The sequence below is a fragment of the Silene latifolia genome, chromosome 4 (genome assembly GCF_048544455.1).
Source record: "Silene latifolia isolate original U9 population chromosome 4, ASM4854445v1, whole genome shotgun sequence".
NCBI lineage: Eukaryota > Viridiplantae > Streptophyta > Magnoliopsida > Caryophyllales > Caryophyllaceae > Silene > Silene latifolia.
In genome coordinates, this window is record NC_133529.1 from 28,220,851 (window position 1) to 28,285,539 (window position 64,689).

Genomic DNA, 64,689 nt, shown 5'->3' on the forward strand with positions numbered 1-64,689 from the left:
AAGCCTTGATTTTTTAATAATTAAAAAACATAGTAATACATAGTTAGTCATTCGATTCGATTTTAGGTCCGTTTAAACTTGGTTGATTTAATTTGGGTAGAGATGAAAGCGGTCGTTGGGCTGGCACACCCTAACATAGCCCATAGCCCATTATGACACGACACGAAATTACCACAACTCAGCATGGTATGATAGTACGTCACGCTACGGGCCGTGACCGTGCCGAAGTTTTGGGAAATAACACCATAGCACAAGCACGACATGACCCACCTAGGAACGACGTGACACTCTCAGGCACACCCAAAATGCAAAGAAATAAGATTGAAGTAGAGGAATTGCTTGGGCACGACATGACACAACACAAAGTCCACATTCGCGTGCCTGTGCCGTGCCATTTTCTCACTCAAGCACGGTGGGTTGGCACGAGGCACGAGCCACTTCTATCTCTAATGATTATACTTTTGGTTTGATAACTTGATTCAGTTAACCTTCATTGCAATAACCCGTCTTAATTTATTTGAGCTGCTTAAAGTCGATAGGGTTTATGCCGAGTCAATGTTGATCTCAGTTTAGATTCGAGTTGGACTATCACGAATTGGATTCAAACGTACAAATGTATGTTGAATTATTCGAGGTCGAATTATTTCAGGTTAAAATTAATCCAAATTCGGATATGTTGAATTTGGTGCAATTGAATACGTTTTAGGTTACTCTTTTCGGTCCTCGACTCGCTTCTGAATTGATCAATTTTCATGTTAGTATATGTCGTACTCCGTATATGTTTTGCCAAGTCTACTAAAAAGTACCCGGCGAATGAAACGGGTTAAAACTTACAAAAACAGTTGAGAAAGCGTTCTGGACATAATTTCGAAGCCTAACAAATTGTACCCAGGAGAACACAGCAGTATTAAATTGGGCCAACTAAAATAATTAAGCGAATTTCCGTGGGCTAACCCGTTACCCGTGTAACTGCTTTTTTTAGCTCCTTTGACGAGTTTCACATGATTTCTGCCTTTTTCAAACAAGATTTTATGGGACTACGACTATATCACTACATCCACACGCCCTTCCACCACTAACATCACTGTGTAAATAAATGGTCTGCCCAAAGCTTTAGCTTAGCCTAGCCTTTGTTTTAACACAAATTCTCATCTATAACGTCTCCTAATCGTTTGAAATAATGATAAAAATGGGAGGTGGTTGTCAAAATGTCACAACTTACGCTTTATCACAAGGAAGAATAGTTGTTTTAATTAGCATGTTTGAGTTGTATATGAATTAGGTTATAAAAGCTTACGAGTCTACGATTAATCATTTACATATTGGATTGTTTCGTTACACACATGATTTGTCATAAACTAACTATGTTTCTCATCGATTTTGAACAAATTTCTAACAAATCTTTCCTTCGTAGAGCATCAAATAGTTTAATTACGCAAAATTACACACTAGATATGGAATATTTTTTTTTTCCTAGTGTAAGAAGATTGGTAAGGACAAATTTAATGCTGACGGGATATGAATCCAGGCTATCCACCCATTATCAACACTAATGAGTAATGACTCTACCATACCATTTAAACTAGTTGACAAATGACATTTGCTACAAACTAAGTCCATGAAAAACCTAAAAACGGGGGAGACGAATGTGAATTTATGTATAATCTAATAAATACAGTATATTACAAGCTTTGGAGTACCTACTACAATAATATACAACAATTGAATTCCCCTAATCTACACCACCCAATCCACCAAAAATTGTACCAAATGTAAACAAATGGTTGTATCAAGATGTCATCATATACTACTAGTAATATTCTCAACTTCAGTGAGGTAGAATGAGGGACATTTGACTCCCCTGCTAAAGTATGTAACTGTATTTGGTAGGATGTATCTCATCAGGCTTCATCTGCTACAGGTTCTTTACACCCATTTGTCAACTTGCTCTTTACTCTCTTTACTCTATAAATCTACCTAAGAAATGTACCATCATCAATTCTACAATGCTTCTTCATATGATATGTTTCATCAAAATCATTATTCCTCTACTCTATGATAGAGGCTAGAAAATAAAATATCTCAACAATTTCTACCTAAGTTCCTTAATAAAAATCTCAATTCAAGCGGTCGAGAGGGGTCAGATGTACGCAACCTTCTAAGCTTGTTTCCGAAAAACTCTAGGAGAAAAAAGATGGAAGTTTTGAAGAAATGGAAGAAGAACATAATAAAAAGGTGTAAGTCCACCAAGGAGAAAAACAAAACAAGTTCCATTGACAACGATACGTTGCCTAAGAGCAAGTCATTTCCACCATGGTCAAGTTCATTGATGACAACATCCTTGGTCTCGCCATCTTCGTCAAGAACAGGGCATATGACTCCCGGGGGTTGTTTCTCGGTCTACGTTGGACCCGAGAGGCAGAGGTTTGTGATGAAGGCAAAGTATGCTAGCCATCCTTTGTTCAAGATGTTGTTAGATGATGCAAGAGAACAGTATGGATATAACAGTGAAGGCCCTCTTTTATTACCTTGTGATGTTAATTTATTCTGTAGAGTTTTAGCTGAGATGGATAATGAGAGTACTGATGTTATTCATCCTCATTGTTGTGGTAGTTACGGCGCTTATAGTCTTCTTAGCCCGTCTAGATTGCTCAAACTTAACCATGTTTAGCTGTATAAACTTTGTGTTTCGACATTTTGTTCTGATTAAACAGTGCTCATCATATATTCTGCCTTTTTCTCAATATTTAGTTTCTCTTAACCTTTGTTCTTGTAATCTTGTAAATGTAAATACAGTCACAACAGATGTACCTTGAACTTATTTTGGTTCATAGACTTCAAGCTGTCCCGTCGAGTCAGGTAACTGCAATTCTTAATGTCTTATGGGTTAAGGATCATTGCGTGTATGATGTTACCGGTCACTTTGGGTACATGCCAGTTCGCGTAGGGATCATTTTTGGGTTAGTGGTTACATGTCAGGTCAGATTATTTCATACTGTTTAGGTTCTGGCTGTCAAAATCTTTCCTTTCCGTATAGTAGCTTCGTGTCATTTTCAGGCCGGAATGTTTTCGCTCAGGTAAATTCAGGCTCAGGCTAATTTGGGTAAAGCTTTTCGAGTTCACATCCAGTCAATTCATTTCAGGTCGGTTTTAAATTTCTAACATGGCTAAAGTGCTAAGGGTAATGAATGCTTTTGGGGAAAACCTGGAATCAAGGGTATGCGGTTGCTCACAAAGTCACAAGTAATCTGTTTTTCTGATAAATATATGAACAAAAGGTTCTCAGTTAGCATCATAAAATTCATGAAAGTAGTTACAGCTGAGATTTAAAAAGAGCAACAACATTAATACTTTTAATCAGAGAATTTGTTACAGTATAATGTATCAGTTGCTGATTATTACACTTAATAGACTATTATCACAAACGATACGAAGCATAATTCAATGATTTATATAGGTAATTTCTGTATATAAATAAAACACCTCACACAGTCACACCATATTTCAATCCAACATATATATGTATATTTCACAATTGACAGTAATAAACTTCTTATGTGCAGTAATTATGTTTGTTTGTTAAATATCCTTGATTTCGTCCTCAAAGACCTTCATGGCAGAAGCTGGCATACCAAGATGAACATTGATACTGCTCCTATCCGCTCCATGAGGAAGAAAAACCGCGACTTCTTTCCCAGGCACACCCACAGGACCTGTGTAAATGGTCTCCCCCCAGCCGAAGTCAGTGGTATGAAATGACAATTTTGACCATGCTGTGATCAGCAAAGTACCATTCATAGAAGGCCTAGCCCTGTTAATCTCAATGTAGTCTATTGCAGACCTCATATAACTGTCGGTGACTAACTTAACCGCGTTCTGAACCAACTCGACAGCGAATGAAAGTGGGTTTTCGAGCAAGTCCCCTGCTTTGCATAGAGCAACAGTCAACACCATTCCGTTCCCAAAGAACCCCTTAGGCAAGACCGGATCAAATCTGGACCGCCCATCTGCTGCAAACAGCAATTTGGTCATTTGATCGGGTTTCATCTTAAGGGCCTTGCATCGAGATCTCCATACCAAGGCCGACAAGACTTCAAATGTCGAGCATTTGGTTAAGGATCCATTTTCAAGCGCTTTGTTTTTCATTCTTCCTATTTTCTCCGTGTCAAAAGAGAATGCTCCATACGCAATCTCTTCTTGGTAGAGGTCGCCAGTGTTGGAAATGTCCTCGATGTCAAGGAACTCGTTCTGAGGGAACTCGATCCTTGGTGGGTCCCGAGCTTTGAGGATTGTTCGGTCAAGATGGGGTGGAATGGTTAAAGGTAGTTGGCGAGCTGTTTCACCCCATGAGTTGACGAATTCAGCAGCTGATTTTCCATCTGCCATGCAATGGTTCATTGCCATGCCTACTGCAAATGCTCCACACTCGAATTTTGTCACCTGGATTAACAGAACATCAAGTGTACGAATATCTCACGTTTAAATGCTTAAATCAATTGAAATTTTTTCTCATATAAGTTCATTTACATGTCACATTTCCGACTATTTAAAGATGCCAACAGTTACTCGACTACTTGTATGTGATATTCACGTTAACTTAATTGGTAGTCATTGAGACATGATACTCGTAACCTGGGTACATACACGCTTAAATTTAAGAATATCAAACCATTAATCAAACAAAAACGCTTTAATCGCAAAATCAGCAAACGATTAATCAATTTTCCGAAATTATCCTTGTATCCTTCTCATTCATTTCATAAACGGAGAACCAATGAGTAAACAAACAGTAACCAAAAACACCCTAGTCACAAAACGGTCTTTGGTGAACGGTCGCGCGGAATCATATTTCGTACTAGACTACTAGTCATTCTCCGATAAATTTCAATCCATATTTTTCGAGTGAAAATCCAACAGTTTTAACTTTTAACTCAAGACGACGGCAACAACAGTACAAAGAAATTCAAGGAACGGAATGAAAAACAATTACTCCCTCTGTCCCGGTCATTTGTTGTCCTTTTCCATTTTAGGGTGTCTCAGTCATTTGTTGTCTTTTCTATTTTAAGAATGAACTTGATGAGTAATTTGATCATACTTATTCAATTTATTCCACTTGTCATTTAGTTATTGGTCATCTCCTCCTTCCTTGGTCTTTGTGCCAAAACCAAAGGATAACAATTGACCGGGACGGAGGGAGTACTAAGTATCTCCTTACTACTTTAGAGAATTTTCACCAAAAAAAAAAAAAACTAAGAATATACAACCAATTACGAAGTATCTCCTTACTACTAGGACAATTTTCACCAAAAAAAGAAAAAACTAAGAGAATAAAAATTCTCTTAGTTTTCCTCCAAATGCTTCTATGTAAATAAAGAAATAAAATTTTCCTTCTTTAAATTATTATCTTTCATTAAAATATAATCTTATAATTAAATTCAAAATTGAGCATTGTAGATATCGAACTTGTGCCTAACATTCAAAATACCGAAGATGTCTTAGTCTAGTGGTTAAGACGGAGGTATTGTGGACAATAGGTCCCAGGTTCGAATCCCCCCTCCCCTCTATTGTAATGCGACTAAGTGCGCGCTTCGATTGACCAAAAAAAAAATATAATTAAATTCAAAATTATGATTTTTTCATCAAAATAAAATAAAATTGATGTTAAACTATAAGTTGGTAAATTTTTCACTAAATGCAATAATTATAACTCCGGAGAATAATTTGACACATATTTACCATTAACTTTTTGGCAAAATGTAAAACTCTAATATTTCCAACTGTCAAAAAAAAAAAAAAAACTTTGTGACAAAATAAAATCATTAGAGAAAATTTATAAAATGAAATCCTTAATTTATGATAAAAAAAATATATATTTCATAAAACACAAAAACTCCAGAGAGACGGTCTCTCAATAGCGTTATTGAGAGACCTCTCACATGATGGGGTGAGAGATCCACTGAATTTTTTTTCCCTATTATGTCTCTCACTAAATTAGTGGGAGACGGTCTCTCATAGGATCTACGTTTTTTTTTTTTTTTTTTTTTTTTTGTGTGTGTAAAGGAAGACACAATAGCGATTTTGATGCAAGATCATAAATATCTTCATGGGTGAAATGTACTCCGTGCCATTTAATAAGATACAGGACAATTCATGTTCCAATAAATTTTTTTTTGAAGGTCATGTTCCAATAAATTAGATACTCGTAGTAGTCAATTTCATTGAAATGGAAATTGTTGAGAGGGAGTACTACCTAGTGTATGCGACTCCTATATCAAAAATGGAAAATTTGACAATCAATCTAAATTCTAATATGAATAATCAAATATCTTGCCCAAGTACACTTACAAGCCTTTTCTTTAGGGATAAAGGCCATATTTCAAATGGTTATTTTTTCTAACGTGTGCCCATTTGATACATATTAATGATCCAAAAATATATACTCGTAGAGTTTCTCTCATGAGAATTTGGAAAAGTCTAGTCATTCAGTATTCAAGTTTTTTCATAAGACAATTCACAATTTGTATACTTTTGAATTATCCATTTGACATACATTAGAAAAATCGTAATTTTAATACTGGATGGTGGATTCTTAACTTAATTATATACTCCATATAAGAATCATTCAATGACTTTATCGATTAAGCTACACCGGACATATGTTTCTAGCTCACGAGATGTCTATTACCCATACTTGAAATCAAGATGCTAACTACTCGTATAACTTTGTCAGACCGTCTAATATAAGAATTTTGAAAATACCTTAATAGTTAGAATAGGAGTCTCGAGGATATTGTTGGCATCAGGAACCTCGTAGATCAAGTTATTAAGTATCATGGGATCAACACTAGCCAAGCCAAGCAACTCTAACATGGAACAATTAACCTCACCCTCCACGAAAAAGGGTCCTTCTCCGGTGCAATCGACTATCAACTTCATGTCGGAGCTTAGGGTTAGTCTTCCTGCAAGAGGATAGTAATGTACTAGAACTTTGGACAAGGATTCTTTTATGACTTTTGCTGCATTTTCGTTCCCTTTCTCTGATTTATAAAGGTATATTGTCTTCATTATTACAGCTATGTTCTGGTCGAGGTTACATAGGAAATATAGTCCTTTTTCCGTCTCTTGCGCTGGAAGGACTCGTGTTGGTTCTTCCGACTTAAATTCCAGCTCCGGCTTGCTACCATTACCGTAATTCTCCATTTTTCTTGGAAATTGAAAATCCTGCTTCATCATTTTAATTGAAAAATAATTATTATATCGCGGGTCATATTTTTGACTAAAAAATGAATTGAAGGAGGTTTGGAATTGATAAAAACATGTCGGACTCAAAATCATCTTGGGACTAAGGTTTTATTATTGTAGCGATTATTGTTGGAAATTCAATAAACCTCTATTTTTTGCTAAAAATATTTTACTAAATATATAAAAATTTGAAGAAACAAATAAAAGGGAAACAAGATGGTAAAAAATAGAAGATACATGCAAATACTATTGTCTTTGAATGACATAAAAATTATGTGAACTATCAATAGTAAGAGATAAGAGGATATCATGTGATGTGCATGCATATAACATCAAAATATACTCCTTCTATTATGATATATTGATAACCTAATAGATTAATTTTAGATACTCAAAATATACGTCATCTGTTTCATTGAATTAATTACATTTTTCAATTCTTCTCCTCGTATATTTTGAAAACTGTAAATAATTCAATGAAACCGAGGAAGCATTTTACTCTATTCTTAACATGATATACAAGTAGAGCTATTGTGCTACCTTATAGAGTATGGTGATACCTTTAATAGTTGAATTATATCGATCAAATGAGCTTAATTAAGTTTGCATGGGATGTGAGAAATGAGAAAGTAAGGTGAAGAAAGCATGCATATATATGGAGGAAGTGAAGAAGCTTATAGGATAGTGTAAAGTGTAAATGTGTTAATTTTGATATTTGGTGAAGGTACTACTTAGCTGTAAGATGAACATGTACGTGTAGAGTTGTGATAGCATACAACTTAATTACACGAAAACCTTTTCTTAGTTGAGCAAGTCATGGACTTATTTGGGGCGACACTTTGGAGATTTTATTTCTATTAATAAAGTACTAGTCATTTTTAGCATCAATTGATAAACCTTTATGGATGGATACTCCACTTTTTCAGATGATTTATCACATTATTTTGGAGTTTTTGAGACTATGAAATTTTTGGATTATATTTTTGTTATTTGATTTTTTTTTATTTTACGATTTTTAGATGGTACTTTGTAAATCACGCATTTAGCTATTCGTAGGTGACAGACTCGGAGTTTAGAAGTACTAGCTTCAGACCATATAACCTCTAAGTAGAGACTGAAATTTTCGAACCCGAGACCTAATGTCCCCTGTAGCTCGTTCTTAACCATTAAACTAAGATTTTCACATTAGAGTATAAATTATTGTTTAATTAAATCTACGAATATAACTTACAAACTTAAATTAAATATATAGAAAGATAATAATTGACCAACAAAATATTAACTAGTGGGAACAGAAGGATACTTTTATTACAAGTCTTAGAAGACGATTTGCCAGGGTACTTTTAGCTAAGGTCTAATTGAAGGACGTCAATGTCATACACTAATTGATTGTAAATTTAGTAAAAATATGTTTAGTTTAATTAATTGCAAGTTAACATTTTTAATATGTCGTTTGGTTTCATATGGCCATCTGCTAGGCCAAGGATTTCCAATTTCATGTCACTAGGTTTGGTGCCCGGCTTCGCCCGGGCTACCTCTTTTTACCGTTAAATTTTATTTTCAATGAAATAAACTATGTTGGAGTTGTCTAACTCACACGTTTACTATTAGTAATATATTTTTCTATAGCATATCTTGTAATTATAATGAAATGTAAAATTTATTTTCAAATTATGAGACACGTTCACTGCCCCGCTATTAATATTATTACCTTCACGACATTCTTTGTTAATATCATTACGTTCACTACTCTCGTGGTTACTATTGTTTCTTTTACTAATTCCTCTATTTTTTCCTGTTAAATTCATTATTATTCCCGTTAATTTTATCCGGCCTATATTTAAATAAATAAAATATTTTATGAGTCGATTGGTTATTTAATTGTTCATTCTTTTTCTCATTGTTGCCAATGTTACTTTCACTACATTCGTTGTTACATTCACTACCCCCACTGTCATTATTTTAACTGTCACTACTCCCACATTAATACCGTTAATTTTATTAATCTTGTTGCTGCTACTATTACTTTTACTACATTTAATTTAATTTATAATTCTATGATGATACTAATTAATTCTATAAGCGGGGCATGTTAATTTTAAGGAAAATCACTATATTATTGTGTTTTCTAAAAATAATTACTTTAATTTAATGTAGTTTCCATAAGTATTCTTCATCAAGGCATCTTTATATTATACTTTTAACCAAAACTATATAATATTTACATTGAGGTCCCTTTATCAGGTCCATCACACGGTGCTATCGATTTAAAACTATATATAATTCTATGATGATACTAATTAATTCTATAAGCGGGGCATGTTAATTTTAAGGAAAATCACTATATTATTGTGTTTTCTAAAAATAATTACTTTAATTTAATGTAGTTTCCATAAGTATTCTTCATCAAGGCATCTTTATATTATACTTTTAACCAAAACTATATAATATTTACATTGAGGTCCCTTTATCAGGTCCATCACACGGTGCTATCGATTTAAAACTATATAGTATAATTAATTTGTATAAATTTCTTTAATTACATTAAAGTCCCTTGGTTTCTGGAATTAATATATAGTATTGATTGTACATGTTTATTTGCTTGAAACTTCGAACACAAGAATTGAATTCCGGTTACATACTAAATCTCATTAAGGATCATCTTAATTTACACAACTTTTTTAAATGAGTAATTTTTATGTTGAATTATATTCTTACTTTACCTAATATGGAAAAGTTATAATTACTAGCAACGAACATACATATTATTTGATTATGTCAACCATGTAGTATAATACGGTTTTACATTTTCCGTTGTTGGTAGTAATGGCTTCAAGTAAAGCCAAAAACTCAAAAGGAGTTTTGCCTTCATCCCACATCGGTGGGGAGTAGTAGTTTTTTGATATTTATATATCTTCTCTCTCCCCAAGTGGATAAGAGTTGGACCAAGGAGGCTTTTGTTGAGAGTGTTGGGCCTGTGAGTCTGATCCAAACACACACACACACGCGCCCGTCGGCTCGGCTCGCGCTCGGGCTCGGGTAGAGCCCCTGCGGGGCGGGCTTAAAGGCCCTCTTTTATTCTCTTTTTGGGCTGTGTGTTTTTGGTCTTTGTCCAGGTTCAGTGTATTTGTGACAGTCAAAATATTTTATGACTATTGATTGCACAGATTAAGTGAGCGTAACTAATCCCTTAATTACGTTTGACCGTCCCTTAATTACTGTGATTTTGTCTGTGTAACAGCTCTATTTCCCCCTATAAATAGAGTTGTTCACTTCACAGAATACACACAACATAATCTCTTCTCCTTCTTTCTTCTCAAATATGCTCTCCTTATTCGTTTTCGAGTTTTTAAAGTCAAGATGTCTGTTTGTTCCAAGGCTTTCTTGCTTTAGTGGTCAAGTACGAAAGTTGCAGTGTTAATCTTGGGAAACATACGGCGTGTAGGCGATAACCACCGGAGTCGTGCCGATATTGTTTTCAAGTCAGTGGCTTCATTACCACGGCACTGCTATTCTGTTTCGATAAGTTCTCTCCCTGTTTTCGTTTCAGTTTTAATCTGTCGTTCATCCGTTGTTACGATTTTATTCCAACAATTTGAAAACAATATTATTTGTCGTAACAATGGCTGCCGTCTCAAACAAAATTCTGTCTGAATTGTCGAAATTGGAACCCTTAGACGGTATGAACTACAAAAGATGGTCTCAGAAACTGCTTATGTATTTTGAACAATTAGAAATCGACTATGTTTTATTTTCGACCCTCCTGCTTTATTCGTTACGCGCTAGTGTAGAATCTACCCCACCTTCGTCTGTTGCTGTTAAGTCGAATGAGGAGTCTATTAAGAAACATGATAAGGATAACAAAACTGCTAAGTTCCATCTCCTTACTCATATGTCGAATACCCTCTTTGATTTATTTTCGGTCCATAAATCTGCTAAGACTATATGGGAATTGTTAGAGAAAAAATATGGGGCTGACGATGCGGGTAAGAAAAAATATGTTGTCGGGCAGTGGCTTGGGTTTCAAATGGTAGATGACAAACCAATTATGGAGCAAGTTCATGTTTATGAGAACTTGTGTGCTGATGTCACTAATGAGGGAATGAAACTAGATGAAATTTTCTTGGCTAATGTTTTGCTAGAAAAATTTCCCCCTTCCTGGAATGAGTATAGGAACCATTTGAAACATAAGAAGAAAGATTTGTCCCTTCAAGAGCTAGTAGGCCACATGAGGACTGAAGAAGCTAATCGTCTGAAAGATAAGTCAGTCCAATTGTCTCTTACTACTGTCAAAGCCAATCTTGTTGAAACTGGTGGGTCCTCAAAAGAAGATAGGTTCAAGGGTAAGGGAAAGGCTAAAGTGGTCGGGTCAAACCAAGGGTCAGAATGCCAAGAAAGCTGGTCAAGGGAAATTCACCAAACCTGCCTCAAAGATCCAGAAACCAAATCTGGTTTGCTATGTTTTTGGGAAAACGGGTCACAAAGCTTGTCAGTGTCCTCAAAAGAAAGTTGCTGCTGAAGCTAATGTTGCCGAAAAGGATGATATTATTTCTGCTGTAGTGGTTGAGGCTAATTTGGTTGCAAATGCTAGTGATTGGATTCTGGATACAGGGGCTTCAAGGCATCTTTGCGCTAACAAGGATCTCTTTCTTTGAATTTGAAGATGTTCTTTGATGGTGAATGTGTCTACATGGGTAATTCTTCTTGTTGTTATCACCGGCAAAGGCAAGATCTTTCTCAAACTAACCTCAGGGAAAACTCTTGCTTTAAATAATGTTTTGTATGTTCCTACTTTGCATCAAAACCTCGTGTCTGGTGCCTTGCTAAACAAAGCTGGTGTGAAACTTGTTTTTGAGGCTGACAAGGTTGTAATGTCGCGCAATGGGGATTTTGTGGGCAAGGGTTATCTCTGTGGGGGTTTATTTGTTTTGAATGTTGATTCTCCTATCATTAATAATAATGCTTCTACTTCGCTTATATTCTTTGAGTCTATTGATGTTTGGCATGGTAGATTAGGTCATGTGAATGTTGATTCGATTAAAAGGCTCAAATCTATGTCGCTTATTTCTTCGTTATCTTCAGAAACTCTTGAGAAGTGCCCTAGTTGTGTCGAGGCCAAATTTGCTAAGAAACCTAGTAGACCTGTTACAACTAGACAAACGAGTCTTCTTGAGTTAATTCACACCGACCTAGCTGATTTCAAAAACACCATGAGCAGAGGTGGTAAACATTATTATGTCACTTTTATTGATGATTTTTCTAGATATACCAAAGTATATTTGCTTAGAAATAAAAGTGAAGCTGAGGACATGTTTATAAAGTTCAAAACTGAGGTAGAAAATCAGCTTGATAGGAAAATTAAAAGAGTCGGGTCCGATCGAGGAGGAGAGTATGGCTCTGGTTACTTAGTAGATTTTTGTGAGAAAAATGGTTTAATACATGAAAAGAGCCCACCATACTTACCTCAATCGAATGGTGTAGCTGAACGTAAAAATAGAACTTTGAAAGAAATGATGAATGCTATGCTTTTAAGTTCTGGCCTTTCTGATGATATGTGGGGGGAAGCGGCGCTTTCAGCTTGTCATATTCTTAACAGGGTACCTCATAAGAAACTAGACAAGACACCCTATGAGATGTGGAAAGGTTATGCTCCTAACTTAAGTTACCTTAAAGTGTGGGGGTGTTTGGCTAAAGTAGGCTTACCTAGCTTTAGGAGGCCAACCATTGGACCTAAGACTTATGACTGCGTTTTCATTGGTTATGCTCAAAACAGTTCTGCTTATAGGTTCATGTCTTTAAGTGTCGAGTCTATATCCGAGGCTAGAGATGCTTTGAGTTTTTTTGAGCAGGTATTTCCTTTGAATAAGGAAACGGTATCACTACCCGATGCCCCTGTTGTTTCTACGTGCTGTTAACCCTACCGACGAGTTCTATGCATGCGAGTACTAGTACTTCGTGGATCATGCGGTTGAACCAAGAAGGAGCAAAAGGCCCAGAATTGAAAAGAGCTACGAGAGTGATTTCGTCGGGCGATGCTATCAGACTTCACTTATCTGAAGTCGCAGGTGATATTTGTGCTTTTGATGAGCTTGTTTCTGCTTTTTTAATAGAAGATGATCCAAAAACATATGATGAGGCTATGAGATCTATAGATGTTGTTTTTTTGGAAAGAAGCTATTAAAAATGAACTAGATTCTATTGTTTCTAATCAGACTTGGGAGTTAACTGATTTGCCTAAAGGTAGTAAACCCATTAGTAGCAAATGGATCTTTAAAAAGAAAATGAGACCTGATGGAATAATAGAAAGGTTCAAGGCCAGACTTGTGGTAAGGGGGTTTACACAAAAGAAAGATATTGACTATTTTGATACTTACTCACCCGTGACTAAAATTTCCACCATTAGAACTCTTGTTGCTTTGGCTGCTATTCATGATCTTGTAGTACATCAGATGGATGTAAAAACTGTTTTTTTTGAATGGTGACCTAAATGAAGAGATCTATATGTTGCAACCCGAGGGGTTTGTGGTAAAGGGTCAAGAGAGTAAGGTGTGTAAACTGAGAAAATCACTATATGGTCTTAAACAAGCACCTAAACAGTGGTATGAGAAATTTCACAACACTTTGACTGACGATGGCTATATAACTAACAATTCTGATTCGTGTGTCTATTCTAAAATGTTTGGATCAGATTGTGTGATTATATGCTTATATGTTGATGACATGTTAATTCTTGGTAATAATTTATCTGTTGTAAATAAAACCAAACAATTTTTGTCATCACGGTTTGAGATGAAAGACTTAGGAGAAGCTGATGTTATCCTTGGAGTTAGAGTTGTGAAAACCCCAAGTGGTGTATCCCTTAGTCAATCACATTATGTTGAAAAAGTGTTGAAGAAGTTTAACAGTTTTGATGTTACACCTGCTAGAACTCCTTATGATGCTAGTATATCTTTGTGTAAGAACTTGGGTGATAGTGTCTCACAAGAAGAATATGCTAAGATTATATGAAGTGTAATGTTCCTCATGAACTGTACTCGACCAGACATTGCTTATGTTGTTAGTAGACTGAGTCGATATACACATAACCCCAGTGCTGAGCATTGGAATGCACTTCGTCGTTTACTTAAATACCTGAAAGGAACAATTGATTTGTGTTTGCATTATGGTAAATTTCCTGCTGTGTTAGAAGGATATTGTGATGCAAATTGGGTTGCAGGTAATGATGAAATTCATTCCACTAGTGGTTATATGTTCACCTTGGGTGGAGGAGCTATATCGTGGAAGTCTGCAAAACAGACTTGTATAGCTAGCTCCACAATGGAATCTGAGTTCATTGCTCTTGAGTTGGTAGGTCAAGAAGCAGATTGGTTGAGGAACTTACTAGCAGACGTGCCTATGTGGGGGGACAGTTGCACGGTCTCCCTTCTCTGTGATTGTAAAGCAGCTATCAGTGTTGCTAAGAATAATGTCTACAATGGTAAGAAACGACATATTCGGATCAGGCACGGTGTGGTAAAACAACTCCAGAAAAATGGGGTGATTGCTTTGGATTATGTGAAGTCCGAACGCAATCTTGCTGATCCCCTTACTAAGGGGTTAACAAGGAGAGTAATCCTTGATATGTCGAGGGGAATGGGGCTTAAGTCCTTGAATCAAGTTTGAGTGTGATACTTGATGGACTCTATAGCTCATTCCTATGGCATTTGATATCCATAGCCAATTCTGGTGGTGCTTTTGAGACGCACTTGATGGATTATGTTTTTATTTGAGGTTGGACTTTTGTCCTTAATAGCTCTTGTGAGAAGTGCTACTGAGAAGCACTTGAGCTACCTTTAGGGGTGTGATGGCCCAGCCACCATCTATGTGTGAATATGTAAATTCTCGCTAGAGCACTCACCTAAACCAAGGTAAACGCATGGCTTTAAAAGCGTTACACTTAGAAATCGCGGAATAAAACAGATTTTGAAGGTATGATATGTGTTGTGGGGAATTCAACGACCGAAGTCCGATGAGGAATTCAAATTAAAAGATATTCACTTGTTGAAAGTAAGTTGTTGCCTCATTTCACTAATACTTCAATTCAAATCGAAAGACATTGAACGTTTAAGTATCCAATCCTTCCTTACCCGGAATATCTCTTTAGCTTTCTCTTCGCCATTAGTGGGGGATTGTTGGTAGTAATGGCTTCAAGTAAAGCCAAAAACTCAAAAGGAGTTTTGCCTTCATCCCACATCGGTGGGGAGTAGTAGTTTTTTTATATTTATATATCTTCTCTCTCCCCAAGTGGATAAGAGTTGGACCAAGGAGGCTTTTGTTGAGAGTGTTGGGCCTGTGAGTCTGATCCAAAAACACACACGCGCGCGCGTCGGCTCGGCTCGCGCTCGGGCTCGGGTAGAGCCCCTGCGGGGCGGGCTTAAAGGCCCTCTTTTATTCTCTTTTTGGGCTGTGTGTTTTTGGTCTTTGTCCAGGTTCAGTGTATTTGTGACAGTCAAAATATTTTATGACTATTGATTGCAGAGATTAAGGGAGCGTAATTAATCCCTTAATTACGTTTGACCGTCCCTTAATTACTGTGATTTTGTCTGTGTAACAGCTCTATTTTCCCCTATAAATAGAGCTGTTCACTTCACAGAATACACACAACATAATCTCTTCTCCTTCTTTCTTCTCAAATATGCTCTCCTTCTGTTGCTTCTGAGTTTTTCCGGGTACAGTATCTGTTTGTTCCAAGGCTTTCTTGCTTTAGTGGTCAAGTACGAAAGTTGCAGTGTTAACCTTGGGAAACATACGGCGTGTAGGCGATAACCACCGGAGTCATGCCGATATTGTTTTCAAGTCAGTGGCTTCATTACCACGGCACTGCTATTCTGTTTCGATAAGTTCTCTCCCTATTTTCGTTTCAGTTTTAATCTGTCGTTCATCCGTTGTTACGATTTTATTCCAACATCCGTGAACACAATTCATGTATGCATTTTTTCTATGGACTAAGTGACTACCAAATGAACCAAATTAGCGCTAGATATGAATATATGATTACTTTTTAGTTTGTGTTTACCTATAATTTTAACATTATTTGAAATTATAATTTACCAATTCATTAGGAGACAAGCAATCCCATTCTAATATGCTGAGGGCAATGGACTTGCCAAAGTACGTTATCTTAACATTAATTTTTGTCACATGCAAGCACGATTATACCATATGCTCCCTATTAGATTTTTTTAGGTCGATCGGTCTCATAGGCTATTAATTACTCGGTAATATTTCCTCCAACTTTTTGAAATTGTCCAATTTATTTAAAATATTTTTCACAAATCTTAAAATGTGGAGGCAACTTCAAAACCTCTGAGCTAATATAAAGTAAGGAAATCTTCTTTAAACTTATACCGTACATTGCATGGTGCACTCTATCTCTTCCTTGCCTCCTTGAGGTTTGATTGAAAGTTGAAACCCATTTACGAAATTTAATTAACCTAAGAGAAGTATAGTGAGTATAATGTATTAAAAACTATATGCTCCGTATAAATGGGAGACAATTAGCCACGACATTGATAGAATTAAGGCCAACACAATTCGTAATCACTTTAATTAATTAGGTTAAACCTTAGAATTTTGTTTAACTTAAATGGGCTAAATCCCTCTATTTAATAGAGTCTTGTTGTGATATTGATCCAAGTAGTTTTAAACCCGTGCAATATTGCACGGGTATGTATTTGGGCCAGAATTAAGATTTTTTGATGTATATTTGTTTTTGCATTTCTATTGTACCTATCATTGTCACCTACCAATTTCGGTGTGCGCGGCTGATAGTTCAGATGCCGAGTTTTATATTCCAAGTACATATGCCGTTATTATTGTTTTTTGAAAAAAAAATTTGTACCCTGTACTTTTAAAAAATTATGTTATGATTTTGTGGTACAATAATATTAACAAAAATACATGTAATTCATTTCCGTTGTATGTTCGATTCCGTATATAACTGTAATTCCTTCCTGAAATTATATAATTTTGTTTTAAAAATTATGTAATTTAATCACATTTACTCGCACTTGTAATTAATTCTGCGTAAATGTTATGCATTTTCTTTACACGGAATGTATAAAATTTTATCATATTATTAATTCGAAGAAGTATTCCATAAGATGATTTTATATAATTTGTTGCGAGACGGAATTTATCGCATGTTTGAAAAGACGGATATCTTAATAATTAAATACGTTGCACACTCATGGGTCCCACCATAACCTGAATTTTCAAAAAAAAAAAAAATGCAGTTATGACGTGGCGCGCTGTACAATGAGTATAGTCTTCTGAATTTATATAGATAAGATTGCTTGTATTTTTTTTATTATAATAAGAAGAACGTGATTATTGAACGAGTAAATTCCGATACTCGACAGTTTGTTAATGGATTATAATTTATTTTTCAGATTTGGCAATGTTTTTTTAACTGCTCCCTCTGTTCCTGATAGAGTCAAAAGTGTCGAGTCAATAGGGCCTTCTTAGGCCTAGTTTGTTTAATTAAGGGTCTTTTTGTCGGAATAATGAGTTAATCTTCCCGTCCCAATGATTGTCGTGATTAATGCATTTTGACGCATGTGTGCAGCTTTGTTATGAGAGGTGAACTCGGAATCCCGAGCACGAGCCTCTAACCACACTCGTAGGCAAGCAATCAAGTGGAGACGGCTTTGCATGAGCTAATGTAGGAGTCAACATTCCTTGGTGAAAAGCATGGAGGCTAAGTATTGAAGAGATCGTGAAAAGGAAGAGCAAAATTGGAGCAGAGATCAGTCTAGGACGTAGCCTGCGTCTGTTGACGCAGGCCTGCGGTGGATGATGCAGCCTGCGTCCTCCTCGGCCTTGTGGAATTGATCTACCATCCTTAATCATTTTGATTGAAGCCTAAATCCGTGTTTAACCTAGATGGGGGTGCAGCCCTATATATAGTTCATGTTTTAAAGACCTAAAGCTCATCTTGTTAGGCAATAATCTCAAAAACTTGTATGTTAAGAAAACTTGGTATTTTTGGAAGAAAGTTGAAATCTTTTGACATTGAATGTTAATCTTTCTTCAATTTGTGGGTTGTAACAAGACTATGGAAGGCTAAATCCTTCTTTACTTGGTGTAATTTCATTCAAAGTTTCCAACTTTGGTATTGTAAGACCCTCTAATCTCTCTTATTTATCTAATATCCTTTCCTTGTGTTTAATTCCTTATGTTGAATGATGTTTATGTTTGGGTTGGCCATCCATGCTTATTGTTATTCAACTATTGCAAATTCTAGAGAAATGGTTTAATCTATCTAGGATTGTTTGAAGCAAGTTTGTTGTATGTTGATTTGGTTTAAAGGACTCATATGACAAATAGGAAAGTTTATGTCTTTTTCTCATTTGTATGGTTTAATCTTATGAGGAATTGATCCTAGCTCCATCTTTTGGTTAAACTCTTAATGCTCATGCTTAGTCTCTTTTCATGGTTTAATGATTTGTTGTCTAAGTTTGAAGGGTATGTGTAGATGGTTTAATTTTCATGTATCAACATCTTGAGATGATAGTATTGGGTAGATAATTTTGAGAGAGTAAAAAGGGTCAAGCTTTACTAATTGTTGGTTACTAAGAGGAAGTTACACCAAATTCCCTTTAATATTGAATTTTCTTGCTCACCAAGTGTTTGTTATATTGCTTTGCTAGAAAAGATTACAAATTTACCTTACTTTCATGTTACCAATCAACTCAAACCCCCTTTTTGATCTATGTTCATCTACTTGTTGGTCATTGTTAATAACCATTGCGTGTTTATAAACTTGCCATTAGAGTCTTAATTGTAGTAGAGTCTTTCTTAGTGGTCAATAGTTTACAATTCAAGTTTTTAGTTTAAAAGTCCTTCTCTTGGGATCGACCCTTACTTGCACTTTATTGCTTTATCCATTAGAGTAATCTAGAGTATAGTTTGGTTTATAAATTGTTAATTTGATAGTTAATTCTAGTATTTAGCGACCTAGTAATATCATTATCAAATTTTGGTGCCGTTGCCGGGGAAGGGCAACGTAACTAGAACTTGAGTTATGATTTGTGCTTTGTTTGTCCTATTTCTTTGTTATTGTTAAAAGTAAGTGGTAGTTCTAATCCATCTTGTTTAGTGTAAAGGTTTATGCCTAGTTCCCAACAAGGTGGTGAGTTCACTCCCGTTAAAGAAGATGCATTTGGAGCATATTCTTGGTTATTCACCAACCCGTGGTATCAACGACCTCCAATGGGAGGACAAGTTGAAGAGGAAGAATTCGAACTCCTCTCGGTTGATCCAATAGAATTAGAATATCCACAAATGGCTAATGATACAAGAACCATCCGGGAGATCCGGGCAAGAAACTATGACACTCAACCTCTTGCATTGTCTACCCACCCATGGGAGTCAATGCAAATTTTGAGTTGAAGGGCTACTTCATCCACAATCTACCTAAGTTTCATGGGCATGCGGGGGATGACCCCAACCGTCATCTCTCCGAATTCCATATGATGTGTGAAGGTGCTATACCAAATGGTGTCACGGAAGATCAATTTAAGTTGCGAGCTTTTCCATTCTCCTTACTAGATGCGGCAAAGGATTGGCTATTCTACCTTCCAGCGAGTACAATCCGTACTTGGAAGGACATGAAAGCGGCATTTCTTGAAAAATACTACCCTGATTCAAGACATAACCATGGCAAGAAAGCCATCACTTCTCCAGAACAAGATCCAAGTGAAAGCTTGTATGAGTATTGGGAACGGTTCAAGAAGTTGGTTGCCCAATTTCCCTACCATGGACTAAGTGGTGATGATCTTTTGGTCAACTTTTGTGACGGTCTTACTCAACAATAGCAAATAATGGTGAATGCCGCTACGGGAGGTGGGGTTGATAATTACTCCATGGCGGAGGCAAATGAGATCATAGAGAGGTTGGCCGCTAGCACAAGAAACTATGGGAGGAGCCGAGGGTCAAAGACTCTTAACTCAATTAAAATACCTTCTTCTTCTTCCAACCAAAAGCTTGAGAAAATCGTGGATGATCTCACAAAAATGGTAGCTCAACTAGTGGGAAACAATCAAGGAGGAGCACAAAGATCTAATGTGGAGTGCAATTATTGTCAAGATCCACACCCGATGGAGTCTTGTCCCAATGGTCAATATAACTCTAGGAACCCCAATGGGGGAGGGTATTACAAATATGACCCAAGTGGCAACACGTATAATATCGGGTCACGGGACAACTCTAACCTTTCTTAGGGGGGGTGGGGGGGGGGGGATACCTCAAGAAGCTTTCAAAATGGAAAATACAATCACTTGAGGAACCCCAATTCATAAGGTCAAAACAGAAATTACCAAAGAAACAACAATCTTCAACAAGCAAAAGGAGGATCCTTCCAATTTGGAAACCAAGGACATCAAGGGAATTTCCAAGGTAACAACAAGAACCTCCAACAAGGAGGCGGCTCTTCCTCCCAAGGAGATGAAGAATTATCTACAAAAGAGATGTTTAATATGATCATGAAGTGACAAGCCGAAAATACCAAGAGGTTTGACACGATGGATGCGGACAAGCTTGCAAGTGATGCTAGGGTGAAAAATCTTGAGATTCAACTTGGGCAAATATCACAAGAGATTTTCAAGAACAATCAAAAGAATTCCACCTTAATTCCATCTACAACCTTTCCACCAAAGGAAAATGCAAGCTCAATGACCTTGAGAAAGGGGAGAACTCTAGAATCCCCTCCAAAGAAAAAGAGGAAGACAAAGTCAAGAGAAAAGAGTGTGGACATTGAGGAACAATTAGAAGAAGAGCTTGTTGTTGAAAAAGAGAAAGAAACATCCTCAAAATCTAATAGAGAAGAAGTGAAGAGTCCATTAAGCAATGACAAAGGAAAGCAAGGAAGCAACAACACCAATGGTCATATTGAGGAGATCGTAAGGGAACACGTTGTGGAGGTACCTTTTCCTCATGCTCTCACACATCCTAAAAGGTTTGAAAGAGATGAGGATCTCTATGAAACCTTTAGGAAGTGTGAAGTAAACATCCCTTTACTTAATCTTTTGAAAGGTGTTCCGAGGTATGCAAAGTTTCTTAAGGAACTTTGTACGCCTAGGAGAAACCCGAGGAAGGGAACCCAAAAAGTAAGGGTAAGTGAACATGTCTCCGCCATTTTTAAAAGACCCCTTCCCAAAAAGTGTGGCGATCCGGGGATGTTCACTGTACCATGCTCAATTGGGAAGAAAAGTTTCACCAATGCTATGTTAGATCTAGGTGCATCAATCAATGTCATGCCCTACACCCTTTATGAGACCCTAGGACTTCCACCTTTGAACAAAACCGACGTAGTGATCCAACTTGCGGATCGCTCAAATATTTACCCAAAGGGAATGGTGGAGGATGTGTTGGTAGAGGTGGACCACCTAACTTTCCTGGCCGACTTCTATGTCCTTGATATGGAAGTCGAATCCAGGGCCACTCCGATCCTTTTTGGGAGGCCTTTCATGAAAACCTGTAAAACAAAGATTGATGTGTCTAATGGGAACCTCACTATGGAATTTGATGGGAAGAAACTCACATACAACATATATGATGCCATGAAACACCCTAGCGATTCACATTCATATTACTTCTTGAACATCATTGAACCTATTGTCTCACAAGTATATAATTTGTGTCAAAGGGACCCTCTTGAGGTTACCCTCACTAACGATTTGGAGCAAGAAGGTTTGCGTGTAGTGTTGTCTCATATGTGCAGGAGTATTCGGAAGACTTGGACAAGGAAGAGGAGCTTGAAGATGGGGAGGAATTTTCCAAAGAGCAAAATGAAACTCCACGATCCAGCCTAGAACGCAGCCTGCGCCATCCAACGCAGCCTGCGTCCCCCTTGGGTTCCAGCTGAAACTTTGGCTTATCAAGAGCACAAATTACCTTCACCCTTACTTCCCTTAGAAGCCAATCTTGAAAGACCACTGCCCTCTATCATAAAACCCCCAAAACATTAACCAAAACCTCTCCCAAATCACCTCAAATACATCTTCGTGGGAGAAAACAACACTCTTCCATTGATTATCTCAAACCAACTCAAAGAAGAGCAAGAGGAGAGGTTAGTGACAATGTTGAAAAAGCATAAGGAAGCCTTTAGATGGAGCATAGCCGATATCAAGGGGATAAGTCCGAGTACTTGCATGCACAAGATTCGGTTGGAGAAAGAGGCTAAACCCGTGAGACAACCTCAAAGGAGACTCAATCCACCCATGATGGAAGTGGTGAAAGAGGAAGTCATCAAGCTCCTTCAAATGGGAATCATCTACCATATTAGTGATTTTCAATGGGTAAGTCCTACTCAAGTTGTGCCAAAGAAATGAGGGGTGACGGTAGTCAAAAACACTCAAGGGTCATTGATCCCCACCCATTTACAAAGGGGATAGAGGGTATGTATTGATTATCGCCGCCTAAACCAAGGTACTTTGAAGGACCATTTCTCCTACCCTTTCTAGATCAAATGTTAGAGAGGTTAGGTGGAAAAGAGTACTATTGTTTTTTGGACGGGTACTTCGGGTATTTTCAAATCCCCATTCACCCGGAGGATCAATCCAAAACAACCTTTACTTGCCCATTTGGTACTTATGCTTACCGCCGCATGCCCTTTGGATTGTGCAATGCTCCCGGGACTTTCCAACGTTGCATGATGAGCATTTTTTCGGACTATGTAGAGCGTAATTTGGAAGTCTTCATGGATGACTTCACCATCCATGGGGACTCATTTGACTCATGTCTAGACCATCTCGCTATGGTCCTATCACGGTGCATAGACTCTCACCTCATACTAAATTCTGAAAAGTGTCACTTAATGGTGAGTAGTAGAATCGTGTTAGGGCATATAGTGTCGACATATAGTGTCGAAAAGAGGGATTGAGGTGGATACGGCAAAGGTAGATGTGATTAAACCCTTGCCGTATCCATCTAATACTCGAGACGTGAGGTCGTTCTTGGGACACGCGGGTTTTTATCGAAGATTTATTAAGGATTTTTCCAAAATCGCTAACCCCTTGTGCAAACTCTTGCACAAGAATGTGGAGTTCGTGTTTGATAATGATTGTAGGGAGGCATTTGACTTGTTGAAGGAGAGACTTATATCGGCCCCAATCATCCAAGCACCCAAATGGGATCGGCCATTTGAGATCATGACGGATGCAAGCGATTTTGCCATTGGAGCCGTGTTGGGGCAAAAGGAAGACAAAGCATCTTATGTAATCCAATATGCTTCCTCCCTTCTCAACGATGCACAAAGGAATTACACTACAACCGAGAAGGAATTCTTGGCGGTAGTATATGCTCATGAAAAATTCCGGCCATACTTATTAGGAGTTAAAGTGATTGTTTATACCGACCACAAGGCCATCACTCAACTTGTGAGCAAAAAGGACACTAAACCCAGGATTATGAGGCAGGTTCTCCTATTAAGTGAATTTGACATCGAAATAAGAGAGAAAAAGGGAATGGCCAATGTTGTGGCCGACCACCTAAGTCGACAACAACTTAATGATCAACAAATGCAAAGAATGGGAGTCGTTGATGGGAGTTTGCCTCATGAATCTCTTTATGCTTTAAGGATGACGGAGCCATGGTACGCCAACTTGGTGAATTAGATAGTGACCAAGAAGTTTCCTACCTCTTTGTCATCAAGCCAAAGAAGCAAGATCAAAGCCGATGCCCGGTTTTATATATGGGATGATCCCTACCTATGGAAGATATGTCAAGACCAAGTTATTCGCCGTTGTGTACCGGATGTGAAGATACCGTCCATTCTCAAGCATTGCCATGAATATGCTTGTGGAGGTCACTTCGGGCCCCAAAGAACGGCACGGAAAATTCTAGAGTGCGGTTTCTATTGGCCCAACATATTCAAGGATGCTCACATCTTCGTCAAAACCTGTGATAGATGCCAAAGATTTGGCAACATATCACGATGGAATGAAATGCCCCAACAACCAATGCTATACTTGGAAGTTTTCGATGTGTGGGGAATACATTTCATGGCACCATTCCCTAATTCCTATGGATATCTTTACATCCTCTTGGCGGTGGATTATGTTTCCAAATGGGTGGAGGCCATTCCCACAAAATGTGATGATGCAAAGACGGCGAGTTCATTTGTCAAAAGCAACATATTTTCACGGTTTGGGTTTCCCAAGACCATTGTTAGTGATAGGGGAACACATTTTTGCAACAAAATGATAGCAACGTTGCTTCAAAAATATGGTGTCCTCCACAAGCTAGGTTTCTACGGCCTATCACCCCCAAACAAACGGCCAAGCGGAAGTGTCCAACCGAGAGATTAAGCGTATCTTGGAAAGAACGGTCAATCCCGACCGAAAAGATTGGAGCGAGAGGCTAGAAGATGCTCTATGGGCTTATAGAACGGCTTATAAGACCCCAATCAATATGTCCCCCTATAGGCTAATTTATGGGAAGGGATGCCACTCCCCGTAGAAGTTGAACACAAAGCCTATTGGGCGATAAAAGCTTTCAATCAAAATATTGATGAGGTGGGATTGCACTAAAGGCTTCAAATTCAAGAATTGGAAGAGCTTAGGCAAAACGCCTATGACAATGCTAGCATCTACAAGGAGAAAGCCCGGTCTTGGCATGACAAGATGGTAACAAGAAGAGTTTTTGAAGAAGGTCAAGAGGTGTTGGTCTTCCAAAGTCGTCTCAAGAATTTTCCCGGCAAGTTAAAGTCAAGATGGTATGAGCCTTACAAAGTTATGAAGGTTTTTCCACATGGAGCGGTGGAGGTGGAAGACCCAATATCGGGAAGCGTGATCAAAGTTAATGGTCAAAGGTTGAAGCACTACTATAAGGGAGTTGAGTTGCATGGTGAAGAGGATCTTCTTATAGAGGATCCGATTTACAAGGACTAGTCTTTCAATCAAGCACTAAGTCGAGCCATTGACATTAAAAATACGGCAAAAATTTGTAAATATCCTATCTCTAGTGTAGAATTTACCGCTTTCATAGATAGAATTTACATTCATGTCATTTCAATTCATATGATTTCATTCCTTGTTAAAAATGAATTGCATCAAAATACGTGGAAGTTACTAATGCTCTTGTGGAGAATTGATAGACGAGTCTAGCATGGGGAAACGCGATAAAAAGGGGTCAACTCGGCAATTGTGAAGTATGAAGAATGGTCTAGTGTGGGGGAGGCTCATTCCACCCAACAGAAAAACCATGTCAAAAATCATTTTGGAGCTCCCTCGGCAGTCTAGAACGCAGCCTGCGTCATATGACGCAGCCTGCGTTGTTTTACGCAGGCCTGCGTTGATTGACGCAGCCTGCGTTCCAGACTGAATAGTGCCCTCGTCAAACCTCAAAACACCACGAAACACACCTTTCCTTCATATTTACGGAATTCCTTTGCCATCAAATTCACCAAAACCCCCATCAAACTCATATCAAAATCCCCTAACTCTCATCAAAATCCCACAAATCGTCACCTTCAATCCTCCCTCATTGTCACAAATCATTCAATTTTGTGCTTACCACCATCAAATACCCCCCATAAACACCTTTTGACAGATTCTTCCCAAAACCTCAAGAACCCTAATTTTCGAAATCTGCTAATTCAAGCTTAAGGGTTGAAATTCAAGGGTCCAAGACGGGTTTTGGAGAAACTAGGAGCATCAAGGAGCATTGCTTTTTGGAAATCGGGGAGGTATAACTACCAAACTCAACTATCAATTTCATGCTCTCTTATAATCCGAAAAATTGCTTTGTTTAGTATCATTATAGGGTTATTGTTGATCTCTTGTTGCTAAATTTGTTGTTGGTGGTAAAAAAATTTCTGGATGAGGTAGAGGAAATCATCAAACACAAATTTTTAAGAAATTGCAAAGTGGTGCACACCAAGTGTTTGTTGATTTGCCTCATTGAGTTAAAAACTGTTTTGAGTGGTATTTGCATTATCTTTATCTTGCAAGAAAGTGTAGGATGGCTCCAAAGATCTCAAAGTTATTTGGGAAGGGAAAGTCGAAGAAGAGGGCGGTTGAAGCATCCGATTCGGATGTTGAGGAAGTTTTTATGGGACATGGGGGAATGACCGCCGCCCAACTGAAAATTTGGAACAAATTTTTTTCCCCTAAACCACAAAACGTTGTTACAACCAAATTCTTGTGCCCAACCACATTAAAAAAGCTTGGCCTCTACGACACCACTTTCCCTTTACTTGCTAAGGTGGGGTTAGAAGCCTACCTCCATGATGATACTTGGGACACAACATACCGATCCTACACTTACGAGTTCCTAACCACATTGACCGAACTTGATATGGATGAGGATGGTGAGCGTTCATATAGGTTTAGAATCCATCAAAAGTGGTACGAGTGCACCCTCTCACAAGTGAGGGAGATCCTAAAAATAACCAAAAATCCCGAGCCCATCATGTCACGAAAACGAACCGCCGAGGACTTTAAGGATGCACTCACCGATAAAACCTCTACCACCAAAGACGACAAAATTTCCGCCCTAACAAACCCACCCCTCCGCATACTTGCCCGTTTTCTTATCACCCTTTTCACGGCCATTGGAGAGCCAACCAAGGTGAGTGAAGTGGTAAAAATTTATTTGTGGACTATGCTTCCCGAGGGAGTAGGCATTCCGGATTGGGCCAAGTTGTTCATGGATGCATGCTTGCATCACAAATTGAAGCAATTGAGTGGAAAGATTCATTGTGGTGGACTTGTGACCTTCTTTGTCTGACATTTCCATGGGCAAATTCCCGAAATTAAAGCAGCCAATGAAGCTAGGGGAATTTGTATTACAACGAATTCGCCGTTCAAGAATGCAATATGTTCAGAATTCTTCCTACGGTGCCATTTTCGGGCCATTGGCTAGGAAGCAATGGGTTGTCTTATCTTCGGTTGCCACCTCTTGCACCTCTTCCTAGAGGACCTACGACCCATCACTTCTATTGCCGCCCGGATCCCGATATTGAAAAAGAGCAACAAGGAGAACCACCTAGAAGGAGTGTAGCTAGGAGAGGTGAGGTAAGACAAAGAAGGGAGAGGGAAAGTGAAAGACGAGAAGAAGAGAGGGAGATCGAAATAATTGAAGGATTTAGTCATCAACAACCGGGTATGCAATCAACTTTTGTACAAGACACTCCAATGCATGAAGCCGGAGGTTCCTCCAATCCCACCATGGAACCTTGGCAACATCAAATGTTTAAGTATTTTAAAGACACCCGGGGGACTTTGGAAACAATTAGTGGAAGGGTTGCGAGCTCCCACACTTGGCAACAACAATATGGGCCAAGGTTGGAGAGTTTGGAGCAATTCAAGAATGCTTTTGATGAGCATAAGAGGTTGGGGGATGAGGCCGAATTGGCTCAAATGAGGATGCTTGAGGGGATAGCCAAACGACAAGAGGAACCCTTCACTTGGCAACAACAACAAGCCAAGCTTTGGGAGAATAATCAAGCTATGTGGACGGCTCAAAATGAGTGGAGAGAGCAAGTGAGTCATCAATTTGGGGTGCAAAATGAAAAGCATCACCAATACATTGAAGATTCTTACCATGATGCCCAAGCACAAAAGGACTCCTTCAGCCTCATTCAAGGCCTCTTTGGCATGACCCTCCATCACAATGAACCCCAATACCAACCAACCATTAATGAGTCCCAAGTTGATGAAGCCTATGAAAGGGCGAAGAGAGAGAGAGAGAGAGAGAGAGAGAGAGAGAGAGAGAGAGAGAGAGAGAGAGAGAGAGAGAGAGAGAGAGAGAGAGAGAGAGAGAAGGGAGAGAAGAAGAACCCAAGGGACATATGAGCAAGGTGAAGGCTCGGGTCCCTCCAACAACTATCCTTGAGAAGGTGATGGTACTCCTCCACATTGAGGACAATGTGTGATTTAAGTGTAGGGGAGTGAGATGATTGTAATATATGTACATTCATGATTTTGATGTAAAAAAAAAAAAAAAAACAAAAAACAAAAAATCCCGGCTAGGTGAAAACCCACAGGGGTGGGCACCTAAGGCAAGATTGAGAAGGTGGCCGAGGATGGAATGGAAACCCGAGAGGGCATTCCGGGCAAAATGAAGAAATGAGTTGCGAGCCACCATGAGAGGTAAGGAAAAGTTAAGGTGAAAACCTGAAAGGGCGCCTTAAGCAAAATGAGGGATATTCAACAAAAAAAATGGAAAAATTGAAAAATATAACACCAAAAATATGGAGGGATAAGAAGGGAGTGATAAGGAGGGTCTTGGAAGGAGGCTAGGTCTAGGATTTAATTTCTTTTGAGTCACAAAAACTTGTCCCAAATTGGTGGATTTTTGATTTGGCTACTTGTGTTGTTGATGCTTAATGGAGTTTGGCCAACCAAGTAGCACAATTCTCATTGTATGGAATGATAAGGGGGTGTTATAAGTGGTGATAAGTTGTGTGTGGTAGGAGGATCGAGAGGTCACTTTGCTATTGCCTTAGGATAAGGCAAGAGTGACCATTACTACTTTGGTGATATAAGAAGGGTGGAGTTGCGTGATGAGTCGGAGTTGGTGGTGTGTCGTGGCCTTGTTTGAGGGAGATATAAGTGCGGGGGAGTGAGTGAAGAGAGAGTGTCAAAACTTTGAGTTAGATTAACCTTTTAATTGGTGGTTGTTCAAGAGGGAGATATAAGAAGGATGTGGAAAGGGAAGAGTGATCATTCACCCCTATACTCACCTTTGGACTTGCCCAAATGCCTTCCTTGAGTTTTACTCGGGACGAGCAAAAGTCTAAGTGTGAGGGAGTTTGATAGAGTCAAAAGTGTCGAGTCAATAGGGCCTTCTTAGGCCTAGTTTGTTTAATTAAGGGTCTTTTTGTCGGAATAATGAGTTAATCTTTCCGTCTCAATGATTGTCGTGATTAATGCATTTTGACGCATGTGTGGAGCTTTGTTATAAGAGGAGAACCCAGAATCCCGAGCACGAGCCTCTAGCCACACTCGTAGGCAAGCAATCAAGTGGAGACGGCTTTGCATGAGCTAATGTAGGAGTCAACATTCCTTGGTGAAAAGCATGGAGGCTAAGTATTGAAAAGATCGTGAAAAGGAAGAGCAAAATTGGAGCAGAGATCAGTCCAGGACACAGCCTGTGTCTGTTGACGCAGGCCTGCGGTGGATGATTCAGCCTGCGTCCTCCTTGTAGGAAATATCGGTATATTTCATCAAGAAAATTTGGATTATAACGAAATTATGAAATATGAAATTACAAGTCATAAACGAAATTGCATAAACAAAAGAATAGATATTAGAATTAACCTCCGGTCCTAGCAATTTGGCCTAAGAACAAATACCGAGATCGATATTCTCTTAATCGTTGCACCCAAGATGCTCCGAGAAATACCTTTTTCTTGCTAGAAAGAAAACCCTAATTACTAATAATTTTTAGGGTTTTGAGTGATGAGAGTATTGGGTCAAAAATCAAGTCAGAAAATGATCCTCCCCTTCTCCTATTTAACCGTCCAAAAAGGAAGAAAAAGAGGGGAAGATTTTTTTCTTCTTTTCTTTCCTTAAACCGTGTAACAACCAAAATAAGGAGAAAATCTTCTTATTTTAGGTTGTTATCATATTGTATAAAACGTGTATAATTATCAATTGTCATTTATGTCGTCACGTATTAATAAGTCCACACACAACAATTTGTAGTCGATTTATTAATACTGGCCTGTCATCATTTATTATGACAATTTCGTATAATATATACATTAACTATAAATATCGCATATTTATAATTTGCTAATTAAATATAACCGTTTACGTTTAATTACGAATTAGCATCTTAATTCGTTTAAGCTAAAATTATATACATTAATTAAATATAACAGTTTATATTCAATTTACGAATTAACAATTAATTCGTCTCAACTGATATTATTTAATTGTATTAAATAATCGACTCATCATCACATTAACTAACCTTTTAGTCAAATACATGGACTAACCTTTTAGTCATATAAGGCATCAATGTGATTATATTTTCATATAATCACATCTCTCAAACACATCCTTTAGGTGTGACTTTTAGGGACCAGTTGATCACCGCCATCAGTATGATAATAACGCAAACTTCTAGCAAGCCAACCGTTATTAGTAAACGTTAATCAACTGATAAAATACTAAGTATACCCTATGAACCTATAAGAGATTTATACACATTATCACACTAACTGTGGAGGACACTAGCTCCAACAAACTCCCACTTGTCCTCACAAGTGTATGTGCGATAACCGATTCTCATATCCTTAATTTCTCCCACTCAATGTAAAACAATTTGCAAAATCCGTATTCACAAAGGTCGTATTTTACAGGTGATCATTATCAAGAGTGGTTTTCTCGACTAGAGAGTAACTTAACTGATAAACGAATCATCATTCGAGCATGGCCATGCATTTCAGTTACAACTCCTCGAGTGGCCCTGAGAAATGACTAAACCTGATAAAGGATGGATATTTTCTTCAACTCGAATCCTGCAGATACAAGCACGGTATGAAATAACCCAGTAAAAATGCTTAGCCTCCTGTTACGTCGACCATGAGAAAGAAACCAAAGTCACCCAAAAGCGCCTTAATCTCAAGAGACAATCGATAGTCAAAAGAATCGACTCTAGGAACACAATGGACGTCCAATCCACGACCTGGCACCGAATGTTTTTAAACATTTAGGACTCCATTACGTTGTCATAATGTCCTACGAGGTATCGTTATAACTCGCATCTGTGATCGATCAGCCAACCGTTTGACTTATGACTCGTTGAACCCACCATCAATCAACTTCACAATATAATAGCCGAGTTATCACTCATGTAGGCGATTCTGAGACCAAAACAAATATAATGTAATTCAGTTCACTTTGTGGCATTCAATGTTGTCGTACAATCCACATGAAAAACAAAATATGAAAAATATGATGAAGTTATAAATAGCATATGAAAAAGAAAATGTATCGAATCGATAAGCAACTAGTACAACTCAGGAACACGTTTAATTCCCATGGAAATAACGTGCCCTTCATGCTTATCATATTTCAATGGTTTAGTGAGAGGATCCGCGATGTTGTCATCCGAAGCAATCTTGTCAATCACTATCTCCTCTTGCTCCACGTAATCACGGATCAGGTGAGCCTTCCGATGTACATGTCTAGACTTGTTGCTAGACTTAGGCTCCTTGGCCTGGAAGATGACACCTCTATTGTCACAATAGATGGTGATTGGGTCATTCGAACTAGGAACTATGGTTAGTCCTTGTAAGAATTGACGCATCCATATAGCTTCCTTTTCTGCTTCTGAAGTGGCATAGTACTCGGATTCAGTAGTAGAATCTGCTATAACTTCCTGTTTGGAACTTTTCCAGCTGATCGCAGCACCATTAAGAGTAAAGACGAATCCAGATCGAGATTTCGAATCATCTCGATCCGTTTGGAAGCTAGCATCTGCGTAACCGATTGCACATAGCTTAGTATCTCCTGCATAAGTCAATGCCCAATCCTTTGTTCTCCGTAGGTACTTAAGGATGTTTTTAACAGCCATCCAGTGTGTTTCACCTGGACTGCCTTGGTACCGACTCGTCATACTCAATGCATATGCCACGTCTGGACGTGTGCATATCATGGCATACATGATTGATGTTATGGCTGATGCATAAGGAACACGACTCATGCGTTCAACCCCTTCAGGTGTCTTGGGTGACTGAGACTTGCTCAAATGCATCCCAGAAGTCATTGGAAGGTTCCCCTTCTTGGAGTTGGTCATGCTGAACCTTTCAAGAATCTTATCTAAATAAGACTCCTGACTCAGTGATAACATCCGTCGTGATCTATATCGGTAGATACGGATTCCCAATATGCGTTGTGCCTCACCCAGATCTTTCATCTGGAAATGGTTCTTCAACCATCCTTTTACCGAAGATAAGAGAGGAATGTCATTCCCAATCAAGAGTATGTCATCGACATACAATATCAAGAAAACAATCTTGCTCCCACTCGACTTGACATATAAGCATGGTTCCTCGACCGATCGAGTGAAACCATACTCTTTTATCACCTGGTCGAAACGATGATTCCAACTCCGAGAAGCTTGCTTAAGTCCATAAATGGAACGTTTAAGCTTGCATACTTTCTTAGGATTTTCAGGATCTATGAAACCTTCGGGTTGTACCATGTACAATTCCTCCTCCAAATAACCGTTTAAGAAGGCGGTTTTAACATCCATCTGCCAAATTTCATAGTCATGAAAAGCGGCAATCGCTAAGATTATCCGAATGGAACGCCGCATGACTACGGGTGCAAAGATTTCATCATAATGCAATCCGTGCACTTGGGTGAATCCTTTTGCCACTAGTCGTGCCTTATAGGTATCTGGTTGCCCTTCTACAGAATGCTTTATTTTGTAAAGCCATTTGCACTAAAGAGGTCGTACCTTGTTAGGTAAATCAACAAGATCCCATACGTCATTCTCATACATGGAGTCCATCTCGGATTGCATGGCTTCAAGCCATAGCTTAGAGTCGGAACAGGTCATGGCATCTTTATAGGTAGCGGGTTCATTACTCTCTAGGAGCAAAACGTCATTTTCCTCGACCATACCAATGTATATGTCTGGAGGATTAGAGACTCTACCCGACCTCCTAGGTTCCTGAGGAATATTAACCGTATCATAAGTTGAAGGAACATCTTCCTCCATCTGTTCCTCGGTTGTTAGTTCTTGAATCTCCGACAGCTCGAAGGTTCTATTACTTGACTTGTTCTCGAGAAACTATTTCTCTCAGAACTTTGCACTAGCCGCAACAAAAACTCGATGTTCGGTAGGCGAATAGAAGTAATGACCAAACATTCCTTTTGGATAACCAATAAAGTATGTCTTGACCGATCGCGGGTCGAGCTTATCCTCGTGTCTCCACTTGACATAAGCCTCGCAGCCCCAAACCCGAATAAAGGACAAGTTAGGGACCGTTCCCTTCCATAACTCATACGGAGTCTTGTCGCTTGACTTTAGGCGGACTTGATTTAAGTATAAGAGCGGTGACAAAAGAGCAAAACCCCATAATGAATCGTACTACCGTGTGACTCATCATGGATCGAACCATATCAAGTAGTGTTCGATTTCTCCGTTCGGACACACCATTTAATTGAGGTGTTCCAGGTGGAGTTAACTGTAAAACTATTCCACAGTCTTTAAGGTGTTGATCAAACTCATTTGAAAGATATTCGCCACCACAATCTAAACGGAGTGCTTTAACCTTTCTTCCCAGTTGGTTCTCAACCTTATTCTGGTATTCCTTGAATTTTTCAAAAGACTCACTTTTATGCTTCATTAAGTAGACATATCCGTATCTACTCAAATCATCCGTGAAAGTGATAAAATATCTATAGCCGTCTCTTGCGGTGATTGACATAGGTCCACATACATCAGTATGTATGAGTCCTAATAGGTCATTAGCGCGCATTCCAACACCTTTGAAGGAAATTCGAGTCATTTTGCCGATAAGACATGATTCACACGTGCCAAATGATGAGAAATCAAATGTGGAGATAGTCCCATTCTCAATGAGTTTCTTTACACGTTTTTCATTTATGTGTCCCATTCGACAATGCCATAGATAAGTTTGATCTTTGTCACCAACCTTTAATTTCTTATTATTCACATGTAATATATTTGTGGTTTGATCTAAGATATAAATTCCATTCATGGAAACTGCTTTGCCATAAACCATTTCATTAAAAGAGAAAATATAGCTATTGTCCTTTATTGAAAATGAAAAACCGTCTTTATCAAGTACGGAAACAGAAATAATATTCTTAGATAAACTGGGTACATAGTAACAGTTATATAAATATAACTCAAAACCACTCGGGAGCTGGATTACGTATGTTCCCATTGAGACTGCAACAACTCTTGCTCCATTCCCGACTCGTAGGTCCACATCACCCTTTACGAGGGGTGTGATGTTTTTTAGGCCCTGCAAATGATTACACAGATGAGAACCACAACCAGTATCAAGTACCTAAGTTCCGAAACTTGCATGGTTAATCTCAATCATATGGATATAAGATGACATACCAACAGGAGTGACGCGGCCTGCTTTTATGTCCTCACGGTACACGGGACAGTTTCTCCTCCAATGCCCAGTCTTGTGACAATGGTGGCACTCAACGTTACCGCCCTTGCTCTTTTCCTTGCCTTGTGAGCCACTAATCTCACCAGGCCCACTCTTACCGTTTCCTGACTTCTTAAACTTTGGCTTTCCTACAGTTAGGTCACCGTGAGCTTTGCCCTTACCCTTATTCTTGTTTGAAATCATGAGAACATCTTGCTTCATGCTCCCACTCAATTTCATATCCTTCTCGGTCTGTACGAGAAGTGAGTGTAGCTCATGAGGACTTTTCTTCATGTCATTCATGTAGTAATTTGCCCTGAAAAGGGCAAAACCATCATGAAGTGAATGAAGCATACGGTCAATGACTATGCTCTCACTGATTTTGCAATCAAGTGCCTCCTGTTTCTCGACATTCTCAATCATGTCAAGAATGTCTGAGCTAACCGGTTGGCCCTTCTGGAGTTTCGCCTCAAAGAAGCGACAGGTATGCTCATAAGTAACGATTCTCGGTGCTTTTGAGAAATCATTAGTGATCGTGGTGAAAATCTTGTTTGCACCTTGGGCAATGAAGCGTCTTTGCAAATTGGTTTCCATTGCAAAAATGAGTACGTTCTTTATCGCACCCGCTTCCATGACGAAGTCACTTTAAGCAAGTGACTCTTTAGCTCTTGCATTGGGGCATGGGTTTGGCTGTATTGGCTTAGTCAAGTACTTGAGCTTACCGTCAGCAATGGCAGCATTCCGTAATGATACCTCCCAGTCCGCAAAGTTGGACCCGTAATTCTCCAGTCGTGTGGACTGATTCATGTGGTCCATGAAAGTTTTGAGCCAGGACTCGCGTGCAAGTGTGGCACTTGGCATAAGGATATCATTATTTCCAGCCATTTGTTGTAAGCAGTATTATCAATATAAAACGAATTCTACACTGCGAAAAAGAAGAAGAAAAACATAATAAGCATACTCATCGTTATGATTTAAGTCTAATGCAAAACTGTTATAATGCGAAGACTTAAGCATTTATACAATTGACTTCCCTCAAGAATTATATAAATGATCCCAAGACTCAATTATCTGTAAATTGATAAGCCAACCTCTTGGCTAATTCTACTTTTAGAATTCTTGGTTGATAAATTTCTGTAAATTCTATCTATAGTCCATCATAATCTCGAGAAACTCTTCGGATTATAATGTTGAGGTAAAATAAGTCAACACAAACTACTTACCCAACGTAGAAGGGGTCATATGGAGAGTAAGGTCCTATATGCCTACCGACGAAGAAGGGATTCACAGTTGTTTGGCCTATAAAGACTAGTCTCAATTTTAGTTTTAGAGGAAGATCTCATCAACTTTATTTTAATACATTTTAAGTGAACTAATATCTAGCATGCGAGAATGAATAAACTAAGATGATGGCTTAAAAAGTGTGACATCTCTATGTCCATGATAACTAACATTCAAACTATATGAGTCAATTTTCATGCATATAAGTAGGTGGTTTGGTTTAGGCGGAATATGATGCACTAACTATCATGCGAAGAAAAGCAACAAGAATGGAAAAACGTAAAACAAAAATAAAGTCCTAGTGAGGCCTATCTACCAAAATGAACATAAATACAACTTTGGAATCCTTACTAGGAACCGAGAAGCTTGTCTTGTTGTTCCATCTTAGTCCATGTAGCGGGAGTGAGCAATCCAATCTCCATCTTTAGTCTTCTCAAAATTACAATTAAAAATTACAAAATAAACCTATTTACATTCTAATTTCAAAAACATAATACTAAAGAAAACCAAAGGAGATTCGAGATCTCAAAATTACATCAAGATTATGTTTCCATCATTACGAAAACATAATCAACTAAGGCCACACTAGGTAATACAAAATTACAACCGATTGCAAAAATACGTAAGTAAACCATTCAACAATACATACAACTAAATAAAATGCATCAACTATAAATTAATCATTCAAGACATAATTCCTTAATTATGTAGAGTAATTTATCCAAACCACCTATTTTAAAATGATCAAAATTATGTGACAATTCCTCAATTACTCACAATAATTCCAATCTTAATACACATTAACTTGTAATATGAATTAATCTAACATCATTTTAAACCACTTTAAAATAATTGGGTATCTAAAATTTGTGAACTTTTTCACAACAAACAATCATACATTATAGATATAATGTATAATAATTATTGGCCAAAATACAAAAAAAAAAAAAATTTATGGCTCTCGGCATTCAACCCTAATATCGAAAAACAGTTTTTTATTTTTTATTTATTTTTTATTGCTCTCGGCATTTTCGAAAACAACCCCTTTTGATGTGAACAAATTTGTTTAATGTTGCTACTATAACAAGATTGGCATAATCATCAATGTTTAATTTAAACATAGATCCAACCTAGATGATTCAATTTAACCTCTTAAAATGAATATCTAAATTATGATTAAATCGATTATCTGAATATTTGATTCATCACAATTGATTTGAACATTATTAAATTAATGAATCATGATTCTTAAACAACAATTTAACACCATATATGCCAAAACTATATAGCAAAAACAAATGAACATCATCAATCAAAAACAATTTCCATTTCCATTTCAATTTAATTCTTATTAAATCAAAACATCTACAAATTTATCATATTATCATCTTAACATATTAAAACAACAATATCAATAAATCAAAATGGAAACAAGGCACCAAAAAAAAAAAAAAAAACCTCTCGGCAAAAAAAAAATTGACACGGCCGATTTTTTTGTTTTTTTTTGTTTGAATCCATTTATGAAAATCATATAAAATAATTTCGTGGCCTATGCTCTGGTACCACTTGTAGAAAATATCGGTATATTTCATCAAGAAAATTCGGATTATAACGAAATTATGAAATATGAAATTACGAGTCATAAACGAAATTGCATAAACAAAAGAATAGAGATTAGAATTAACCTCCGGTCCTAGCAATTTGGCCTAAGAACAAATATCGAGATCGATATTCTCCTAATCGTTGCACCCAAGATGCTCCGAGAAATACCTTTTTTCTTGCTAGAAAGAGAACCCTAATTACTAATAATTTTTAGGGTTTTGAGTGAAGAGAGTATTGGGTCAAAAATCAAGTCAGAAAATGATCCTCCCCTTCTGCTATTTAACCGTCCAAAAAGGAAGAAAAAGAGGGGAAGATTTTTTTCTTCTTTTCTTTCCTTAAACCGTGTAACAACCAAAATAAGGAGAAAATCTTCTTATTTTAGGTTGTTATTATATTGTATAAAATGTGTATAATTATCAATTGTCATTTATGTCATCACGTATTAATAAGTCCACACACAACAGTTTGTAGTCGATTTATTAATATCGGTCTGCCATCATTTATTATGACAATTTCGTATAATATATACATTAACTATAAATATCGCATATTTATAATTTGCTAATTAAATATAACCGTTTACGTTTAATTACGAATTAACATCTTAATTCGTTTAAGCTAACATTATATACATTAACTAAATATAACAGTTTATATTCAATTTACTTAATTAACAATTAATTGTCTCAAATTTGATATTATTTAATTGTATTAAATAATCGACTCATCATCACATTAACTAACCTTTTAGTCGAATACATGGACTAACCTTCTAGTCATATAAGGCATCAATGTGATTATATTTTCATATAATCACATCTCTCAAACACATCCTTTAGGTGTGACTTTTAGGGACCAGTTGATCACCGCCATCAGTATGATAATAACGTCAAACTTCTAGCAAGCCAACCGTTATTAGTAAAAGTTAATCAACTGATAAAATACTAAATATACCATGTGAACCTATAAGAGATTTATACACGTTATCACACTAACTGTGGAGGACACTAGCTCCAACACTCCTCGGCCTTGTGGAATTGATCTACTGTCCTTAATCATTTTGATTGAAGCCCAAATCCGTGTTTAACCTAGATGGGGGTGCAGCCCTATATATAGTTCATGTATTAAGGACCTAAAGCTCATCTTGTTAGGCAATAATCTCAAAAACTTTTATGTTAAGAAAACTTGGTATTTTAGGAAGAAATTTGAAATCTTTTGACATTGAATGTTAATCTTTCTTCAATTTGTGGGTTGTAACAAGACTATGGAAGGCTAAATCCTTCTTTACTTGGTGTAATTTCATTCAAAGTTTCCAACTTTGGTATTGTAAGACCCTCTAATCTCTCTTAATTTATCTAATATCCTTTCATTGTGTTTAATTCCTTATGTTGAATGATGTTTATGTTTGGGTTGGCCATCCATGCTTATTGTTGTTCAACTATTGCAAATTCTAGAGAAATGGTTTAATCTATCTAGGATTGTTTGAAGCAAGTTTGTTGTATGTTGATTTGGTTTAAAGGACTCATATGACAAATAGGAAAGTTTATGTATTTTTCTCATTTGTATGGTTTAATCTTATGAGAAATTGATCTTAGCTCCATCTTTTGGTTAAACTCTTAATGCTCATGCTTAGTCTCTTTTCATGGTTTAATGATTTGTTGTCTAAGTTTTAAGGGTATGTGTAGATGGTTTAATTTGCATGTATCAACATCTTGAGATGGTATTATTGGGTAGATAATTTTGAGAGAGTAAAAAGGGTCAAGCTTTACTAATTGTTGGTTACTAAGAGGAAGTTACACCAAATTCTCTTTAATATTGAATTTTCTTGCTCACCAAGTGTTTGTTATATTGCTTTGCTAGAAAAGATTGCAAATTTACCTTACTTTCATGTTACCAATCAACTCAAACCCCCTCTTTGATCTATGTTCATCTACTTGTTGGTCATTGTTAATAACCATTGTGTCTCTATAAACTTGCCATTAGAGTCTTAATTTGAAGTAGAGTCTTTCTTAGTGGTCAATAGTTTACAATTCAAGTTTTTAGTTTAAATGCCCTTCTCTTGGGATCGACCCTTACTTGCACTATATTGCTTTATCCATTAGAGTAATCTAGAGTATAGTTTGACTCATAAATTGTTAATTTGATAGTTAATTCTAATATTTAGCGACCTAGTAATATCATTATCGTTCGGTGAATAATTTACACTTACTTTATTTTGTGAGAGAGAAATAAGGCAAGTTTAAATATGGAACTATGATCCCCATTACATTGAGTTAGGAAAACAGAGTAAGTTTGTTATAAAGAGGCGTAGTTATTTTTAGTGAGAGAAACAAGAGTAAATAAAGTGATGATCTTATTATTGTCAAATGCACAATGCGTGTATTTATAGTACACTCCTTATTAGCCTCAATACAATAATTAACTAAGTTCTACAGTAAACTATTGACTGGATGGAGGAGGTACAAATTTAAATGAGTATTGCATATTTGCATGCATGAGATTAATTAAAACTATATATTATCCATCCGTCATCCATTTAAGTTTGGTTTTCATCCATCTTTTAGAGTCAGGTGGATCGTGTTTTGATCAGATGTGGGTGAAATTGACATCCCTACTTTATATACTCCCTCTGTACCATACAAATGGTAACGTGGTAAAAAGTGGGGTTTTTAAGAAAAGAGGGTAAAAGAAGGGGTAAAAAGGGAAGAAAATAGGTGGGGTATGTAATTGTGGGTTTAATTGTGAGTTGATAGGTGGGGTATGTAGTGACATTTTATGTAAATATCAAATGGGTATAAAGATAATTTGGTAATATTGTGGGCCAAATAAGGAATATTACCATGGCTATGATACGACTATATTAGATAAGTGTTACCATTGATCTGATACTGAGGGAGTATTTACAAATAATAATGTTTCAAATTAGGATTCTGTGTTTATACTTTATAGTCTAATAAGATTATGGAGTCGATCCAACAACTAATTAAAGTGCAAATATAAAGTTACTTTGTACTTTGTTGCATGATCCAACAAAGTGGTCGTTCATATTATGAAGTCTTACAATTTCTATCAAATTTGGAAACAAATTACTAAACGCCGGCAGAATGGGTAGAAGTTGCATGTCGTCCAACAATCAAGAGATAATACATGTAATCTCCTATTTACTAAAAGAATAGGTAAATACGTAAATTTTCCATTCAAAAAACATCTTTTTAAATAAAAAAGTTATTGATAATTTAGTTGTATTCACTAAATAAGAAAATTAATAATTATAATGTATTTCATTATATAATTCTTTTCATCAATTTATATAATTTTAACTAAACACTAAACTGTAATATTTTAATTAAAGTACAAATCGTACGTTTTGATTACTTTCATAACAAAAACATTGAAAGAATTTATAAATTGGAATCATTAGCAGTGTGGTATAAAAAATACTTTTTAAAAAAATACCGCGCATTAGCAATACATTTAAACACATTACTCAATTCTCATGGATTAATTTTCAGTTTTAATTTTTTTTTGCTCGAAACAAAATACAATAACGAGGAAAATGAAAAATTAATGAGATACCACTATTATTTTATAGTTCAATTTTACTCAGTTTTCTTGAATAATTTTACAGTTCAATTTTTTTTCCTCATATAAAAATATAGTGACTTGAAATATGAAAAATTAATGAGGTGCTAATTTAGCATGATTAAGTAATACAAAAATAAGAACTCTATAAATACCGCGCATTTATTTCGCGGGATCTAAACTAGTGATGTAACATTCTGATTGTTCCACTCTCCTCTCTTTTTTTTGAAGGAAAAGATCAATTCATTAATAAAACGCCAAACGGCACTTACAAAAGATAGGTATAACCGAAAACAATTCTAATAGAAACCAAAGGACAAATTTCTCCAAAACTACGGATCTCAAAACATGATATGACAATTCGGTCGTCCTTATATCGCTCTCTTCATGTAACTTTTAAGGGGATCTTTCGTTTGATTCATTGATGGAGAACATTTACCTGCTACTGGCACCATAGATCGCTGACGAATAACGCATATCCATTGTAGAGTCGTATGATGAATCATCAACAAACCACTCTTATCTATAATTCCAATAATAATACTAAACCCTAGAAAGACAAGGACTGGAAAAACTCTGAAAATAGAGACGGAAAAACAGATCTCATCAAAAGGGAGACTTTTATTGATTAATTCATAATATTTTATACTAGTAATTGATAAATTAAACTATTTGAGGGGCTTACCATCAATCAATGATCGATGGAAACCTCAGATTTGATTGATGGAGGCTAGGTTTTTTTTAGAGAGAAGAAGGTAGAGCTGACCATCAGCACGTGCTGACCCGGCCCGGCACGGACCCGACCCGCCTTGGCCCGTTATTTTATGCAACTTGGACTCATCCCGGCCCGGCCATAGCCCGCCGTTAATCCTGGCTTGGCCCGGGTCCTGAAATTCCAGCCCGGTCTGGCCTTGGCCCGCCATTTTAGCAAAAATAAAAAATAAAAAAATAAAATGGTAAGGCCCGCCAGCTCGGCCCGCCCTTAGCCCGCCTCAGGTCCTTGCCCGGGTCAAGTATATCCCAGGCCGGTCAAGCCCGTCCCTTCCCCCTGGCTTGGCCCGGGTTTAACCAGGAGAACTCGGCTCGCCCCGTGGCCAGCCCGACCCGGCTCTAACCCGGCCCGAGTACAGGTCTAGAAGAAGGGTATAGTGTTGACTGTTGATTATTTATTTGGCGATCTTATGAATGCTTTTCACTCTCCTCTCTTTTTGCAAAGATCTTTTGCTACCTAATCAATCCTCAAGTATACGAGATAATTTTATTTATTAGAAAATCTTATACTTCCTTCTATTGTATATTTTCTTCTCCTTTTCTTTTTGTACAAGAAATAAGAAAGTGAATTTCGACCACACAAATCATCCCAAAAAAGAATAAGGTAAAAAACTCGAATAACCGAATAAGTAAATAGGGAAAAAATATAGAATAAAAGGGAGTATAAAATGTTTAGACATAATAAAATAAAAATGTTACCACTTTCAAGGTATTTGACCCGTCTTTAGCTATAGACAAATATATCCATCTATAACAAGACTGGCTGTAAAATGTACTCCGTATTAATGACGCTATGAACACATCTCCTTTGCAAAAAAATAAATGAAAATCATACACAAATTCCATAAGTTTGAAGCACACCTCACTTGACGGAGACATCTTGTCTATCTTTTAAGACGGAAGGGAATAAAATAAAAGTTACTTGATCTTATGACAGATTTACTATGCCTGCCTACAGAAATTTTTACAACAAATTTTTCTTGTAACGAGTATATTCGTCACAAGTTTGAGAAGAGTTAAGTACTAATATACTATTTATATGGGTAGATAAACAAAATAGATTGCTATTCCATAGTTATTCTGCTTTTGTCTTTTCTACATTACATGGATATTACTTGACCTGTCGCAAGCTTACGATGGATATGACGTCGCAAATGAGAATTTGTGAAAATTTTAAGCTACGTACACACCTTCGTCAAAAAGGTCAAACCAAATTAATACATGGAATATTTTATGGCATCTCACTATCTACCAAGGCTTTTGTAGCTTTAACCCTGTTCGGGTTAACATTAAACTATGCTTCCACGATTACTTGCTCTTGCAAGATACTCGTCAGGGGCGGCCGGTAATTTTTGGTGGCCCTGTTCAAAATGTAAGACGGAGGTCCCAAGATATAAAAATATATATATAAAAAACTCACATTTTCTAATAGAATAAATACAAAATGATTGTTTTTTTGGCAAAACATTAAATATAAATGGACAATAAAATTAATCTAGCTTGAATATAGCCGGCATCCTTGCGTTTTGAGAAGCAAACACATTAATTATATCTTTATATTCCAATCGTTCTAAAATATCATTCTCAATCGCAATCAACGCCAAACCATTGAGCCTTTCTTGTGACATTGTAGTTCGCAAATAAGATTTAAACAATCTAAGTTTCGAAAAGCTTCTTAACACACTTGCAACAGTTACTGGAATAGTGAGCATGATTCTATATGAAATAATCAAATTAGGAAACAACTAAAATTCTTCAAGAAGTTTAACACCTCAACCGCTCCCAATTTCTCCTTAGGCAAGATCTCCCTTAAAAACTTTAACTCCATGTATAAATCAGTTCCATTAAGGTCAGCTTGTTCATCTTTCTTATGGGCATCTTCAAAACCAATGCAACATAATTTTAAGCGCGTGTATTCCATGGAAAGAAGTCTTTCAGAAGTAAATAAGAAGCCAAAGACATTCTCAAACTCTTTATATTTTTCAAACCTCCATTTTAATGAAGTAATGACTTGATCAACAATGAATAAAAAATAATTAACCATGAAGGATTCCTCAGCACATTGATTAGTAACCACTGGTGGGTCATATTTTGATTTTCATCAAATTGTCTTTTTCTTCGAATTACTCGTCTTTGAGGAAATACAGGGTTGATATTTATTTCAAGAGCAATCTTTTTAGCTTCTTCAATAGCGTTCTCAAGGCCAGTTTCTCGAAATTCCTCAAAGAAAGTAACTAAACCCTTCATCTCTTTAATTGCAACATCTATAAACACATCCTTCGATTGCAAACTCTTGCTCACCAAATTAACATGATACAACATTTCATACTAAATAATTATTGTCACTAAAAACGCAAAATCACCAAGTTCATTCACTGCAAGAGATTTTGCTCACTCCTTATTTTGGAATCATTATCTTTTTCGGCTACATCAAGCAAAGCTTCTCGTAGGTCCCCAATTTGGAATCTTATAGCCTTTACGCTTTCAATACGACTCTCCCAACGAGTGACTGATAATGGTTTAAGAGTTAACTTTTTTACATTATTCTGTAAAATCTTCCATCTTTTATTGAATTCGCAAATAATATATGCGTTGAATAATTCCAAAAAAGTCTCTAGCTTTACCACAGGTTTCAAATTAAGACTATGACAACCACAAGACATATAAAAGCTCGGGGATTTATATTTATCAATTTCTTTTGAACTCCTTGGTGCTTCCCTTTCATATTTGAGCCATTATCATAACCTTGCCCCTTACATCATCTATGTAAAGACCCATATTTTTTAGTTCAACCTGAAGAACATCAAAAAGGCCCTGACCTGTTGTATCATCAACATTCAAAAATCCCATAAACGATTCCTCGATGGTAACATATTTTTGAAGAAACATCAACATATCTTAATATCATAGTCATTAGTTCTTGATGGTTGCTATCAGGAGTACAATCAAGTATCACAGAGAAATACTTTGCTTGTTTTACTTTTCTTACGATTTCAGATTTAATTTGAGAGGCAAGCAAAAGGATTAATTCATTTTGGATTCTGTGACCAAGATAGTGAACATGAGTATCATGATTTGTGATTCTTCGAACATGCTCTTGAACAATAGGATCAAACTCAGCTAACATTTCTATTAAACCCAAAAGGTTTCCATTACTACCCTCGTACAAACGCTCCTTGTGACCTCAAAATGCTAAATTAACCTTAGCAAGAAACTTCACAATTGAAATTATTCTCAATAAAACTTGATTCCAGTGCTCCTTTTCCTTTTTAATTTGAGATTGATTTATACTATCAATTGTTTGATTATTCCGAAGTCTCAGACGCAAATCATACCATGTGGTCATATTTTGAATATGCTGTAAACTTGATTCATGTTCTTTAAGCCTACCACTAAGATGTACCAAACTATCGAAACCTTCCATAGCTAATCTACCTCTTCTTGCACAACCTTTACTAAAAACCTTACAACAAAAACAAAAGACTCTATCAAGTTCCTTTGAATAAACAAGCCAATCTTTGTCACATTTTTCTCCATTTGGTAAAAGTTTATTATAAGAAGTGGATGAGAAAAATCTATTTAAATCATCCTTCGGACCTTGATCAATAGTCATATCCCTTTTAAGGCCTTCCTCGACTATAACATCAACCATCTTAGAATCTAGAGCATCCCAATTTCTAGGGTCAAATATATCAAATCCAAATTTTTCCATATAATCGGTAGCCTTTTCAGTTTCACTATCACTTACAACATGATTACCAGTATTACCACCATCACTTTGAACATCGTTGTTTTCATAGTTTTCCTCTATGATATCTTCTTCAACAAAGGGGTTGGGATTATCAAAATTCTCATCACAACCAGTCGTCTCATTTAAAGGGGTACTATGAGATGGATTCAAAAAAAATTTATCAAGAGCCCATTTTTGAGATTGATTCAATTCTTCAATCCTTTTCCTTTTTTTCGCTTTTCATACCCGGATTCATGTTTCCTAAGTCTAGAAGACATGATTGACGATTTAAAAACAGCAGAATACCGAAACAAATCAGCAAATAAGCATTAAGAAATTCACCCGGAATATTTGGAGGCACAAATCGCAATTGACAATCACAGCAAGTTTGCAAGCCTTCAATCTTTAAATTTTGTAACCTAAATAAAAACAATGAGCATAAACATTACAATTAACTAAAGAAAGTTAGAAAACCAAATATATTTACAATAAAGAAGCAATGAAAACAGTAGACTGAAAAAACAATGATAGTTAATTAAGAAAAGAAAATCTTACCATGACAATCAATTAAAGATGAATATTGAATCAAGAGAGGACAAGATGATAAATTAATTAAGAGAATAAAGTTTGATTTTCTAGTTTTTAATTATTTTGGGGATTTGGGGAAAAATTAATAGAGTAATTTTTTTTTTGTTTATCGATGGAAAGCAGTAAAAGGAGAAGGTGGAGTAGCGTTCACTACTACAAATCCAGGCAACCACAACGGCCCTTTAACAACGCTTATTCACGAAAATCACCATAAGACATTGTAGAATAGATGGCGCAAATTTTACTAAACTTAATTACAACGGTTATATGTTGTTAACCGTTGTTATTGGTTTTAACAACGGGTCAAACTTGCACAACCGTTGTAATTATAAAAACTAATAACAACAGTTTACTCTGTAATACATTATAACCGTTGTTAATAATTTGGCGCAAAATTAGTGAAAAGTAATTACAACGGTTATATTAAAACCCGTTGTTAATACTTTTTAACAACGGTTTTCTAAGAACCCGTTGTTAATATATTCTCTAATGACAACGGGTTTATGTGTAAAAACCGTTGTCAATACTTTCCACAATATATACCACACAAACACAGATCAGCTACAGCCACAAACACAAACACACAACCACACTCTTTTCATCGTCTCTTTCTCATCGTCGCTTTATCATCTCCGTCACTGTTGTTGTCATCGTTTCTTTCTTTCTCTAATTATCAGGTAAATATCTATCGCTTTATGGTTTTAGGTTTTGTCATCTCCGTCATTATTGTTCTTTCTCTAATTATTTTATTTGCATGTGTTTTTCTCGATCATTCTTGTTCTTTCTCTAATTATTATTCGCTTAATTAGTTTTTCTGCGTTTATTAGTAAAACAAATTAAATAAAATAAAACAAAGAAAAAGATGATGGAGAGGAATGCATAAACTTAATTAATTGATATATATATATATATATATATATATATATATATATATATATATATATATATACATATAAACTTATTTCGTTGCTAAAAATACAATTCTTAGATGTTCATATAGGGATGCATTCTCTTCTATGATATTCATCCTCTCCTCCTTTGCTATTTGGAGGTTTCGTTCCATGAGATGCTATATCGTCATATAATCGCATTATCCGCGGCTTTAACAAGCCATTTTTTTGGCGTCCTTGAGTGCGATCCGAGCTTCCTTAAGGTAGCTCCTGTACCTCCTCTCGATTTCCAAAGAACCGTCGGATGAAACTCTTGTTGTACTCGGTCATAATGCATGTATTACTTAACGGTATCATTCATTGTTGAAGGAAGTTTGGAGTTTATTAGGTTTTAAAGATTTAGGGCTTGGAGTTTAGGGTGGAGATAGTGATATAATGGAATGGTTATTGAGATAATGCATGAATTTATACTTAGTAATATGTCGTTTGAGTTGTTTTTTAATTAATATGTTTAGGAAGTTGTGCCAAATCTTATAACCCTTCTCATTCCATATATTGTGACCTTTCATATGCAGGGATTTGGCAGTAATAATGCATATTATGCATCGGAAGCATAAAGGGGCAGTAATAATGCATGCATCTAGTAATATATAATTTTTTTTTTAAAATCGACAACAACGGTTATTTAAAAAAAAAAACCCGTTGTCTTTAGTTATAACAACGGTTTTTTCTATTGTAACCGTTGTTATAACTTTCCCACCAAAAATTAGTCACACTTTCCACAACGAATGTCTCGTAACGACAACGGTTTTTAACCGTTGTTAATAGTTTTCACAACGGGTTTCTTAGATAAACCAACCGTTGTTACAACCTTTAACAACGGACGCTTTAACAACGTCCGCTTTTTATATAACAACGGTTTTTGACCGTTGTTATAGCCTGTATCTGTAGTAGTGGTTACAATGTGTCGTCTTTGAGTACATTTTTTTTAAATTAAACAATGTAATGGCCAATTGGGCCTTTTTATTTTTGTTCCCCTGTGCAGAGAACCGAATTGCACAGGTCGTGGGCCGTCCGTGATACGCGTATGTTGCCAAACCTAATAGGCTAAAACAAGAAACTATACCAATCACGAGAAGATATTCTAATAATTCAATTGAATTCTTGTTTTAAAATTTAATAGAAGTTTAATATTTCTTTAATAGCAAGTCTTTCACAACACTATTTCACAGTAATATAATGTGAGACATAATATATAATGTCAATATAAATAAACAAAAAAATATAAATTAAAATAAATAAATATTTATGTATGTACTACTCTTAATAGAATAATCTTAAAAGTTATGGTAAAAACTTATTTTGTATTTAATTAAAGAAATCATCTTAGTTTTTATGTCCTTGTTATTTGGTTTTTTCAATGAATTTTTAACAATATTATACTCGTATGTTAGATCAACAAAGTTAGCAAACAACTTCGGTTCGCATAAAGAATCTACCCGTTGAGTACTTCAATGAGGCTTTTCTAAAGTAGATTGGTTCAAAAATTGGTGAAGTTATTCAAATAGTCAACAACACGTCTCCACTGCACAAACGGGTCAACTCACTCAACTGAGTGTCGAAGTGGATATCTCTAAGCCGCCATTGTCGAAGTTTAGACTATATGACAAAGTTTATTGCATCCAATATGAAGGTCTTAAAATGATATGCTTAAAGTGCGGCAGGCGAGACCATTCGATTGAAGAGTGCGCAAAGAATGGAACTAAGGAAACTAGTACGGGTATGGATAGTCCAATACAAGCACTAGGAGATGATCGAGCTCATCACGGTGACAATTCGATTGAAGCTGGCCTCCGTCCTGAGGAGAAAGATGATTTTGGTGATTGGATTGTGGTAAAAAAAACCTCCACGAAGAAAACCTGAGGCATCCTCTGGGGCGCAAATTCCATATCCGGGTAAGGAAGGTTCGATTTTCAATTTTGGTCAACTTTCGAGAGATACGACATCAAGATTTGATATTCTATCAAAAAAAAATATAGAATCCTCCGAAAATCCTACGACTCTACGAGTTACGTCTATAGTATCTAATCCTTCCGTTATTAGTGCGGTCTCGACCCCACTCAATATCGCTCAACTTCCCAAAATCAAGTAGAAAATTGCACTTTTGAATAAACGTACTAATAATCTTATTTCACAATCTACTTATACCAAAAATTCCACAAAATATGTTAAAAAAGATAATATCATCCAACCTAATATCTTGCCTAATACTAAACTGAATAATTCTAATATTCCTACCCAAGCTCTAAAAGATATTTCCACTATCCCGGTCACTCCAAAACACTCTACCAATGGCGATTTACCGATTAAGAATCCTTCCTCATCTATCGATCTTACATAACCGATACAAGAACGTGCAATAACTCGCACTGATGAATCCTCACCCGTACTTCTCCTATCTTGACCGTCCCTTACCTCAGCTTTGATGCCTTCCGCAAAACCCCTAGATCGAAGTGATACCTCCGACAAAGCAAGTGATAATCTCGACTTGGCCGGAGATGGTTGCTTCCTATTTGGGGGTGATGATATCAGAATGTCCGATAATGGACGTCAAAAACGAATTAGCAAAGAGCAATCCCTTGAATCTATCGATGGAGTTGTCGATACCATGGAGCATTGATAATCTTCTCTAAAGCTTGTAAGTAGAGCTTATCTATCTTCTCTTAGTTACGTACCTGATCTTATGAGTACAAGAATGCCGCATTTGTCACCTAACCTACCCCATATTACGTTCATGGTATGAAATGTTCAAGGAACTGGTAGCAAGAATAAGATTAACGCTATTAAAATAGTCCGGACCTATAAACCCGTAGATACCCAACTGATGTGACCATATTTAGCGCACATTTAGTCCCCTAATTGAGCCTATTTTGCATACTATTATAACATTCTTTGGCCATTTTATCCGTCAAAACCTTCCTATTTGCTCTTCTATCGCATTTCATGTGTTTTGTAGAAAAGAAGATAATAAGGCGGGAATTCCCATCTTTCGTGCACATTTAGGAGCTACTTGACGATAATAGATGGACTAGTATGAAGAAGAAGCAAAGACTAAAGACCAATCTCGCAAGAATAGAATGGAAATGAGCAAAGAAGTGAAGAAGAGAAGAAGGACCACGACTGAAGAACAATCCGAGCGGATTGTACCTCAATCCACCCGTCTCCGCTGAACAATCCGAGCGTCTTGCTCTCTGATCCGCTCGGATTGCCCCACCTCAATCCGCCCGTCTTGCTCCCTGATCCGCTCGGATCCCTTTGACCAATTCCGGCCGTCCCAACTCCCAAACTCGCACGGATTTCTTCTCAGCACGGTTTCATCTTCTCCAAGCTTTCAAGAAAGACTCCCTTCCTCCGAAAAATACCGGCTTCTCCCTGCTCAATCTAAAAAGTGTAATTACTATTTTAGCCTTAGTTAACCCTAATGCATCCTCCCTAATTTCCACTATAAATACCCCATTTGTAATAATCAAATCATCAAGTTTTATTACAAGTTTTTAGGGTAGAAAATCCTTCCTTAGATTAGATTAGGAGTAGATTAGAATAAGATTACTCTTTAATCTTTCCACAAATTACACATTAATCTTTCCATAATTATTGTTCAAGTTTATTATTGGGTAATTGAAGATTATTGGGTTATTTTTGGGAGATTGACAACCTTCCATCAATCATCAAGTTTCTTCTATTATTCTTTGCATTATTATTTGGATCACCTCAAGTTGGTATAATTCCTTTACTCTTTAATCTTTATTGTTTATTTCTTCATTCTATTATCATGTTTATACTTGTTATGATGATTGACACCATTAATGACATGTTTCCCATGATAATGAGTGAGTAGTTTCTTTAGCTAGGATTAATGGGTAATTAGGGGAAACCAACATGGGATTGATTCATGCTTAATCTAATATGTTCACATGATTAAATTGCTTGCTTGTTGTGATGTCAACTTTATGCACATGTTATGTTTGATGAAATGCTAAGCCTATGAATCCTTGCATTTATTATCATCTACTATCTCTTCAACTTGACTTGTAAGACATAACCCAACTCGAGTCTTGTTAAGACCATGCATAGAAGTTGATTAGGAGGAAAGTAAGTCGACTTGTAGGTGTTGTACAATCTAATCGATTCGGCTCCGGGACCCAACCCTTCCTAAGAACCGTAAGATATAACCCAACTCGGTCCCTCCACAACATTAATTGCTTGCAACCTTGTAAACATGTTTGTATGATCAACATCATGAATCCCCCATGACCCCATGATATCCTAGCACTTTTAATCAATTGTTTACATCCTTCTTTTATTGCTTGTTTTACCTTATTGTTTGCATTAGTCTAGACACAACTACAAACCCAAACAAATCGTGACACTAGCATAAATTGAGATAGATAGACTTAGAACCCAAAGCACACCGTCCCATGGATCGACCTCGACTTACCGCTAACTAGTTGTTTGTTGAGTATTATAAATTGTGTTTGATTGAGAGCCCCGACGACACTCCACATCAAAATGGCGCCGTTGCCGGGGACGGTGCTATGTGATTAAGTTCTTACTTGTTTGTCTATTTTAATTGTGCTTTCACCTTGAGGAACTTGTTCCTCAAGGATTGTTCTTACCGTTTTTGTGTAGTTTCCATTGTTTGTAGTTATCTCTTTGTCTTAAGTAATGATGACTCAAGACTTGACATATGGAGTATGTGGTGGATCTTTTAAGTATGATTATGGGTATGGGGAGTTTGAGGAGCAAGTCAACACAAACCTACCTTATTATTTGTACAACGAAAATCCTAACCACTACCCCAATTTTTCTCACCAAAATTACCACACCCAATATCAACAAACACCCACCCAATACCCATTTCACAATAAACTTCAATTGCCACAATACAACCACTTTCACACTTACCCACAACAAAGAGATGAACCCATTCAAAACATGATTCTCCGAATGATGGGAGATCAACAAAACTTCTTCAAACAAATGCTAGAAGAGAGCCGGAAAGAGGACATTGTTCTTCAAGGCATTGTTACTCATGGTGAGGAGTTGGAAGTTCAAATTGCCCAATTAAAGGAATTCCAAACAATTACTCACAACCGTTCTTTGGATATTGAGCATAAATGCGAGTTTGAAGTAGTGACCTTTGGCATGAATGATGAGAAGTGGGAAGAGCCAAGTTCCTTGAGCTCTTGTGACTATGAGAGTGTTGTGTTTGATGAGGAAGACATGAGGTTGAGTAAACCAAATGCTCTTAATCTTTGTGAGTATGAGGGTGTGTCCTTTGATGTGAACATTGAGGTGTTGGAAAAAGAGCTAGATGAAGCCCCCATTCATGATTTACGTGAAGATAGCAACAATGATGGTGAACCTAGAGGAGGAATTCGTAATATCACCTTGCTTGAGGAGCCTATCCTTGAGACATTTGAGATACCCTATCATGAAGAAGAACGTCCTTCCTTTACCCTTCACGAAGACAACTTGGCACCTATCATGGAGCCAATGATCATTGAAGAGGATATGTTAGATCTTCTTCAAAAAGCCAAAGTGTCTTACAAGAGTTATTTGGTGAAAAAGCTCAAAGAGAAAATTGCTCGTGAGGCTACTTGTGAAGATTTGGCACCCACAATCTCAACTCCTAAGGTACCCCGTCATCAATGCCATAAGGATTCTCCTTCCACCTTGGAAGGATTGAAAAACCAAAATGCTATCACCGTCACCAAAATTGAAAAAGAAGGTGGTGAGTTGAAATCTCCGGATGAAAATAAGCCACACTTCATACCTTATGTTGATAAGAATCATGGGCTTCTTGGTTTGAAGCATTGCAAAGACTCAAGTGCTAAGGGTAAGGTGAAAAAGAGAATGGATGACAAGCTCCCTTGGCCAAGCTTCATTTTGAAATGGTTCAAACCTTATTCATGCTTATTTGAGGATTGTGCTCAAGCCTTTGACCGGTTATTGAGAGCATTAAGCAACATGGACAACAACAAGAATCTCTACTATTTGAACTAGTTTGGTGGAGTCCTATCTCAAACCACCATTTGTAAGATATTTCTTGAACTCTTTTATTTTGTACATTTGCATTTGTATTTAATTTCTTGCATAAAAGAGAGGAGAGAGAGAGTCATCTTACATGATTTTTGAGCAAGCTTCAGAAAAAGATAAGGAGAGAGAGAAAATCAATGCAAAGGGGTTTACTATTTCACGAAAGAAGAAAGAAGAAGAAGAAAGAAGCAGAGACGAGCGTATTCAAGAAAATCCGCCCGTCCTGGACCCACGGAAAAGAAAAAAAAAAAAAAAACTGAACTGATGAAGAATCCGAGCGGATTCAAAGAAATCCGCCCGTCCCAGGAGATCCGTCCGTATTCTTTGCGGGACGCCCGTCCCAAATGTCGTCCAGAAGCAAGATTTTATTATACGGTAATCCGTGCGGATTTTTAAGGATCCGCCCGTCCGTTGAATCCGCAAGGCGTCTTACAAGAGATCCGTCCGTCTTCTTCCCGCTTCCCAACAACGAAATTTTCTCGTCGAAGAATCCGTGCGGATTCTATAGAAGACGCCGTCTTGCCCAACAAGGATCCGCCCGTCCCGTGACAAATCCGCTCGGATCGCACTATTCATACGGATAAAATCGGTTCAGCCCAACCCTATCCGTTCGGATTTCCCTTCTTTTTCTATAAAAACACCCCCTTTCTCCCTCATTTCCTCATCTCACCAAACCCTAAAACACTCTCCTAAATCCTCAAAACCTCATCAAAATCATCTTCAATCCTCAAAACACCCACATCACATTACCAACATGAGTTCCAAGGGAAAAGCCAAGAAATTGTTTGATTCGATCGGAAAGAAGCGCAAGGGATCCACTTCTTCAACACCACGAGAAGTGATAATGAGGGGAGGTATTGAGCAGCTCCACAACTTCCAAGAGGTGATCTTTACTTCCGACGACCAACGCGAGACTTTCGTCAAGCTTCTAGGTAAGAAATTTGAGCCTACTCAATTTGTTGATACTAGGGTGTTGGACATCCTTCAAATAAGGTACCCTACCGAGGCATTCTTCAATGGCCTTGGCATTGGGGACTTCTTCCATGCTCATGAGGAGACTTACCTTAGTCTCACGCTTGAGTTCTTGAGTAGCCTCAACATTGTGGCGGATTCCCGCAACAATTTAGGGATGGAGTTTAGGTTGTGCAACCGAGACCACTCCCTCTCTCTTGAGGAGTTTGCCTATGTTTTCGGTCTTGAGATACCCACCAACTATACCGAAAAGCCAGACAATTTTAATGTGGATCTCCTTTGGAAAGCAATCTCCGGGAGGGACTTTGGCAACATAAAGCGTTGCTATACTTTTGCCATTCAACACCCGGTGATCCGATTCACCGAACGCTTTGTTGCCGGATGCATCAATGGGAGGTACGAGCAAGATCGGTGTACCCTCCTAGACTTGACCTTTCTTGAGTCTCATTTAAATGTTCGAGCGGTGAGGCGTTATAACTTCAATACGCCACTTGAGATACTCACTAGGTTCCATGACTTTGCCCAAGGGACTTCTCCACTTAAGACCTTCGTGATGGGAGGTCTAATTACAATTTTGGCTAAGCAACTTTGCCCCGGGTTCAATGCCCGAGGTACCTATATTCCTCTTGAAGGGAGGACTTTGATTGATGAGCACACCATCTTCCATAGTCATCGATGGTGCACTTACACTGAAGATGGGAGTGTGGAATGGTTCACCAAGGGTTGCTCTTCTATGATCCTTGAAGGATGGAAAATACCGGGCATTGACCCAAGATTGAGTCCATACTCTCCCCCGCCAAGCTACCTCCTTGATATCCAAATTTTTGAAGATCCCCCGAGAGGAAGAGCCACGCCGTCAACCACCTCGCGGAGGGCCGGGCATACAAATGCGCCCACCTTCCTACGTCCCTATCCCACCTTACCCCTTTCCACATACCACTTTCCAACCGACAATCCCCAATGCGCCGGGGATTAATGATTTGATGGCACTCATGAATAGAGTGGACCTTGGGGTGCACAAGGGGAGGGAAGACAACTACTTGGCCCTCTACCCCCAATACTATAACATGGCTCAGCAAGGGTATGTTGACCCTAACGGTCCTTTGCCCTCTTGGGCACAACCGGAGCTCTTGTTCCCAAATTATGGGGACCAAACTAGGAGTCGCGGCGATGGAGGGCATTCTAGCCAAGGTGGAGGGTACTCGGGTCAAGGAGGAAGTTTTGACCAAGGAGGCTATTGGGGTCAAGCACCCGGACATGATCAAGCCGGAAGCTCTCATGGTTATGGCTATGACCACGATGAGGATGACGAGTGAGAGAGGCCTACTTCACCACTTCCATTTGTATGATACCCATCTTCCCTCCCTCTCTTTTATACTTTTATATTGCATCTAGTATAGTATTTAGCTTGCATTTGTATTATATTGCGTTAGCTAGTTCATAGTATAGTTGTATTCTCACATGATTCATGTAGTTAGTTGCATATAGACTAGAATTCATGCATAGTCACTAATGACCAATCCTATTCTTTTCTACACTAGAAATGGTGTTTAAATCGGTTTGGGGAGGTTTGATCATAGGTGACCATAGGTTAATAGAAATCATGCATCATATAGTTTAGATTGCATTCATTTGTTATATATGTCATATAGAATTGCATTTAGTTAGAGCATGCATTCATTCATATCATATCATTGCATTTGTACTTTATTTCCAAAAAAAAAAAAAAAAAAAAAAAAAAAAATTCAAAAATTCAAAAACATGTATTTCCTTTTTATCCCTACTCCTACATGTACATTGAGGACAATGTCCAAAATAAAGTGGGGGATGGGAATTTATATTCCAAAATGCATAAAAATTGAAAAATTTTGAAAAATCCCAAAAATATGTCTTTTAATTTCATAAAAACAAAAGCCATAAAAATTTGAAAAATTGAAAAATCCAAAAACAAGTTCATTTTCCTTTGTATATATTGTCTTGTATATATTATGTTTGTTTCATCCTTGTTCACTTTGATTGACTACGCCACATCCGAGACATGAGGATATTGAAGACCGCATGGTATGATCTTTCCAATCTCCTTTTTCCTCTTTATGTTAATGACTATGTGGCTTTATTTTGATTGATGCGGTAAAACAATGTGAACTTAGGACTTGCATTTAGTTTATATGTCATATTAGTTGGTAGAATCATTTGCATTAGGATGTTTATATGCTAGTTGCATCATGGCATGTAGTTGCATGTTAGAAAAATTTTGCGAAACCGTCTACTTGGGAAGCTTGACAAGTGTATATAGGCCCTAGTAGATGCTTTTTATTCTTAAGACTTTGCTTGTTAGAATGCTTGTAAAACACCCTAGGATGTGTCATGCTAGTATCCTTTGACCCATGGTTTAAGGCCGAGTCAAGAGTACCTTGTGGTGTGATAACTCCTTGGCTACCGTTTATTCCAAGGTGACCCTTGAAACCATGCATACTTCTATCCATCATCCATGTTCTACCACATTTTTGTCATCAAAGGGAATGGGCACAAAAAGAAATTGATTTGAGTTCAAAGAAATGAAAAGTGAAAGAAAGTTTGCAAAAATGCATCAAATGAAAAGAGGAGCAAAAATAGAACTCCAAAGCTTCAAATACAAGGCACCCTCGTTACTAATTGGGGTGACTTTGAAAATGTTCAAAAGAAAATGCAAAAAAGTTGTCAAGTGTTGAAAATGCCAAAAATCAAAAGAAATGGCAAAGCAAGTGTTCTCAAATGTTATATGCCACAAGAAATCGGGGGGAAAAACAAAAACAAAGCAAACTCCCAAAAAGAAACTCGAATACTATCGATCCCTTTATCCATCGTATCCATTTTTGTGCATGGTAGAGAGGGGACGACCCTTCTTCTTGTCTAGGCAAGAGGGGGAATTCCGCAATCCTCCAGTGTTTCTAACACCATAGGGAGTCTACTCTTGACAAAAGCATTTAACGATTGAGGACAAAGGTACCCTAGCTTGACACATTTTGGAGGTGATTTATTGGTATCCTTCTAGGCTTAGTAGTTTGAACAAATTGCATCTATGAAGGATTGTATACCCTTGAATTGCTTCCCTTGTAGATAATTTCCGCCACTTAGATGAGGAAAGTGGCTATTCTTTTGTAGATGCATCCATTACTTGATTTTGTGTGCTTAATGATTGGATGTGTCGCCATTTTGGCAAGACCCACCTTGCCTTGCAAGAAGGCATCCTACCTCATGGTTGTCTTGTTGTGAGTTGAAGGGGCGGAGTGAGACCCGCTAATTGTCTCATATCGGCTATGTTATTAGGTTAGTTTAAATAAAGGTCTAGTTTTAGTCACCTCTTTACTCGGGACGAGTAAAGGTTCGGTTTGGGGATATTTGATGTGACCATATTTAGCGCACATTTAGTCCCCTAATTGAGCCTATTTTGCATACTATTATAACATTCTTTGGCCATTTTATCCGTCAAAACCTTCCTATTTGCTCTTCTATCGCATTTCATGTGTTTTGTAGAAAAGAAGATAATAAGGCGGGAATTCCCATCTTTCGTGCACATTTAGGAGCTACTTGACGATAATAGATGGACTAGTATGAAGAAGAAGCAAAGACTAAAGACCAATCTCGCAAGAATAGAATGGAAATGAGCAAAGAAGTGAAGAAGAGAAGAAGGACCACGACTGAAGAACAATCCGAGCGGATTGTACCTCAATCCACCCGTCTCCGCTGAACAATCCGAGCGTCTTGCTCTCTGATCCGCTCGGATTGCCCCACCTCAATCCGCCCGTCTTGCTCCCTGATCCGCTCGGATCCCTTTGACCAATTCCGGCCGTCCCAACTCCCAGCCGCACGGATTTCTTCTCAGCACGGTTTCATCTTCTCCAAGCTTTCAAGAAAGACTCCCTTCCTCCGAAAAATACCGGCTTCTCCCTGCTCAATCTAAAAAGTGTAATTACTATTTTAGCCTTAGTTAACCCTAATGCATCCTCCCTAATTTCCACTATAAATACCCCATTTGTAATAATCAAATCATCAAGTTTTATTACAAGTTTTTAGGGTAGAAAATCCTTCCTTAGATTAGATTAGGAGTAGATTAGAATAAGATTACTCTTTAATCTTTCCACAAATTACACATTAATCTTTCCATAATTATTGTTCAAGTTTATTATTCAAGTTTATTATTGGGTAATTGAAGATTATTGGGTTATTTTTGGGAGATTGACAACCTTCCATCAATCATCAAGTTTCTTCTATTATTCTTTGCATTATTATTTGGATCACCTCAAGTTGGTATAATTCCTTTACTCTTTAATCTTTATTGTTTATTTCTTCATTCTATTATCATGTTTATACTTGTTATGATGATTGACACCATTAATGACATGTTTCCCATGATAATGAGTGAGTAGTTTCTTTAGCTAGGATTAATGGGTAATTAGGGAAACCAACATGGGATTGATTCATGCTTAATCTAATATGTTCACATGATTAAATTGCTTGCTTGTTGTGATGTCAACTTTATGCACATGTTATGTTTGATGAAATGCTAAGCCTATGAATCCTTGCATTTATTATCATCTACTATCTCTTCAACTTGACTTGTAAGACATAACCCAACTCGAGTCTTGTTAAGACCATGCATAGAAGTTGATTAGGAGGAAAGTAAGTCGACTTGTAGGTGTTGTACAATCTAATCGATTCGGCTCCGGGACCCAACCCTTCCTAAGAACCGTAAGATATAACCCAACTCGGTCCCTCCACAACATTAATTGCTTGCAACCTTGTAAACATGTTTGTATGATCAACATCATGAATCCCCCATGACCCCATGATATCCTAGCACTTTTAATCAATTGTTTACATCCTTCTTTTATTGCTTGTTTTACCTTATTGTTTGCATTAGTCTAGACACAACTACAAACCCAAACAAATCGTGACACTAGCATAAATTGAGATAGATAGACTTAGAACCCAAAGCACACCGTCCCATGGATCGACCTCGACTTACCGCTAACTAGTTGTTTGTTGAGTATTATAAATTGTGTTTGATTGAGAGCCCCGACGACACTCCACATCACCAACATCTGTTGAATCCCTAACAAACACCCGATGATTATCGGACTACAACATGCTTAGGGATCTCTACATTTGATCGACAGTTTCGTATAACTATGCGTCAGAAAACTCAAAACGATTTCGAAAATAAAACATTTTCAAAACATTTCAAAAGTACCTGAAGTGTTTTATGCACGACGACGGGGTCACAATAACACTAACTAGAGTCAAAATCGACACCAGAACAAAAATCGACTCAAAATTCAAATATCGACTCCAACAACGGGTCAAACCGAGTCAAACACAAAAAACAAACATCACAAGCCTTCCATGCTAATTATACACGGTATACTTGATGGTCAAGTACAACAATCATGACATACAAAACCTAGGATAGAACAAACCACAAATCCAAATGCGTGATAGTGACAAGACAACTTGAAGATCCGCGGACATGCTCGCGTCTCTTCAAGCAGCCCAGGTTCCCACGTCGCCCAAAACGCCCAAAACGCACACAACCACACAATCCTCTATAAATACCCCTCAAATGCCACAATTTGAAGGCACGCGAGCGTCCGCCCCCTCTTTTCTTCCTTAAAATTCTAGACCTCGACTTCCCGAGTTAACAAACGACACGTATTTTCGACCTACCGATTGAAAATACGAGCCATACATATTGTTTGGTACCGTCATCGTGCATTAAATCACTTGACTTACCACTTCGACCAAATACACCATCACTAAACAAAGCAACACTCCATACTTTTTACAAAATTGGTTTTAAATCGAGTTTTCCGACTCAACAAGTTTTTACACTTTGTCGATTTCTCGTCAAGCAACCTAGCATGTAAGCATGAGGGTGCAATTAATTCTCTTCTTTCATGTTCTTTTATCTGTTTTTACGACTTTAACATGCTAAAACATGCATAACATGATCCAAAACACGGATTGTTTGAGCCAAAACTGAGTTTTGACCTGAAGCAGAAGCCCCTAGTCACAACTAGGTAGCTCGCGCCTCTTATGGCTCCCAGGTCGAGCTCAAATGTGTTTGAGTTCATCTTTCCCTCATTTTCATTCATTATTTGTAATCGGTTTTGACCATTTCAAATATTTCAAACCAATTTCACAACAAGCATTTTTAACCATGAACTATATTCACCCTTGATTCCTTATACCATGACGGATTAATCCGTGTTTCAGTGATAATATTTGGTTAATTATATTTTTACAAACAATTTTTATAAACAATTTCATAAACGTTTTTCAAACAACCAAGAGACACCCTTTAGGTCGTCGCCTAACTCGCGCCTAAACAGACTTTCTGATTTCCAGTTTTCAAACCTGGACAGGCTCCCTTGCATCGCCTTATGGCTCGTGCCTCAATAGGTCGCTCGATGTCGCTCCTTTCCTTTCAAAGACTCGTCCAGGACAATCCCGACTTCGGTTAACCCGAATACAGGACGGATCAGATTGATGAGTTCCCATTTTACAAAACACTTTTCTAAGACAAATGGATCACGTTATGCACCATAAACATTACTCGGTAAATGGATGTTTAATTTCCGTCTTGCATGAAAATAAACATTAAATCCAACTTGACATCAATTACTTAATACTTGGATAAACAACCGACTTAGCAAATTTCACATGTAAGGTTTAAACTTGTGGATGCGCATTCATGTATTTAACCCGTTTTATCAACTTTTGCATTTAACCAACCAAGATCGATCAGTAGAGGCCGCTACCGCGGGCGGGATTGGGTGTCCGATTAAAGGGCTTTCCAGTACGTACCCTCACCTCTTACTCATAAACTTTGGATAGTGGACGACCTTATCCAGGGCGAACGAGAGTCATTCTAGCGATATGATGCTAAAGAGGGGCGATTCCTTATCTTTAGTACCTATGTCAAGCACCGCTTTTTGCCTTGATTAACCTAGGTATAAAGTGGATTCGAACGATTTACAGGCATACCATAATTGCTCAGTGGCGACTCCGAACATCTCTGCATCGTTTTGAGACCCTCACCGAGACGAAACTGACCGATCTAAAATGATCCGTTCGAAAGCATATATCACGCCGCCGAGCGTGGCTTTCCGACTGCCGCATGTCCGTAGATTGGCGTGCGGGTGGCCCATTTCCACAAAACCCACGGTCTTAGCACTAGTAGAGACGCATATGGGAGGGGATCATGCAATCTTCGGGAAACATTATCGGTTAGAAAGGGCATTCTCGTGTAAACACAATTGGTTTTAGTGGTGAAATTTGGTTGTGTTGGAATACTGATGTTGTTACAGTAAATCCTCCGGTGAACGAGCATCAACAATTTATAGCGATTGAGATAGCTCGAAATGGAGAATTACCATGGTTCTTTTTTACTATCTGCGCGAGCCCCGCCCCCTCAAATCGTAGAGAGTTATGGAGTGAACAGGAAAATTTTGCTAGGAATAACAATAGACCTTGGCTTCTCGCTGGAGATTTTAATGAAACTCGGTCTTTGGATGAAAGGCATGAAGGTGATTATAATATGGCAAGAAGGTGTGAGAATTTCAATAAATGGATTAAAAATTGCGAGTTTCTTGAATTAGCAATGCCGTCAATAGACCGTTTAGTTTTCAAGCCTGTTGGATGACACATGAAAAGTTTAAAGAATTTGTTCAGTATAGCTGGCCTCCAGAGGGTAACTTTCCATATTGTATGGACTTACTGTCTAATAAATTACAAGAATGGAACTCAGATGTATTTGGCGATATTTTTAAACGAAAACGTTTGCTTTTAGCTCAAATTGGAGGCTGCCAACGTGAGCTCTCTATTGCAAGGCAAATGTATTTAATTAAGTTAGAAGCAAGGCTGAGAAAAGAATTAGAATAGGTTCTTGCCCAAGAAGAGCTTTTATGGTACCAAAAATCGAGAGTGGAGTTCATTAAGGATGGCGATCAAAATACCTCTTATTTCCATGTAAGTACTCTAGTCCGTCGGTGGCACAACAAGATCTCTTCTTTGAAGAACGGAGATGGTTTATAGACTGACGACCCTCGAGAGGTTAAAAAATAGTGCTCGATTACTTTAAAGACCTCTATACGGATGATAATTCTTCAAGTGTTGTGGATAATATCCCATGGGATCTATTTGAAGACTTCATTAATAAGGATTGAGAATGGTTAACCAGACCGTTTAGTATAGCTAAAATCGAGCAAGTTGTTAATTAATTGGGTTCACTAAAAGCTCCGGGCTCCGATGGGTTTCAAGCTTTGTTTTATCAGAAGAATTGGCCTCTTATCGCACCTTCATTGCGCGACATGGTGATTAAGGCACTCGAAAGAAAAGGGATGCCAGAAGGACTAAATGATACCCACTTTTTTCTTATTTTAGAAGTAAACAATCCGAAATACATTACACAATTCCGTCCGATTAGCTTATATAACATGACTTATAAGATTATTAGCAAGACCCTATCTAATCGGATTAAGAAGGTATTACCCCATGTTATTTCTGAAACACAGAGTGGCTTCGTTCCGGGCCGTCAAATAACTGATAACATAATAGTGTCCCAAGAAGATATACATTCTATGAATAAAAAGAAAGGTAATATAGGTATTATGGCCATAAAAATTGACTTGGAGAAAGCGTATAATCGCCTTCAATGGAGCTTTATTCACGCAATCTTAGGTGATATGGGCTTTCCTACGCTTCTTATCAATGAAGTCATGGAATGCTTGACATCACCGCGTATGCGTATCCTTTGGAATAGTGAACCTACAGAGCAATTTACCCTGTCTAGAGGTGTCCGTCAAGGAGATCCTTTATCATCGAATTTATTTGTCATGTGCGTAGAAAAGATACAATAGCAATTGATTAGGAGGTTTGTAATAATAGTCGAAAACCGATTATTATTCTTTGTCGCAATGGCCCTTATATTACTAATCTCTTTTTTGCGGATGATATAATCATTTTCGGGAAAGACTCTGAGGAACAAGCTTTGGTGATAATGTACGTTCTCGAAAACTTTTGCAAGGCCTCGGGTGAAAAGATCAGTGATGCTAAATCACGAGTCTATTTCTCAAAAAATACGAATTTAGAAACGAGAGAAGCGGTCAAGGGCGCGTCGGGTTTTGAAGAAACAGACGATTTAGGGACTTACCTCGGCATGCCTACTATAAATGGTTGTGTGACTCTCATTCAATCCACGTTGATGACCATTGCCAATTATAGTATGCAAACAGCGAAGATCCCAAGGTTAGTGTGTAACTTCATTGATCGAAAACCCCGCCAATTTCTATGGGGAGGAAATGAGGAAAAAAAGTCGATTCATCTTATATCTTGGGAGCAAGTCCAAAAGCCAAAATCTCTTGGAGGTCTCGGTATTTTATCAGCTAGACAAGAATGTGGCTTTTCTTACAAAACTCGGGTGAAGAGTCCTTCCGCACCTTCTAGTCTTTGGTCTCGAGTACTACGAGATAAATATTGCAATAATCGATGTCATATTGATATTTTCTATGCAAAGAATAATATGTCGAATGTATGGGCCGGAATATCGTCAAAAGCTAAGACTATAGTTAGAGGCATGACAGCCGTGGTGGGTGATGGAAGACGAACTCTATTTTGGGATCACGCGTGGATGAATGGTATTTGTTTGTCGGATCATAATATAGCTCCAATTCCGAATAACATTCTTGGTGCTATAATCAGCGAGATGCGATGTGATAATTATGGATGGAAATGGGAAAGTTTCTCCGATTTGTTACCGCAATTAATTCTCCAAAAGTTATCCTTTATCTCCCTTATTAAAGATCCTGATCTTGAAGACACACTTTATTTGGTTGATACGTCATCGCGAAATTCTATTAAGTATGCCTTGGACTTCTTAAAAGGGGAAGATATTTCGACAACACCCGAGCCTATTGTATGATGGCGTACGATATGGCGATTATTGATAAGGCTAACGTCGTATCACCTATATCAAAATAAATCTACAATACTACTAACTAATAGCTAGTGGTAAGACAGGTATCAAATCCACAGGGAGGCGTATATATTCGGTTTGCTAACATTTAAAGAGTCTCAAGGGTAACAATTTATTGAAGATTAATTTGTTTGATTACTATAAACTAATTGCAATGTAAATAAAGGGATGTATTCAATAATATTAAAAAGTCTAGGGATCGGGTTCGTGAGGTCAATTATCCGGGAATGTGATTTAGTGAATTGTAAGGTCAATCGAATTATCTAAGGTCACAAGATTAGTCGATTCAATTATGCTCTTTAGATCTAGAATAACATGCAATCGCTATAATTAAACTATATTTATTTGATTATCGCAGCCTATAATGGTCATAACCCAGTCGAAAAAAATCTCAATTCGCTAGACTAATTAACAATTCAGGCCTAAATCAATTAATTAGAAGAAGAACAATAATCAAACGATAGTTCATGCGATATTACTAACAATTAAGCAATTAATCCCCTTTCTAATCAACCTAGATCCCTTTACCCTAGATAGGAAATTTAGCTACTCATAGTAATGGAATTAACAACAATAACATTAATTGAAGATATAATTAAAAGCATGAACGATGAACAACGAAATAATTGAGTGATAAAAACTTGAATGATTAATAAATGAGGAAAGATTGACAAAGTACCGTATTAATTAGGAAGAACAAACTTGTGGATCCAAAAGCAATAAAGTAGCCGACTAAAACTAAGAGTTTAGGAGTTCTAATAATAATTAAAGCATAACTTAA

General features: G+C 37.4%; 4 protein-coding genes across 6 annotated transcripts; 1 reads left to right on the plus strand and 3 right to left on the minus strand.

Annotated features, from left to right (window-relative positions):
* Positions 1-2,194: 2,194 nt before the first annotated feature.
* On the plus strand, positions 2,195-2,671 carry LOC141651291 (auxin-induced protein X10A-like). Its single transcript, XM_074459009.1, has one exon. The coding sequence runs from the start codon at positions 2,195-2,197 to the stop codon at positions 2,669-2,671; it is 477 nt and encodes a 158-aa protein (XP_074315110.1).
* A 678-nt stretch (positions 2,672-3,349) lies between these two features.
* On the minus strand, positions 3,350-7,918 carry LOC141653344 (omega-hydroxypalmitate O-feruloyl transferase-like). 3 transcript variants are annotated; one of them, XM_074461075.1, is made up of 3 exons: positions 7,783-7,918; positions 6,760-7,221; positions 3,350-4,440 (listed from the first exon to the last, which is right to left on the minus strand). In XM_074461075.1, exons 2-3 carry the CDS (start codon positions 7,198-7,200, stop codon positions 3,580-3,582), a joined length of 1,302 nt encoding a protein of 433 aa, XP_074317176.1. In that variant the 5' UTR covers positions 7,201-7,221; positions 7,783-7,918; the 3' UTR covers positions 3,350-3,579. The 3 variants fall into 3 exon arrangements, with proteins under 3 accessions (XP_074317176.1, XP_074317175.1, XP_074317177.1); XM_074461074.1 differs by having other exon boundaries at positions 7,803-7,890; XM_074461076.1 differs by lacking the exon at positions 7,783-7,918 and having other exon boundaries at positions 6,760-7,432.
* Positions 7,919-43,104: 35,186 nt separating this feature from the next.
* Positions 43,105-43,936, minus strand: LOC141651292 (uncharacterized). The gene is made up of 3 exons (XM_074459010.1): positions 43,689-43,936; positions 43,432-43,602; positions 43,105-43,330 (listed from the first exon to the last, which is right to left on the minus strand). Exons 1-3 carry the CDS (start codon positions 43,934-43,936, stop codon positions 43,105-43,107), a joined length of 645 nt encoding a protein of 214 aa, XP_074315111.1.
* Positions 43,937-44,798: 862 nt separating this feature from the next.
* LOC141651293 (uncharacterized) lies at positions 44,799-45,622 on the minus strand. Its single transcript, XM_074459012.1, has 2 exons — positions 45,591-45,622; positions 44,799-45,498 (listed from the first exon to the last, which is right to left on the minus strand). The coding sequence occupies exons 1-2, from the start codon at positions 45,620-45,622 to the stop codon at positions 44,799-44,801; spliced, it is 732 nt and encodes a 243-aa protein (XP_074315113.1).
* Positions 45,623-64,689: the final 19,067 nt, after the last annotated feature.

Coding starts and splice junctions, on each gene's coding strand:
- LOC141651293 (XM_074459012.1), bottom strand. CDS start 45,622: ATGTCTTCTAGACTTAGGAAACATGAATCCGG. Junction 45,499..45,590: donor CTTAGGAAACATGAATCCGG/GTATGAAAAGCG, acceptor TCCATCTCATAG/TACCCCTTTAAATGAGACGA.
- LOC141653344 (XM_074461076.1), bottom strand. CDS start 7,335: ATGATTTTGAGTCCGACATGTTTTTATCAATTCCAAACCTCCTTCAAT. Junction 4,441..6,759: donor CTCCTATTCTAACTATTAAG/GTATTTTCAAAA, acceptor CTGTTAATCCAG/GTGACAAAATTCGAGTGTGG.
- LOC141651291 (XM_074459009.1), top strand. CDS start 2,195: ATGGAAGTTTTGAAGAAATGGAAGAAGAACATAATAAAAAGGTGTAAG.
- LOC141651292 (XM_074459010.1), bottom strand. CDS start 43,936: ATGTTGTATCATGTTAATTTGGTGAGCAAGAGTTTGCAATCGAAGGAT. Junction 43,603..43,688: donor CAAAATATGACCCACCAGTG/GTTACTAATCAA, acceptor ATTAAAATGGAG/GTTTGAAAAATATAAAGAGT. Junction 43,331..43,431: donor GATTTATACATGGAGTTAAA/GTTTTTAAGGGA, acceptor TATTTCATATAG/AATCATGCTCACTATTCCAG.